The sequence below is a fragment of the Somniosus microcephalus genome, chromosome 2 (assembly GCF_052327205.1).
Source record: "Somniosus microcephalus isolate GS21.2 chromosome 2, FLI_Smic_1.0, whole genome shotgun sequence".
In the NCBI taxonomy this organism is placed as follows: domain Eukaryota; kingdom Metazoa; phylum Chordata; class Chondrichthyes; order Squaliformes; family Somniosidae; genus Somniosus; species Somniosus microcephalus.
Window position 1 is genome coordinate 271629054 of NC_140988.1, and position 72089 is coordinate 271701142.

Here is a 72089-nt window from a genome sequence, read left to right on the forward strand (position 1 = left end):
AAGGCTGACACCTGACACTGATTGACTGACCAGCCTGACTCATTGATTTGACTTGGATGAGTAGGCCTGTCGCGAGAGGCTGCCACTTGGCTCAAGATCTTCCTGGATAAAAACCTGGAAGCTTACTAGTGGTCTGTCATGGTAGGGCGCACAATTTTAGCTCTTTAAACGTCAGCAAAACACTTTGGGGGCATCAGTGCCGATGTTCATCCTTGAATTGGGTCAAGGGGACACTGACTCTGGAATGCTGGTTGTCTGTTGAAATGTAGTGGGTGGGATGAATGCACCAACCAACCCCCAGTAGCTCGCCTAGATGTTCATTTGTTATGTGTCAGCAGCCTGTTCGACCACAGGGGGCATCACAGCTCAGAGAAATCCTGTCCTTATCTGATCTCCACGCACGTGCACATTCTGGAAGGGTAGAAGGTAGTAGTGGGAACCCTGGCTAATTTTCCTTTCACAGTTCACAACAGAGGTCACTGTAATGTAATTGTGTACCCCTGCCTGAAGCATATAGAATCAGCTGCCTCAGGTGCAGAGCAATAGGTCTCCGTGGAAACGAATTAAACAGTGAAGTAGGGACAACCATAGCCTAAAAAAGTAATTGAAGTGGTGTGGTACTGAATTATACAGACCACAAATATTCCAGCATTATCCATGATAAACAAACTCGTCTTGATACGGGAGCAGTGGGGTTGCTACAACTGCCAACACTAAAAACTCAAAACAAGGAAGAATGCAAACTTCTTTTATCAGTTCAGAGTGTGATGAAATATTCCATTCATCACTGCCTGTGACTGTGGTCGGTTTCAGTGTCATTTCCCTTCCCCCAGTCCTCATTGTATTGTTTATTGGAATGTGCTGGAATGTGCTGTGTGTAGGGCTCCGCCCATACCTGGCCCCTTTTGTAAGCTAGCTCAGTCTGGCCTCAGTCTCCAGAAGGAAGATACCTCTCTCTCTTATGTGTTACTTTCTAAGTTAATAAAAGCCTTGTTTTGTTTCGCTAACATCGAGTCTCGGAATTATTGAGGCACATCAATTTTATTAACTTATTTTTCAACACTATGGATCAACTCCTGAAACCCGAACGTTTGGATTTGGATCAACATGCTCCGGACGCATCAGCACGCTTCGGACACTGGTTTGAGTGTATGGAATTCTTCCTGGACAATTCCGCAGCCGTCAAAGACGCTACGGACGCTGCGAGGATGAGACTCGGAATTCTGCGGAATTGGGTAAGCCACTGGGTTTACCCCCTCATCCAAGACGCCGATACGTACCTGGCCGCCTGCGACATCTTAAAGGTGCATTACCAGCAGCCTACGAATGAGGTGTATGCTAGGCATCTGCTCGCTACTCGCGCACAGCAACCTGGGGAATCGGTGGAGGAGTTCCGAAGCACCCTGAAAATGCTTGGCAAAGACTGCAAGTGCCGAGATGTAAAAGCCGCAGTGTACACTGACGAACTTGTTCGCGATGCCTTTATCACAGGCCTCAGCTCCACTTACATCCGGCAAAGACTGCTGGAAAAAACGGGGTTGGACCTGAAACAGGCTGCGGACACCGCGTGATCCCTGGATGTGGCCCAGAGAAACTCGGACGCCTACTCTTCGGACCGCGCCGCCCACGCCGCCACGTGTGCACCGAGGGCGCCGCCATCTTGGAAGGCATCTTCCCCGCCCAGCAGCCCGACACCGGCGGGGCCCCGCTCTCCCCCCAGAAGCCCTACGACAGCCGCGACGCGTCAGGGACCCAACTGCTACTTCTGCGGGCAGCCAAAGCACACCAGAAACCTGTGCCCGGCGAAAGGCACCACCTGCTTTAAGTGCGGTAAGAAGGGGCACTTCGGGAAGGTGTGCAGAGGGAACCCCGCCGGAAAACCAACCGCCGGAAAACCCGCCACCGCCGCGTGTGCGCCGTGGGAGCGGCCATCTTGGACGCCATCTTGCCCGACCTCGTGGGGTCCGCCATCTTATGAGCAGACAGCGTGGACGCCATCTTGTATCGATCAGGGCCCTACAGTGGCATCGGTCACAGTGGACCAGACCAGGCCGCACCCGCTATCCAAATCAATGGTGGACATCGAGGTAAACGGGTGCCGGGTTAAATGTTTAATTGACAGTGGAAGCACGGAGAGTTTTATCCACCCTGAACTGGCACAACAACTCTCCCTAAAGGTGGTCCCTGCTCAGGGTACCATCTCTATGGCTGATAAAACCCAGACATCGACCATTCTGGGTTACTGCACGGTACAATTGGGCGTTAACGGGACTGTATACGATAATTTTAAAGTATTAATCATGAAGAACCTATGTGCGAGCGTGATCTTGGGCCTGGATTTCCAGTGCAACCACCAAAGCATCACGCTCAAGTACGGTGGGTCCCAGCCGCCCCTCACAGTGTGCGGTCTGGCTACCCTGAAGGTAAAGCCGCCTTCGCTATTCGCGAACCTTACCCCTAACTGCCGGCCAATAGCGACCAAAAGCAGGAGGTACAGCTGGGAGGACAGGCGGTTTATCGCGACCGAGGTAGACAGGCTCCTGAAAGAGCGCATTATTGAACGCAGCAACAGCCCGTGGCGCGCCCAAGTGGTAGTGGTAAGGGGTAGCGAGAAGAAATGGATGCTGATCGACTATAGTCAAACGATCAACAGGTACACCCAACTAGACGCCTACCCGCTACCCCGCATATCAGAAATGGTGAACCAAATCGCCCAATACCGGGTGTTCTCCACCATCGACCTCAAGTCAGCGTACCATCAGCTCCCTATCAGGCCAGAGGACCGCCCGTACACCGCCTTCGAGGCGAACGGACGCCTCTACCAATTCCTCAGAGTCCCCTTTGGGGTGACGAATGGGGTCTCGGTCTTTCAGAGGGAGATGGACCACATGGTCGATGACCACCACTTGCAGGCAACCTTCCCCTACCTCGACAACGTCACCATCTGCGGCCACAATCAGCAGGATCACGACTCGAACCTCGAGAGGTTCCTGGAAACCGCACAAAAACTCAACCTCACCTACAACGAGGACAAGTGCGTTTTCAACACCACGCGCCTCTGCATACTAGGCAGCGTGGTGGAGAATGGGGAAATCGGACCAGACCCCGACCGATTGCGCCCCCTACGGGAGCTGCCCCTGCCCAACACTCCCAAAGCCCTGAAAAGGTGCCTGGGGTTATTTTCTTATTATTCCCAATGCGTCCCCAACTACTCCGACAAAGCCCGCCCCCTCTTGAAAGCATCCTCTTTTCCGCTCTCTGCTGAGGCCCACGCCGCCTTCAAAAGCATTAAGCAGGATATTGAGCGGGCCACGCTACAGGCAGTGGACGAGAACACTCCATTTCAAGTGGAAAGTGATGCGTCTGACTTCGCCTTGGCGGCCACCCTCAACCAGGCGGGGCGGCCCGTAGCTTTCTTCTCGAGGACCCTCCAAGGGCCCGAGATCAGACACTCCTCCGTGGAAAAGGAGGCCCAAGCCATCGTGGAGGCAGTGCGCCACTGGCGCCACTACCTAGCCGGCAAACGCTTCACCCTACTTACCGACCAGCGGTCGGTAGCGTTTATGTTCAATAATAAACAGAGGGGGAAGATTAAAAATGATAAGATTCTTAGGTGGCGGATCGAGCTCTCCACCTTCGAGTACGACATCATTTACCGGCCAGGGGCCCTTAACGAATCCCCTGACGCCCTCTCACGAGGGATGTGTGCCAGCGCCACCGGGGATCGGCTACAGACCCTCCACAACGACCTCTGCCACCCAGGGCTCACGCGGCTGTTCCACTTCATAAAGTCCCGTAACTTACCCTACTCGATTGAGGAAGTTTGGTCTCTGACCAGGAACTGCCGCACTTGCGCTGAGTGCAAGCCTCGGTTCTACCGCCCAGATAGAGCCCACTTAATCAAAGCTACACGGCCCTTTGAGCGGCTCAGCTTAGATTTCAAGGGCCCCCTCCCGTCCGTCGACCGCAATGTTTACTTCCTGAACATTGTGGACGAATACTCCCGGTTCCCATTCGCCTTCCCCTGCCCAGACATGACCAGCGCCACGGTCATTAAATGCCTCTACAGCCTGTTCTGCCTGTTCGGTATGCCGAGCTACATCCATACGGATAGGGGGGCGTCCTTCATGAGTGAAGAGCTACGCCAGTACATGCTGCCCAAGGGGATCGCCACGAGCCGTACCACCAGCTACAACCCCCGGGGTAACGGCCAAGTGGAGCGAGAGAACGGGACAGTATGGAAAGCAGTCACTCTAGCTCTAAGGACCAAGGGCCTCCCTATCCCCCGCTGGCAGGAAGTCCTCTCGGATGTGCTCCATTCGATACGGTCGCTATTGTGTACGGCCACTAATGCCACGCCTCATGAATGAATGTTTGTCTTTCCCCGGAAATCCACCTCAGGCGTATCCATGCCGTCATGGCTCTCCACCCCAGGTCCGGTACTCGCGCGAAGGCATGTGAGGGGCCACAAGACGGACCCTCTCGTGGAGCCAGTACACCTACTCCACGCCAACCCCCAATACGCATATGTCCGGCACGCCGACGGAAGGGAGGACACCGTGTCCATAAAAGACGTCGCCCCAGCTGGCATCGACAACAACCACGGCAATAGCAGCAACAACGATCACAGCAACTCTTACCCACCCACTACTCTTTCATCACCCCCGGAAGAACATCGACCAACGGCACCCCCACCAACTACCCCTTCAACAACCCTGGCGGCACCCCCGGCAGAGACCCAGGAGGCTACCGGGGACACCCAGCCGACACCCGCGGCACCACAACAGCCACGTCGGTCGCAGAGGACTATCAAACCCCCGAACAGACTAAATCTATAGAAGGGGTGAATGTGATGAAATATTCCATTCATCATTGCCTGTGACTGTGGTCGGTTTCAGTGTCATTTCCCTTCCCCCAGTCCTCATTGTATTGTTTATTGGAATGTGCTGGAATGTGCTGTGTGTAGGGCTCCGCCCATACCTGGCCCCTTTTGTAAGCTAGCTCAGTCTGGCCTCAGTCTCCAGAAGGAAGATACCTCTCTCTCTTACGTGTTACTTTCTAAGTTAATAAAAGCCTTGTTTTGTTTCGCTAACATCGAGTCTCGGAATTATTGAGGCACATCACAGAGATTAGTGACTGCAGTCACAGTGACGCAAAATAAGTAATCACTGAAATGCATACATAAAATATGCAGCAAGATAAATCATTTTACATTAATACCTTTGTTTAGGATTACTGATGTCGACTGTGATCTTTCAAGTCTGACGTTTAGGAATTATAGTTTGAGTATGAAATGCAGGTAAAAGATTTAAAAGAACTGCTGGATGAAGAAAGCCAAGACATTTGTTCGTCGGAGTTTGATTTTTTGTTGGCATGAGGTAAGTAATCTTAAATCAATCTGTAAAGTTGTGTTGAAATGTTCAAAGTTAAACAGGAAGTGGTTTGCTTTGAAATAGTGGAACAGTTTCAACAAATTGTTTAACCACATTTTTATAGTCACCAATTAATGAGTGGGGTGTGAGATGGAGGAAACAGTGCAGAGGAAGCACAGGGCTGTATAAAGAGAGAGGCCAGGAAGAAGAGGGAGAAATACAGGAGATGAGGAAGAGGGAATTAGGCCAGGGTGGAGAAAAATCAGTCTGGTGTAGCAGCCAATGCATGCAGGGGCTGAATATAGCCTGAGTTTTTATGCACAAACTTTGAGATAGCCAGTGCATGACTGTAAGAAACCTTGGCCATGTCTTGAGAGTGGAAGTCAGAGTCTTGACGATTATACAAGTAACTGACTTGGTAGTATGATCCAGGAAAGAGTGAAGCAGTTATACAGAATGGACAACTTTTGCCATTCAAATCTTGAGTACTGATCGAAATCATAGTCAGATATGACTTTATTATCTTTGGTTAGTAGGTCACCCTGTACTAAGCTGATGTCGTCAGCCAGTGCTGGTATGGATATGGGTAACAATGGAGGCTGCAGGTTTTCAGTGATACATGGAAACATAGGAAAACATTTTAAGTCATAAGATCATATTTTTATTGTGTGTAAAAGAACATTTTGGTGACTTTAAACAACTAATATACACCAGAGCTCCAATGCGGCACCTTAAAGCTTACTAATAACAGATATTTAACCAGCGTAAATTTTGCTTTATGTACAGGCAAACTATGAACTTTGAATTATGCCACATGGCTTTGCTAAACATATAATGGTAAATATTCCACTTCTGTGCCTGTGAAAAGGTGGATAGATTTGGGCTGGTGCATGCAGAAACAGAACTTATACCCCACTCTCCAGCTTGCTCCCTATCTTCTGTAATTTTCCTCTATTTTAAGCAATTATGAGGTGTGGGGAATTTTAATTAGGAGCAGGTTTCCGTCGGGCTGGAGGCAAGGTGAGAATCAAACCCATCCGACATCATCAGGTTGAGGTCCGGGCTATTTTAACACCTGGGCCTCATTTAAACATCCCGCCGGCCATCTACCCTCCCGGAACAGGTGGAAAGAGACAGCTAGTCAGCTTCAGGTAGGTCAAACTCTGACCGCCCTGCTCATTGGCTGTCCAGATGTCAGTGGGGTCCTATGGGAGTCATAGGACCCTGATTAGTATATATTAATGAGCTCCCGTTTGAGTCAGGCGTATGCGTCAACCACCTAAAAAAAGTACCCAGTTAAGATGGCGGCGGCGGGAATCGAGCCACACTGGTCTTTGCACAGCTATTTTAATTTTGCACCCATCCCATTCCTATCTAATTCCTTTTTCACAAGAATTTATGGACTCTGCTTCAACAACTGTTTGTGGCAGAGAATCTAGAAACAGCGGCTCTGAATTTCTTCAAAAGGTCTGTTGATTTCCCAGCATAACCCCAGCAGAACTCACCGGAAAAAGGCAGGAAACTGGTTACACATCATCCCTGCCAATTCCAGGATCTTACAGTTGACCTTGAAAGGGATGGAACCTCTGCCTGCCCCTTACAAGATCTATGATGCCAAGGGGACGGAGCTGGGGATGGGTCTTCCTGTGATCTGCTGTATTACTGGATGGCAGTATACTGAAAGAGTTGAGACATACTGGATTCCCATGGGTGTACGTGTGCCCCACTGAGAGGGGGTAGGAGTTGTCCAGGTGAGGGAGGTGGCCTGGTGCCATATTATTTGGTTGTAGGGAGCAGATGGGTGCCGGAGGATCGCCTGTAGAAGCATGGACACCTGCCAGCCCCATGTAAACTCTGTGGGATCAGGCCTGGAAGAACTGACAGGTGCAATCGGAATGGGAATGTTAGGGCCCACCTGTGTAAAGACATTTTTTTCCTAACCTCTTTAATGGTTTTTGTGGTCATATTAAGTTTGTGGCCTTTCAGTACCATCTTGCAAATGAATGGAAGCAATCTAACACTATTTACTTTATCTTAGCCCTTCATAATCTCGAAGACATCAAACAGGTCACCCTCAATCTTTTCAGCTCCAGTGGAAAAATGGTTGTGCAAAAAATGAAAAAAAAACATGCAATTGGTGAGTAGCAAATAACATTTTAGCAGACACACTTAACTATTCTCTGGCCTACCCCATTTGTATATTTTGCTATTTGAGCTACAACAATCAATAAGGGAACAATATACCATGTAGACTATCACTGAAAGTTTCAGTGTTGAATTGTCTTCTTAATCCAGGAAAGGTATTTCTTTGAAAGTCGTGTGTAAACACCAGGTTTTTTGGGTTGTCCACAATTGCATCCGAAAGAAACGATTCCGTTGAATTTTCCATTGCATAATAGTGGACCTCCTGAGTCACCCTGAAACAAAAGTAATACAAGATTTCAAGCAATTAGATTATTTTTCCCAGCTGTGTGTCCGTCACTGCTTAAGAGACCCTGAATCAAATTAGGAACAGAGGAATTGCTAAATGAAAAAAGAACAAGGTCCATCTAGTTCGCCATCCACCATCCTGGTAGTCGCATGATACAATGATAATGCCGTTGTTGACCCTATGTATTAGGATATTATCTTGTAGGGTTATTTGGGTTCAAGAGAGCCTTACTACCATCTACAAGACACAAGTCAGGAGTGTGATGGAATACTCTCCACTTGCCTGGATGAGTGCAGCTTCAACAACATTCAAGAAGCTCGACACCATACAGGACAAAGCAGCCCGCTTGATTGGCACCCCATCTTCCACCTTAAACATTCACTCCCTCCACCACCAGCGTACCGTGGCTGCAGTGTGTACCATCTACAAGATGCACTGCAGCAACTCGCCAAGACATCTTCGGCAGCACCTCCCAAACCTGCGACCTCTTCCACCTAGAAGGACAAGGGCAGCAGGCATATGGGAACACCACGACCTCCAAGTTCCCCTTCAAGTCACACACCATCCTGACTTGGAAATATATCACCGTTCCTTCATCATCGTTGGGTCAAAATCCTGGAACTCCCTTCCTAACAGCACTGTGGGAGTACCTTCACCACATGGACTGCAGCTGTTCAAGAAGGCAGCTCACCACCACCTTCTCGAAGGCAATTAGGGATGGGCAATAAATGTTGGCATTGCCAGCAACGCCCACATCCCATAAACAAATTTTTAAAAAAGAGAGAAGAATCCCAGCCCCCAGTGGCAAGTCTACCCATTCAGGTCCCAGCAATAAGCCAGTCTGGCTAGTCAATTATTAGAAGCAGCCTAGATTATTGCCAATGTACCTGATTCAGGTATCAGATTATTGAGCCTGTCACAGTGGATCAACTTAGTTCCAACCTCTTAATGGTAGGCATATTAATCTTGGGTTCAGTTTAGAAATGTAATTAAATAAAAATATTAAAATTCACATTAAAAGAACATTTGCCACAAAGCTATCTGCAATATTTGATCTTCTACTTCAGTAATATTTGTCAAGAAAAATTGAATTCCATTAGAAAGTTTTACCAATGCACAGGAAACCTGAATGGAATGTTGAACTATTTTTGGATAACTAATACGACAAAATGACTTGTGTTAGATTCAGGTTGTATCGTACTGAATGTCAGTCACACAGGGCTTAGATTAGCTGTGTTGTTGTAGGCTTTTGCTGAATGTTGCTTTTTCTTTTACATGCAGTATCGGGTCCCCTTTTTCCAATAAGAACTAGAACTGAGTAACTTCTTTACTTAGAGAGTAAACAATGTGGAACTCGCTACCACTTGGAGTGGTTGAGGCAAACAGCATAGATGCACTTAAGGAGAAACTAAATAAGTACATGAGGGAGAACAGAATATGTTGATAGGGTGAGATGAAGTAAGGTGGGAGGAGGCTCATGTGGATGTGGATCAAAACACTGGCATTGACCTATTGGCCCAAATGGCCTGTTTCTACTGTAAAATTCAACGTAATTCTAAGTACCACTTCCAACACAGCTCCAGTGTGAATAATCAGTCACTTACCAGCAAGACATGCCAAGATCAATCTGACTCTCCTTAGAACATAAGAAATAGGAGCATGAGTAGACCATTTGGCCCTTTGAGCATGCTCCGCCAGTCAATAAGATCATGGCTGATCTTCTACCTCATCTCCACTTTCCTGCACTATTCCTATATCCCTTGATTCCCTCAATATTCAAAAATCTATCAATCTATGTCTTGAATATACTCAACGACTGAGCTCCACAGTCCTCTGGGGTAGAGAATTCCAAAGATTCACCACCCTCTGAGTGAAGAAATTTCTCCTCACCTCAGTCCTTATTTTGAGACTGTGACCCCTGGTTCGAGACTCTCCAGCCAGGGGAAACATCCTCCCAACATCTACTCTGTCAAGCCCTGTAAGAATTTTGTATGTTTCAATGAGATAAGTATGTAGATACCTTAAACTATTCTGGGAATTTTTAATTTTCATAAAATAGCATTTTGTGTATGTAAAATAACAGCTATTGTGCTTAAACATAAGTCAGAGTTTATCAGGAGGCAGGAAAAGAGCTAGAGCAGATTGACATCATCATTTTTAATTCAATAGCTGCATCTGTCAGCTGACTAAGACAATTATTTTTTTTAAATTGTTTTAAGGATGTGCTCAACACTGGCAGGTTGCATTGATTGCCTGGTTGTCCTCGGAAAGTGGTGGTGGGCCTTCTTGAACCATCAGAAATCATTTCCACAACTGAGTGTTTTGAAAGGCATTAAGACTCAACCAAATTGTGTGGAAAAGGCCTCACATGTAGTCCAGACCAGGCAGTGTTGGCAGTCGGGTTTTTCCTACAATCCAGCACTTCCCATGATCAGTTTTCTGGTGCTAGCCACTAATTATCAGATTTATTTTATTCGACTTCACAGTTTGCTGTGGTAGGATTTGCACTCATGGGGGGTAATTTTGACTTTGTGCTATAATGTAATAATGTAATGTAATAATAATGTAAAGTGACAAAGTTAAAATTACCCCCATGATTTTTGCTTTGTTAGTCTAATGCCATAATCAATATACAAACCAGGAGGTTCTGGGTGTGAGTCCCCAGTCTATTCAGAGGTAGCTGGTCCCAGTCAGGACTGTGTTCGAGGTGTTAGGTTTGATATTGCTGTCCTTGGGTTTGGTAGGCGAAAATTGGCCAGTGTTCCTGTTCTGATCACTATCTAATAGCCCCTACTGGAAGTTCACATTGTGAACTCCTGATGTTGTGTATGTACCTTTAAGGGAATAACTGGTCTTAGGCTGCAGTACCGGCAGTGACCACCCCTGTATAAAAGGCCCTAGCAGGCTTCTGTAGTTTCAGTTTCAAGCTGCCTCTTGTTCAGTAAAGTACCTGTTACACTGTTCTCCCGAAGTCCGTGTATTATTGAGGCACAGACTTTACAGTGGCGACGAGTAAGTTCGAACTCACCTGCAGTGTGGCATCATCTCACGGGGATCTCGCCTGAAAGGAAGGTCCTGGAAGGTCGTAGTCTGAGCAACGGGCGTCGATTGAGGGCAACCGCCCAAAGAATCCATCGGTGTTTGGAGAATTGCGGGCGAGACTGTGGTTCCAGCGAATCGTGCTGGTAGCAGGTAGCGCGCTGACCTTTCCGGACTGCGGCGGGCTCAAGCTCGATCGAGCGGCTCTACAAATCGGGCCGCGCAGCGTCGCCGGGAAAAGAAAACAAGAGAGAGAGGGCGTAGCGCACAGGGCGCGGTCGGTGCTCGAGAACAGGACAGCGGAGAGAAACCAAACGGGGGGGGAAGGAAAGCGAGACGCGCCGAAGCTGCGGGTCGCCACCATTACCCCGTAGAATGCTAGGAGCAGCGTGGCAGTAAGGGGCAGAAGCAAAAGCGCAGGAGGCGCCATTTTATCCCATTGGGGAAGAAGCAAAAGCGCGGGAGGCGCCATTTTATTCCATTGGGGAAGAAGCAAAAGCGTGGGAGGCGCCATTTAAAATCGCCCAAGATGCCGAAAAGTGGCAGTATCACTGCTTTCGACAACAAGGTAGAAGACTGGACCACGTATGTAGAAAGAATCGAAGTGTACTGCAAGGCAAATGAGGTGGCCGATGGAAAGAGGGCGTCGGTATTATTAAATCTGATGGGTGCGAATACGTACGGCCTATTGCGGAATTTAATTACCCCAGCTAAACCAATGGAGAAAACTTTTGAGGAGATTGTTCATATCTTACAGGAACACCTAAGCCCTACACCACTGCTGATAGCAGAAAGATTCAAGTTCCATAAAAGAAACCAGCACAAAGATGAGAGCAATGCTGACTATCTTACGGAACTACGCAAGTTATCGAAGCACTGCCAGTTCGGAGCAGGACTGGCAGACACCTTACGGGATAAGTTTGTCTGCGGGCTCCAGAGTGAAGGAACCCAGAAATGACAACTTTCAAAAAAGGACCTGACGCTAGAACAGGCTTTCAGCGTGGCAGTATCCTACGAAGCAGCAGCACAGGGAGCTGCGGAAATACAACAGAAACCATAAGAATACAGCGCTAACGAAATGGTGTACGGAGCCGAAAAGTGCTATCGCTGCGGCAGAACAACCCATGAGCAGAAGGACTGCTGGTTTCAAGACAAAATATGCAGGCAATGCGGAAAAATGGGACATATAGCAACAGTCTGCAGGTCGGGAAAGAAAACCAACATGACAAGAACTACTAAGGAATAGTACAGGAAAGTAAAGAAACTGACAGATAGTAGTTCCAAAGATCAGGAGAGTGATAAGGACTCCGGGAGCAGGCGACTAAGTTGTTTAAAATTACACAACGTGATCGCAAAAGAAGATCACCGATCCATTTGGGTCACCCTCATGATAGCAGGGTCCCCAGTGAAGATGGAATTGGACACAGGATCAGCCCTAACTGTCATGAATCGACGAGACTATGAGCGGCTATTCTCACACATACCCTTAAAGGACACATCCATTGTATTGAAGACATACACGGGGCAAAAGGTCTACCCCAGAGGAAAAATAAGGGTGCCAGTTGAATATAACAGAAAGGAAACACAGAAACTATACTTGTATATACTACAAGATGGAGGACCACCATTATTGGGACGTGAATGGATCCGAAAACTACAATTGGATTGGCATTCCATTCTGGCACTAACTGTGACTGACAAAAAAGATGATGACGTCGCACCTGGACGTCTGTTACAAATTCTAACTGATGCGGAAGAGGTGTTCCAACAAGGACTTGGGACTATAAAAGGAGTAAAGGCAACCATAAAGATTGAGGATAACGCAACCCCAAAATTTTTCAAGGCCAGACCGGTGCCATACGCGATACGCCCAGCTGTGGAAGCTGAACTGGAGAGTCTGGAGCGTTCAGGTTGCTGTCTAAGGTGGACTGGAGCGAGTGGGCCACACCCATCGTTCCTGTAATGAAGAAAGCATTGAGCAGCACGCCTGGGGAGCCAAGGAAGGTTCGCATCTGTGGGGACTTCAAGGTGACTGTGAACCCAGTCCTGCACACAGTACAGTATCCGCTTCCGCGGATAGAAGATATTTTCGCCTCACTATCTGGAGGGAAACGTTTTACAAAGATTGACCTGGCTCAAGTGTATCTACAAATGGAGGTGGAAGAAGCATCTAGGAAATACCTCACGATAAACACTCACAAAGGCCTTTACCAGTACAATCGACTGGTATTTGGGGTAGCATCGGCCCCGGCTATGTGGCAGAGGGCAATGGAACAAGTCCTGCAAGGGATCCCGGGGACCCAGTGTTATTTGGATGACATCCTGGTTACGGGCGAAAATGACAATGAACACCTTGCCAACCTGGAACAGGTGCTCACGAGATTGCAGGAATATGGGCTACGAGTCAACCGTCCCAAATGCGAGTTCTTCAGGAGACAAATCTCGTATTGTGGCCACATGATTGATGAGGAAGGGTTGCATAAGTCGCCGGACAAGATTGAGGCTGTAGTCAAGGCTCCAGCACCAGAAAATGTGTCGCAACTGAGGTCGTTCCTCGGGTTGGTGAACTACTACCATAAGTTCTTGCCGAATTTATCTACAATTTTGCACCCACTGAACGCCCTCCTTCAAACTGGTGTAACATGGAAATGGAGTGATGAGTGTAAGCGTGCCTTTCAGGAATGTAAATGCCAAATCACTTCAAAAGAAGTATTGGCCCTCTACAACCCAACACTACCGATTCGGTTGGCATGTGATGCGTCACCTTACGGCATTGGAGCGGTGCTGTCACACAAATTCCGTGACGGTTCAGAGAGGCCAATAGCCTTTGCATCGCGCTCGCTAACCTCAGCCAAGCGTAACTACGCCCAGATTGACAGGGAGGCCCTCAGCCTGGTGTGCGGGGTGAAGAAGTTCAATCACTATCTGCACATGCAGAAATTCACCCTACTGACTGATCATCAACCCCTGGTCTCAATTTTTAACCCAAAGAAGGGCGTTCCGGTGATGATGGTGCAACGGCTGCAAAGATGGTCACTTTGATGTGCCTCAATAATTCCGAGACTCGATGTTAGCGAAACAAAACAAGGCTTTTATTAACTTAGAAAGTAACACGTAAGAGAGAGAGGTATCTTCCTTCTGGAGACTGAGGCCAGGCTGAGCTAGCTTACAAAAGGGGCCAGGTATGGGCGGAGCCCTACACACAGCACATTCCAGCACATTCCAATAAACAATACAATGAGGACTGGGGGAAGGGAAATGACACTGAAACCGACCACAGTCACAGGCAGTGATGAATGGAATATTTCATCACATTCACCCCTTCTATAGATTTAGTCTGTTCGGGGGTTTGATAGTCCTCTGCGACCGACGTGGCTGTTGTGGTGCCGTGGGTGTCAGCTGGGTGTCCCCGGTAGCCTCCTGGGTCTCTGCCGGGGGTGCCGCCAGGGTTGTTGAAGGGGTAGTTGGTGGGGGTGCCGTTGGTCGATGTTCTTCCGGGGGTGATGAAAGAGTAGTGGGTGGGTAAGAGTTGCTGTGATCGTTGTTGCTGCTATTGCCGTGGTTGTTGTCGATGCCGGCTGGGGCGACGTCTTTTATGGACACGGTGTCCTCCCTTCCGTCGGCGTGCCGGACATATGCGTATTGGGGGTTGGCGTGGAGTAGGTGTACTGGCTCCACGAGAGGGTCCGTCTTGTGGCCCCTCACATGCCTTCGCACGAGTACCGGACCTGGGGTGGAGAGCCATGATGGCATGGATACGCCTGAGGTGGATTTCCGGGGAAAGACAAACATTCGTTCATGAGGCGTGGCATTAGTGGCCGTACACAATAGCGACCGTATCGAATGGAGCACATCTGAGAGGACTTCCTGCCAGCGGGAGATAGGGAGGCCCTTGGTCCTTAGAGCTAGAGTGACTGCTTTCCATACTGTCCCGTTCTCTCGCTCCACTTGGCCGTTACCCCGGGGGTTGTAGCTGGTGGTACGGCTCGTGGTGATCCCCTTGGACAGCATGTACTGGCGTAGCTCTTCACTCATGAAGGGCGCCCCCCTATCCGTATGGATGTAGCTCGGCATACCGAACAAGCAGAACAGGCTGTTGAGGCATTTAATGACCGTGGCGCTGGTCATGTCTAGGCAGGGGAAGGCGAATGGGAACCGGGAGTATTCGTCCACAATGTTCAGGAAGTAAACATTGCGGTCGACGGACGGGAGGGGGCCCTTGAAATCTAAGCTGAGCCGCTCAAAGGGCCGTGTAGCTTTGATTAAGTGGGCTCTATCTGGGCGGTAGAACCGAGGCTTGCACTCAGCGCAAGTGCGGCAGTTCCTGGTCAGAGACCGAACTTCCTCAATCGAGTAGGGTAAGTTACGGGACTTTATGAAGTGGAACAGCCGCGTGACCCCTGGGTGGCAGAGGTCGTTGTGGAGTGTCTGTAGCCGATCCCCGGTGGCGCTGGCACACATCCCTCGTGAGAGGGCGTCAGGGGATTCGTTAAGGGCCCCTGGCCGGTAAATGATGTCGTACTCGAAGGTGGAGAGCTCGATCCGCCACCTAAGAATCTTATCATTTTTAATCTTCCCCCTCTGTTTATTATTGAACATAAACGCTACCGACCGCTGGTCGGTAAGTAGGGTGAAGCGTTTGCCGGCTAGGTAGTGGCGCCAGTGGCGCACTGCCTCCACGATGGCTTGGGCCTCCTTTTCCACGGAGGAGTGTCTGATCTCGAGCCCTTGGAGGGTCCTCGAGAAGAAAGCTACGGGCCGCCCCGCCTGGTTGAGGGTGGCCGCCAAGGCGAAGTCAGACGCATCACTTTCCACTTGAAATGGAGTGTTCTCGTCCACTGCCTGTAGCGTGGCCCGCTCAATATCCTGCTTAATGCTTTTGAAGGCGGCGTGGGCCTCAGCAGAGAGCGGAAAAGAGGATGCTTTCAAGAGGGGGTGGGATTTGTCGGAGTAGTTGGGGACGCATTGGGAATAATAAGAAAATAACCCCAGGCACCTTTTCAGGGCTTTGGGAGTGTTGGGCAGGGGCAGCTCCCGTAGGGGGCGCAATCGGTCGGGGTCTGGTCCGATTTCCCCATTCTCCACCACGCTGCCTAGTATGCAGAGGCGCGTGGTGTTGAAAACGCACTTGTCCTCGTTGTAGGTGAGGTTGAGTTTTTGTGCGGTTTCCAGGAACCTCTCGAGGTTCGAGTCGTGATCCTGCTGATTGTGGCCGCAGATGGTGACGTTGTCGAGGTAGGGGAAGGTTGCCTGCAAGTGGTGGTCATCGACCATGCGGTCCATCTCCCTCTGGAAGACCGAGACCCCATTCGTCACCCCAAAGGGGACTCTGAGGAATTGGTAGAGGCGTCCGTTCGCCTCGAAGGCGGTGTACGGGCGGTCCTCTGGTCTGATAGGGAGCTGGTGGTACGCTGACTTGAGGTCGATGGTGGAGAACACCCGGTATTGGGCGATTTGGTTCACCATTTCTGATATGCGGGGTAGCGGGTAGGCGTCTAGTTGGGTGTACCTGTTGATCGTTTGACTATAGTCGATCACCATCCGTTTCTTCTCGCTACCCCTTACCACTACCACTTGGGCGCGCCACGGGCTGTTGCTGCGTTCAATAATGCGCTCTTTCAGGAGCCTGCCTACCTCGGTCGCGATAAACCGCCTGTCCTCCCAGCTGTACCTCCTGCTTTTGGTCGCTATTGGCCGGCAGTTAGGGGTAAGGTTCGCGAATAGCGAAGGCGGCTTTACCTTCAGGGTAGCCAGACCGCACACTGTGAGGGGCGGCTGGGACCCACCGTACTTGAGCGTGATGCTTTGGTGGTTGCACTGGAAATCCAGGCCCAAGATCACGCTCGCACATAGGTTCTTCATGATTAATACTTTAAAATTATCGTATACAGTTCCGTTAACGCCCAATTGTACCGTGCAGTAACCCAGAATGGTCGATGTCTGGGTTTTATCAGCCATAGAGATGGTACCCTGAGCAGGGACCACCTTTAGGGAGAGTTGTTGTGCCAGTTCAGGGTGGATAAAAGTCTCTGTGCTTCCACTGTCAATTAAACATTTAACCCGGCACCCGTTTACCTCGATGTCCACCATTGATTTGGATAGCGGGTGCGGCCTGGTCTGGTCCACTGTGACCGATGCCACTGTAGGGCCCTGATCGATACAAGATGGCGTCCACGCTGTCTGCTCATAAGATGGCGGACCCCACGAGGTCGGGCAAGATGGCGTCCAAGATGGCCGCTCCCACGGCGCACACGCGGCGGTGGCGTGTTTTCCGGCGGTTGGTTTTCCGGCGGGGTTCCCTCTGCACACCTTCCCGAAGTGCCCCTTTTTACCGCACTTAAAGCAGGTGGTGCCTTTCGCCGGGCACAGGTTTCTGGTGTGTTTTGGCTGCCCGCAGAAGTAGCAGTTGGGTCCCTGACGCGTCGCGGCTGTCGTAGGGCTTCTGGGGGGAGAGCGGGGCCCCGCCGGTGTCGGGCTGCCGGGCGGGGAAGATGCCTTCCAAGATGGCGGCGCCCTCGGTGCACACGTGGTGGCGTGGACGGCACGGGCTGAAGAGTAGGCGTCCGAGTTTCTCTGGGCCACATCCAGGGATCGCGCGGTGTCCGCAGCCTGTTTCAGGTCCAACCCCGTTTTTTCCAGCAGTCTTTGCCGGATGTAAGTGGAGCTGAGGCCTGTGATAAAGGCATCGCGAACAAGCTCGTCAGTGTACACTGCGGCTTTTACATCTCGGCACTTGCAGTCTTTGCCAAGAATTTTCAGGGTGCTTAGGAACTCCTCCACCGATTCCCCAGGTCGCTGTGCGCGAGTAGCGAGCAGATGCCTAGCATACACCTCATTCGTAGGCTGCTGGTAATGCACCTTTAAGATGTCGCAGGCGGCCAGGTACGTATCGGCGTCTTGGATGAGGGGGTAAACCCAGTGGCTTACCCCATTCCGCAGAATTCCGAGTCTCATCCTCGCAGCGTCCGTAGCGTCTTTGACGGCTGCGGAATTGTCCAGGAAGAATTCCATACACTCAAACCAGTGTCCGAAGCGTGCTGATGCGTCCGGAGCATGTTGATCCAAATCCAAACGTTCGGGTTTCAGGAGTTGATCCATAGTGTTGAAAAATAAGTTAATAAAATTGATGTGCCTCAATAATTCCGAGACTCGATGTTAGCGAAACAAAACAAGGCTTTTATTAACTTAGAAAGTAACACGTAAGAGAGAGAGGTATCTTCCTTCTGGAGACTGAGGCCAGACTGAGCTAGCTTACAAAAGGGGCCAGGTATGGGCGAAGCCCTACACACAGCACATTCCAGCACATTCCAATAAACAATACAATGAGGACTGGGGGAAGGGAAATGACACTGAAACCGACCACAGTCACAGGCAGTGATGAATGGAATATTTCATCACACACTTTTTCTAGGGGCACATCAGTATGACATAGAGTACAAAGGTACGAAACAACATGGAAACGCTGATGGGCTGTCGCGCCTACCGTTGCCTATGGCGGAAGAATGTAAGAAGTCACACAACACCAGGTTATAGTCCAACAGCTTTATTTGAAATCACAAGCTTTCGGAACGCTGCTCCTTCGTCAGGTGAAGTGGTCAGGAGCAGCGCTCCGAACGCTTGTGATTTCAAATAAAGCTGTTGAACTATAACCTGGTGTTGTGCGACTTCTTACATTTGTCCACCCCAGTCTAACTCCGGCATCTCCACACCATGGCGGAAGAAGCATCTGCAGTGGACCCTGTGGAGATATTCCATGCGACCATAGTCGAATGTTTGCCTGTTACAAACGCAAGTATTGAGAAGGAAAACCGAAGTGACCCGACACTCTCTCGGGTCTATGATTTGACGGTGAAGGGATGGCCAGCATATGGTGACTCACTGTTGCCAGCATTCTCGCCAAGGAGGGAACAGCTGTCAGTGTGCCGGGGAACCTTGATGTGTGGATCCCGAGTGGTAATTCCACCCAAGTTGAGAGATAGAGTACTCAATGAGCTTCATGAGGGTCATCTGGGAGGGGTAAAAATGAAGAGCCTAGCCAGGGCACTTGTGTGGTGGCCGTGAATCGATAAAGAAATCGAGGATATAACCAAGAGATGCACAGGATGCCAGAAGGTCCAAAACGCTCCACCACAGGCCCCACTACATCCATGGGAGTGCCCTCATCTCCATGGCAACGGGTACACATTGATTTCGCTGATCCACTTATGGACTCAATCACTGTGGACGCCCATTCGAAATGGCCAGAGGTCATTAAAATGTCCTCCACCACCACGGAGAAAACTATTGCAGTCCTGAGGACCATCTTCGCCAGGAATGGGTTACCAGAACAGACCTGTTCCGACAATGGCCCACATTTTGTGTCTGAGGATTTCCGGAGGTTCCTGAAGAATAATGGGGTGAAACATTACACATCTGCCCCATATCATCCAGCCACAAATGGATTGGCTGAGAGGTTTGTTCAGACCTTTAAAAAGGCCATAAAAGCAATGTATAATGACGACATACCACTGCAACACAAGGTGGATAACTTCCTGTTTGCTTACCGGAATGCGACACATGCAGTAACCGACCAAACTCCAGCCATACTGTTTTTCAACCGGAGACTAAGATGTCGCTTGGATTTGCTCAAACCAAACATAAGACGAGATGTTGAGGATAAGCAGTTCCAGCACATAAATGAGAAGCCAACCAGGAGCTTCAAGATAGGGCAACCAGTCTTGGCCCGCGACTACCGAACAGAAAAATGGCAGCCAAGCACGATATGCACACAGCAGGGACCACTAATGTTCACAGTGGACGTTGGAGAGAGCATCGTGAGACGCCATGTTGACCAGATTCTAGAGTCACAGGAACAAGCCAAACCTGTACCACAAGCATGTGCACCTGGTAATGAGCCCGAAGTACAGATTGCGTCTACCTCAGAAGCAGGGGTATTGGAAGCTGAGGAACCAACCAATGACAATGAGCCAGAATTGACTCCACCGCCAGAACAGGATACTCGAGAAAGGCGCTATCCAGTCCGGATCAGGAAGCCTCCTCAAAGACTGAACTTATAAATGACTATTTCAGTTGATGTATATATTACTGAGGAAATTGTAATTGTAATTAGTTATTATTTAGTTGTTAAATGAATGTTATGTACTGTTTATCTAAAAGGGGAGGAATTGTTGTGTATGTACCTTTAAGGGAATAACTGGTCTTAGACTGCAGTACCGGCAGTGACCACCCCTGTATAAAAGGCCCTAGCAGGCTTCTGTAGTTTCAGTTTCAAGCTGCCTCTTGTTCAGTAAAGTACCTGTTACACTGTTCTCCCGAAGTCTGTGTATTATTGAGGCGCGGACTTTACACTTGATAAGGGCAATATTGGGCTTAATTGCCAACCTCATTGTATAGGTTCACATATGAAGAATGGTCACTTGGACAAGGTACTTTTAAGGCATCCAGTGGCCATGGAACTGTAACCCAGCGAGAAGTCAATACATCCAGGAGAGGAGGGAAGGGGAAAAAATAGACAGAATAATAAAGAAGGGATTTTTTTTTGTTTCAGTGACATTGTGTACAAGTGACATGTAATTTTTATAATGCAATGCCGTTTTCTTCATAAAGTGCACTGTCACCCACCACAGTAGATGATAAACAACTTTGGCAGAGATTAATATCCCTTTATTAGCAAAAGGAATATTTTATAACTGCTTTGTGCTTCATTTTGATGGATTGTGATGTTTGAACCTCCATTACTCAATATTAGTAAAAAAAATGCCATAGCCAATGCTAATGCTGTAAGTGCAGACGACTGGGCCTGCACTGGCTGTAGATGGGATGTGCGCGATAAAATTAAGTCTCTGCAGAACCATTGCTTGTTGCTTTCTTCTGTGTAAATCTGCACATTGTAGCTAATTGCAAGCTTTTTTGTACAGTTACTAAAATGCAAAACTGGCAATAAAGTGCAAGATGGATGAATTGCCATATCCGTCACTAGATCAGAGCTCGGTTTGCCAAATGTTTTTTTTCATTTGGAACAAGGAGTCAATACCTTCAGGAAAGGAGGGAAGGGGCAGAAAGTGGACAGAAAAAGCAACTAACTTAATCTCAAGTAGTAAAGTCAATATATGTCTAGCTATACCCTTGTGTCCTCAGCATAAATCTGCAGTGAGCCTGATGTCTTGTTTAGAAACAACCCGTTTTTAACACTTTTTCAGATAAGCAGCAGATGAAAATTAAATGGCAGGCTTGCTGCAATCACAAAGAGAAGGTGCAATGGCAGGACCTGAGGCTAGATGACCTGGTTAGACAACAACAAGTTACTCACAGAGGTATAAGAAAAATAATTGATGCCAAACCAAAGAAGGAGAGATTAAGATGGGTGACCAAAAGCTTAGTGAAAGAGGTGGGTTTTAAGAAGGAACTTGCATTTATGACTGCAGGACGTCCCAAAATGCTATGCAGCCAATGAAGGTTTTTTTTTGTAGTGTAGTCACTGTTGTAATGTAGGGAAGTGCAGTAGCCAATTTGTGCACAGCAAAGTCCCACAAACATCAATGAGATAAAAGACCAGATAATCTGTTTTTAGTGACATTGGTTGAGGGATATATATTGACCAGGACACTGAGAGAACTCCCGTACTCGTCTTTCAATAGTGTAATTGGATCTTTTCTGTTGACTTGAGAGGGCAGACAAGGCCTTGGTTTCATGTTTCCTATATTACAATAGTGAATAAACTTTAAAAGTACTTAAATAAAAACAGAAAATGCTGTAAATACTCAGCAGATTAGGCAGCATCTGTGGAGAGAGAAACAGAGTTAACGTTTCAGGTCGATGACCCTTCATCAGAACATCATCGTTTCAGGTCATTGACCTGAAATGTTAACTCTGTTTCTCTCTCCACAGATGCTGCCTGACCTGCTGAGTATTTCCAGAATGTTCTGTTTTTATTTCAGATTTCCAGCATCTGCAGTATTTTGCTCTTTTTTTTAAAAGAAGTACTTAATTGGCTGTAAAGCAATTTGGGATGTCCTGAGGTCATGAAAGGCATAAATGCAAATGTTTCTTTTTTCTTTTTATGACTCATCCAAAAGGTGACACGTCCCAACAGTGCAGCACTCCCTCACTATTGCACTAAAGCGTCAACATAGATTATGTGCTCAGTCCTGGAGTGGGCTTAAATCCATCACTCGATTCAGAGGCATGAGTGCTCCCACTGAGCCATAGCTAACACCTAAGGAGCGTCACAAAGGAGGAGAGGTAGGTGAAGAAACAGAGGGGTTTAGGGGTCGAAATAGAGAGCGTGGGACCTAGACCACTGAAGGCATGATGCCAATGATGGGGCAACGGGAAGAGGGAATGCACAAAATGATGAACAGAGAATTCGGGGCGTGGGTGGGGGGCAGAGTTGTAGCACTGGAGGATACAGAGATAGGGAGGGTCAAACCATTGAGAGATTTAAACACAAGGATGAGAATTTTAAGTTTGATGTTTTGTGAGAACAGGAGTGATGGGTGAATGGGATTTGTTGCGGACTCTGTCCACTTTCTGCCTCTTCCCTACTTTCCTGAAGGTATTGACTCCTTATTGGAGTTGACTGCAGCTTTAAAACAAGATGACTTAATCCTTAGTTGGAACAGCTTCCTATTTGTAAAAAAATCATTTTTAGGTTATAGGTGTCACTGGCAAGGCCAGCATTTATTGTCCATCGGACGTTTTACTATGTTAAAGGTGCTATATAATTGCAAGTAGTTGTTATTGTTGTAGTTGACCTCAGAAGGTGGTGGTGAGCCGCCTTCTTGAACCACTGCAGTCCATGTGGTGAAGGTACTGCCACAGTGCTGTTAGATAGGGATTCCAGGATTTTGACCCAGTGATGGTGAAGGAACGCTGATATACATTACTAAGTATGTAAAATAAAAGTTGACCTTCAGAAGGATTTTTTTTACCAATCTTACAGACATGGGGAATGGTAGCCTAGCGATTATGTTATTGGACTAGTAATCCAGAGGCCTGGACTAATAATCCAGAGAATGTGAGTTTGAATCCCACGATGGCAGTTTGAGCATTTGAATGCAGTTTAGAAAATCTGGAAATAAAAAACTGGTATCAGAAAAAATGACCATGAAGCCATCAGATTTGTTGTAAAATCCCAACTGGTTCACTAATGTCTGTTAGAGAAGAAAACCTTCTGGTCTTACCGATATGTGATTCCAATCCCACACCATTATGGTTGACTCTTAACTGTCCCCTGAAGTGGCCTCACAAGCCACTCAATTCTATTAAACGGTTACAAAGAAAAAGACCCACCTCCTTCTCAGAGTAACTAGGAATGGGCAATGAATTCCAACCTTGCCAGTAATACCCACATCCTGAGAATGAATAAGGAAAATAAAGACATAATTTGTTGCTGCAGTAATTGTATTATCAAATTTGTGGTGTCCTAAATGGTGAAGGTGGCCAAATATTTTTGTATTTTATTTTTGTAAATTTACTTTTCTCTGTTTAGGCACATGGCATAGAAACCTACCCCTGGGCCGCTGGCAATAACAGTTTCACTGGGTGGTTGGCCCTACAAGTTCTCTCTCCTTTCCCCATGTGACTGACCTCCATCCAGCACACATCATAAAGCTGCGATTGGAGGACTTGCCAGGATAAATTCAGTGCTCCTATGCTCCCAGCAAGGTGGTGGGCTTGGATGGAGCGTGGGCTTGAGAGTCAGCACTACAGTGTGTAGCCCAATGCTGCCCTCCATTCCTTGCTGCAATGCTCCATCTCACCCTCAGTAAGCTCCCCACTGGAGTGGAGCTAATTTACAGAACAAACGGGAAACTGTTCAGCCTCCGTCGCCTCCAGTCCAGATCCAAGGTCATCCCATCCTTTGTCGTCAAATTACAGTATGCAGACGACGCTTGTGTCTGCGCTCACTCGGAGGTCGAACTCCAAACCATCGTCAACACCTTCACCGAAGCATACGAGAGCATGGGCCTTACACTAAACATCCGTAAGACAAAGGTCCTCTACCAACCTGCCCCCACTACATAGTACTGCCGCCCGATTATCAAAATCCACGACAAGGCCTTGGACAACGTGGACCACTTTCCATACCCCGGGAGCCTACTGTCAACAAGGGCAGACGTGTGCCAGTGCAGCCTTCGGTCGCCTGAGGAAGAGAGTGTTTGAAGACCAGGACATCAAACCCGGCACTAAGCTCATGGTCTACAGAGCAGCAGCGATACCCGCCCTCCTGTATGCCTCAGAGACATGGACCATGTACAGCAAGCACCTCAAAGCACTGGAGAGGTACCACCAATGCTACCTCCGCAAGATCCTGCAAATCCATTGGCAGGATAGACGCACTAATGTCAGTGTTCTCGCTCAAGCCAACATCCCCAGCATCGAAGCTTTGACCACCCTCGATCAGCTCCGATGGACGGATCACATTGTCCGCATGCCCGATACGAGACTCCCAAAACAAGCGCTCTACTCGGAGCTCCGACACGGCAAGAGAGCCCCAGGTGGGCAGAGGAAACGCTTCAAGGACACCCTCAAAGCCGCCTTGAAAAAGTGTAACATTCCCACCGACACCTGGGAATCCCTGGCCCAAGACCGCACAAAGTGGAGGAGAAGCATCCAGGAAGGCGCCGAACACCTCGAGTCTTCGCCGGGAGCAAGCGGAAGCCAAGCGCAAACAGCGGAAGGAGCGCACGTCAACCCAAGCACCCCACCCACCCGCCCCTTCAACCACCATCTGCCCCACCTGTGACAGAGACTGTAGGTCCCGCATTGGACTCATCAGTCACCTGAGAACTCATTCTTAATGTGGAAGAAAGTCATCCTTGGTTCCGAGGGACTGCCTAAGAGAGAGAGTGTAGCCCAAACACAGCAACAAATTTTGTTTGCAGATTTCTCAGCTAGCCTTCAGTTACCTATTAATCTAGAATTTTACAATAATTTTTACCTCATTGATACTTACAGTGCAGGAATCTCTTGCTCCTCTTTCGTCACCAGCACATAGCACATCTTCTGTTATTGCAGGGTGGTAGGTGTAATATTCAGAACACAAGTTCCTGTCTATGACGGTTACATTCACTTGTTGCAGCTTGTCTGACCTCTTCATGTTTCTAAGATTGGTAACCCCCCATCCCGCTACATTACAAATGGCTCCATCTTTGACATCCTTTCCAGAGTTAGGTACGCTCAGGACATTCACAAACTTGTTCAGAGTCACTGCATCATTAAGCTGGAATTACATTTTTAAAAGTACATATTTCATTTACTCATGTTTAGTGATTTTGGCTTTTTCAGAAACAAATCCATCTTTGATTACTGGGTGTGCTGTAGATTTTGTAAAGTTCTTTTATTTGCAAAACATAGGGATAGCTATTGATCCAGTTTTAAGCAGCCACTGCCCAGATGTGTTGTTTATTGTTGCAATTTATTCCAAAGAAATAAAACATTACACAGGTTAATGCTGGGTTTTGACTTCTACTATATTCGCAACAGTAGATAGTGTTGCACAATACTTTCATCAGTTGCTGAACACATATACTCACTATTAGAATATTTCAATTGAAGGACCAGCTTTTAAAAAGTGGCTATTACTCATAGTATTTGTTATTGGTCAGATTAATTTCTTATTTTGTTTTGCAGAAAATGATACTTGCAAATGTTTGAACTGATTGCTTTGTCTGCCAACGGCGGGTATTTTTCAAAATGGGTGCCCACGTCTCCAATGCGGCAGGCAGGCAGTGCACACTCATTATGAGCTGGAAGTGTGCTGCCCGCCATATTGGTATAAACAAAGATATAGGTGCCAGGACCCATGCTTGAAACAGGGTTTATGCCTTTTGCAAATATAGGGCCTAACGGCTGTTTGGGGAACAATGTACAAACTTGGGTTGCCCTGAGCACAGTGGGTGCAAGGCTGGCTGTGTTCAGGAAAGCCAGGTCTACATGCAGCCTGACAGGCAGTCCTTAAAGAGACTGATAGAGGCTGCCATCAGAAAGGTATGTTTAGCAAAAATACTTACCTGAATGTGGAGCCGGAAGCATTAGGACTGCTCATCCTGGGACCCCACATTAAACCACGAGCCGCTGCCGGCCACCGCTCGCACCACTCTTCCTGAACACTGCCTCCTAATTGCCCTCCCTTTCCTGATCACCCTCTCATGGTTGCCCGCCCTTTCCCAGTCGCCCCCCACAATCACATCGCCCTCCCCTTTAACAACCTGCCCGAGGGCTGCTGCGGGAGACGTAGCTGTCCAAAATTCAACACCTCTTCATCTGCGAACTGCCTCAGGGTGTCCAGCAGGTGTCTGCAGCTCGCTGGTCTCATTTAAACGAGGCCCGAGGCCCAATACCAGGTGCACCTCGAGCCTACCTGTTCTGGTATTAGGATCTTTCCCTTCACCCAGTTCGTGCCTACAGGCCAACACAGACACATTTCTAAGACATTATAATTAGAAGCACAAAGCTTTAATATTCTTACCTGAAGAAGCATGATGTCATTAGTGTACAATTTTGAGTTAAACAAACTATGTGGGATAATTCTTTTAATGGTAAATATTTGCTGTCCATTCCCTCCTTTTGAAAGTGAGTGAGCTCCCAGAACTACTCGGGTGTTCTTCAAATTACTGTTATTGTTGTAAAATGATACAAAGAAAATTAGATTAGTTACTTTCACTAACATTTTCCTTAGTTCAGATGGTACTGTAGGCTGGGTGACTGAACCAGACAATAATATTACTAAGAATTGGCAAAAATGCAATCACCTTCATTTTAATTTTAACTGAAATCAAAACATGTGCTATTAATATCAATATCAAATGTGTTAAACGTGTTTGTATCAAAGTCACTCTTATGAAAGTCACAAATTATATCCTGTGTGACTGTGACAAAGGTAACTATTCCTCCTCGTCCTTCTCGAACTGTCTGCAGCCTTTGACACGGTTGACCACACCATCCTCCTCCAACGCCTCTCCACCGTCGTCCAACTGAGTGGGACTGCACTCGCTTGGTTTCATTCTTATCTACCTAGTCGTAGCTAGAGAATCACCTGCAACGGCTTTTCTTCCCGCTCCCACACCGTGGCCTCTGGTATCCTCCAAAGATCTATCCTTGGCCCCCTCCTATTTCTCATCTACATGCTGCCCCTCGGCGACATCATCTGAAAACACAGCGTCAGTTTCCACATGTATGCTGACGACACCCAGCTCTACCTCACCACCACCTCTCTTGACCCCTCCACGGTCTCTAAATTGTCAGACTGCTTTTCCGACATCCAGTACTGGATGAGCAGAAATTTCCTCCAACTAAATATTGTGAAGATCAAAGCCATTGTCTTCGGTCCCCGCCACAAATTCCATTCCCTAACCACCAACTCCATCCATCGCCTTGGCAGCTGTCTGAAGTTGACCAAGACTGTTCGCAGCCTTGGTGTCATATTTGACGCCGAGATGAGCTTCTGACCACATATCCGCACCATAACTAAGACCGCCTGTTTCCACCTCTGACTCCGCCCCCGCCTCAACTCGTCCACTGCTGAAACCCTCATCCTTGCCTTTGTTACCTCTAGACTTGACTATTCCAATGCACTCCTGGCCGGCCTCCCACATTCTACCCTCTGTAAACTTGAGATCATCCAAAATGTTGCAGCCCATGTCCTAATTCGCACCAAGTCCCGTTCACCGATCACCCCTGTGCTCGCTGACCTACATTGGCTCCCGGTTAAGCAATGCCTCGATTTTAAAATTCTCATCCTTGTTTTCTCATCCCTCTCTATCTTGCCCCTCCCTATCTCTGTAATCGCCTCCAGCCCTACAACCTTCTGAGATATCTGCTCCCCCCCAATTCTGGCCTTTTCCACATCCCCGATTTTAATCGCTCCACCATTGGCGGCCGTGCCTTTAGCTGCCAAGGCCCTATGCTCTGGAATTCCCTCCCTAAACCTTCCCATCTCTCTCCCTCTCTTTCCTCCTTTAAGACGTTCCTTAAAACTTACCTCTTTGACCAATTTCTCTTTACATGCCCAGGTGTCAAATTTTGTTTGCTAACACTCCTGTGAAGCACCTTGGGATGTTTTACTATGTTAAAGGCACTATATAAGTACAAGATGTTGTTGCTGTTGTATGCAAATTCGCTGTCCTCTGTTTTAATGAAAGTGTTAACTTAGGCTAATACCTGTGTTTAAACAGTAGACAAAGGAACCTTCTACACACTTGTTGCTTACTAATATTTCATAATTTGATTTCACACCCCATTGATTTTTAAGCTAGCCTCCTCTGTTGATAATGCAGTAACTAGATGTGAAGGTATGTTGTAAATGGGGATCAGTGCAGAATCTAAATATAGCCTAGGTTTAACTGGACTTCACTGGTCTCATTTGTCAAATTTAAATTAAATGCTGGTCTTATTGCTCATTGTGCAGTGTGGTGTAGATGCAATGCAAGTGCAACTAACCTGTTATAGAATAGTTTTCTCCACACTACAAGCTTATTGAAGTAGATATATATAAATCCAGTTCCTGATTGGGTAGGGAAATCTGTTACTGGCCTTGTCTCAGCCCTCAAACTACTTGAACTTCTTTCACATATGAGATCCAATGCTCTTTCTCTGCAGTTGAGAGTGGTAATACTACAGGTAGACTACCTTTTATCCGAACTTCCGAAAACCGAAACCCTCTAAAAACCGAAGGTTTTTTCGTTCAGCGTAAGTCGTGCGCACGACATGACCAGAGTGGCGCACGACTTACGCTGAGCAGAGGGTCAGCGTAAGTCGTGCGCACGACCCCGACCCCCGCCGACGACCCCCCGTGGAACCCCCCCTGCGGACCCCCGCCGACCCCCCACGCCGACCCCCACCGCCGACCCCGACGACCCCCACCCCCGACGACCCCCCCGCGGACCCCCGCCGACCCACCCCCGACAAATTTCCCAGTCTTATAAAATACCATCCGAAATCTGAAATTTTCCGAAAACCGAAACACAGCTGGTCCCGAGGTTTTCGGATAAAGGATAGTCTACCTGTATTGTAATTCTCATGCTCTGATGGCATTAAGTTAAGCTCTCATTTCTCACCCAGTAGTATAGTTTATTCAACTTGCTCATGTAAGCTTTGCAATTTGCTGACCGGTATTGTTTTGTTGTTACATCTACTGTAGTTCAAGGTTCCCTAGGCTGATGAAACATTCCTTCCCAACAACAACTTTACACATTCAAAGCATATACAATTTAATACAGTGAATCTTGACACTTTACTGCTTCCTAATCAGTTTTCAATGGATGTCAGCACTATTAGACTCATTTAAAATCCTGCTCGAAAGAAAGATAATTGGTTTTAATTGACAGCATTGATTTGAACCAAACACCTCTGAATTAGAAACTTCAAAGTAATTTTCACAGCCAATTGTAGGTTTAGCCAATCGTCTGGTTATAAAAGTGATCTTTTCAAAGACTATTTTAAGGCTTTGTTATTCAGTAACATTTTGAAAATAACATCCATACAATCACAATAACTCCTATGTATTCGTGGGTTCTACTCTGCACTTGGAAACATACTTTTAGTCTGTCTATCATTCCTCGAGATTTACATTTACTGGTAATCTCCTGCAGCCTCATGGGTTTAGGAAGGGAGGCCCGGTAAAGGCAGAAGAACGGGGTGAGGTGACAGCCAATGGCTGATGCGCTTCAGACAGAAAGGCTGGGGAGTGAGCAGTAGGACAGGTGGAAGGTGGCAGTGGGGTTCCAGGGAAGGGTAGCAGGCGATCTTGGTGGTGATAAGGTTGGGAATCTGGTAGGAGGCATTATTGAGTTAATTCATGACTTCCTCTTTGTTTTCCCATGTTTCCTAGCTGGATATTCAGTGGAGAACTGTAATGGGAGCTGTGCATTTATTTTCTTAATATCTTTTTATTTTTCACAGTAGAATCACCACGGCATGAACTTATACTGAACTAAAGAGTTTGCATAAGAGATCTACTTATCAGGACAGACTTAGAGAGCTGGGGCTATTTAAGTTGGAATAGCATAGGCTTTGATGAGATATGTTTGAAGTATTTTTAAAAAATGAAACGGTTAGACTTGGTCCAAGGCCGTTTGAGTTAGATTGGTTAGAGAGGACCAGAGGACATAAGTATAAATTATGAAAGCATAGAACGAGTTCAGAGGCTAGAGGATGATTTTTTCTGCAGGATCCACTGGAATAAGTTACGTGCACATGCAGTGAGTGTGGGTTGATTGCAAGCATTCAAAAGGTAGCTGGACAAATTCCTGCAAGTGCAAATATTTGTCTAGATATAGAAGGGAGCTGGGTCATTGGGGGATGTGTCTCCCAGTCATTGTGATCTCTTGGAACTTGCTTTATCGCACTTTTGGGTCAGAGAGGAATTTCTGAAGAGTTTTTTCCTAAATTGACCTAAGGTTTTTTTTTCTACTTTTTCCCCCTCTCTCAGGAGATTGCATGACTGCATGGGGTGAAGGGGGAATGGGAGTGATGGTGTGTGTGAGTTACACCATACTGGGACTGGACATGCTTGAAGGGACAACTGGCCTTTTCCTGTCCTTTTTCATATGTTTATAACAATTTCTCAAAGATATAACTTTTAATATTTTTACACAGTACTATTTTTAAAATACATTTATCTGTTGTAACTTACAATTGACAGTGTGCAGCAGTCAGTATCCATGCTGACTTGATTAAAGCTCCTCCACACATATGCTTTTTATTAAGCTGGATTGATGCCATGTAAGGTTTGGAATGAGCTCTAACATCTTCACCCCCAATGATTTCCACGCAGTCATCTTAAAAAGCAAATAGAGAGGGGATATTGCCTGTGAGCAGAGGTTTGACTGTGGTATAGAGAATACTACAAGTGATGAACTGTATTGGGTTTGATCCAATCCATTAATTGTTTAAATACTTGGTGAAGGCTAGAAATTGGACTTGAGCCTGAAATTTGGCACTAGACCTCATCTCCACAGAAGCGGCGAGCTGCAGGCACCAATCGGGCATTGGGAAGCAGCTCTCAGATTCTCTCTGCAGCAATTTGGGCTGGCTGCAATGCTGGCAGTGGCTCTCAGGTAGGCCCTGGAGGGAGATGATCCTGAGAGGGGAGAAGCACTGGGCTGGCAGCGGCCCTCAGGTAGATCCTGGAGGAAGGTGGGGGGAGGCGATCTTGAGAGTTGACAAGCCCTGGGCCAACAGCGACTTATAGTTCTTTTGTGGAGCTGTTAGTAGCACTGTTTTCTTCCCAACTCTACAAAAAAACAACATTTTCATAGTATGGGGCCATTTTCCATTGGGCTTCAGTATTCCCTTCAAGGACCACTGGTATGGCTGTTTAAGACCCGGTACAAATGGACAGATCTTGGTGCATTTGTACTCCAATTTTGCAATCGGGTCCTACAATGATTGCCTAAACAGTGAGCCCAACACCTACTTCAGGTGGACGTCCTAAGGGACTAAAAGTTGCCTGATCTAATATAGTGGCCACTGAACTTCGGATGCAGACCTGGCACAGGAGAACCTTGTCCAATTTTTTGCAAGTTTTTCCCCTTGTTTTATGCTCAAATGACAGGCTGAATTTCTCCCTCTTTGACTTTTAATTATAAAATATGTATTTTTTTATTTTAAACAATTATAGCTTAAATTTAAAGAAAAGAATGACCTATCCCATGCTCGTGCATGTTTTTGAGGGGGAATGTGGCAGTTGATTCTGTAATTTATGTAGACTTGTGAAATTGGGAATTATTGAGAATAATTGTAATGCAGTTCATGAAAGGGTTGTTTTTGAAATTAATTGTAAACTCTACCATCACTGCAAGTAAGTAAGAATGATAATAACACCATCTCTTTAAACTGTGATGTCAGGCACACAGTAGTAAATGCATTGATCCTTTCTACATTGTGTACATACTTCATTTCTAAATTGAATATTACAAACTAGAGATGGAGAAAATTTGTAGAAAATAGAGCAACTCCAGTTTAGATTATTTCTTGTAGAAAAGGCAAAACTGTAACAGAATTGCAGTAATTTGACATATCACAAAGCTGACCGCTCGACCTTTTGGATTACAGCCAAAGAGATCTCTTTCTCTTCCTCCCACCTCTCCTAAAGGTTCTATCTCTTGCTGGAGTACAATTTACAGCTACTAAGGGTCTTCTGGCACTTTGCTCCAGTGGCATTCTTCACATACACAGTGAGAGTTGGATTTGACCCTCTCAAAGCCTCTACACCATCTATAAGACTAAAGTCAGGAGTGTGGTGGAATATTCACCACTCTGCTGGATGGGTGCAATTGCAATAATACTCAAGAAGATCAACACCATCCAGGACAGAGAAGTTCAGTTGATCGGTGCCTTTGCCATTTGAGTTAGCATGCACCCCTTCTATTACTGGTGCATTGTGGCTGCAGTATGCACTTACCAAGGCTACTTCAACGCATCTCCCTCCCTTACAATCTTTACCATTGAGAAGGTCCAAAGCAGTAATGTTATGGGAACATCCATCACCTCCAAGTTCTTCTCCAAGTCACACACTGAACTGAGTTGGACATATTGGGGGAAAAATTCAGTTGGTTGCACCTCCCGTTAGCGCCTTAAGAGGGCGCTAACGGGACGCAAACCAACTAGCGCCCGGGCGCGGCACTGCCCACGCCCCCCGCAAAATTCAGCGGGAGGTTAGTGGTGGCGCTAACAGGTAGTGCCCTGTGGCGCTGCGCCACTGGCGATGACGTCATTGGCGTGCGCAGCGCCCCGCTCATGCCCCGGCCACGATCTTCGGGAACGCCCCCTGACTTACCGCTGGATGCTATGTCCGACAGGATCAGGGGGGCGTACCTGCGGCCAGGGAGGCGCAATTTAAAGGGGAGGTGAGGGGTGGCCATTTTTGTTGCTGGCCGCCTGCCAGCACCTGCCTGCGCTCCCATCCCAGACCTCCTGAAATGCCCCCCCCTGCAGAGTGCTGGCTGCGCTCCAAGAGCCCGGCACTTCTCTTGAGTGCCAAGCTCTTTTGCCTGCACTCCCGATCCCCGGGGGCCCAGCTGGGCCCCAGGTCACGCTGCACAAGGCCCCTCCCCTTTAAGAAGGGGAGGTGCGACGTGCCGCAGCGTGTGGCGCTGTGGCACATAACGCCGCAATATTGACTCACAGCGCCCCAAGAGGGATGCAGGGTGCTTCCAGTAGCACCCCGCTTCCCCCTTGGGGCGCAACCACTCAAGTTCCAGCACGGGGGCGCTAATTTTTCTGGGGTGCTACGGCAAAGTTAGCTCAATTTTTAGCCCATTGTTTCTTCAACTTTGCCGAGTCACCTTTGTGGGAATACCATCACCACAAGGACTGCAGCGGTTCAAGGAAAAGGTCCACCACCAACTTATTATAACCATTGGAATGGGCAATAAATGGTGGCCTTGCCAGTGTCGCCCACATCCCGAGAAGTAAATTTCACAGCTTTTCAGGAAAAGCTTAGTTAATATTTTGTGTGTGTTTGACCCGCAGTTAAAAGGTTCTAATAAAGAGTCCCACACAAAACATGAACCTGTCTTTCTCTTTTAGATGTTGACTAACATTTTGTGTACTTTCAGACCTATAGCGCCGATTTTAATGTCTGGTGGGAAGCTGGGGTGAGTGGGTGGCAATCCTGCCCGGAGTCTTTGTTAGTTAAAATCTGCCGGGCCTTGTTTGAATGGGGCTGGGCAGCTGCTCGCCTGTTTCGGATGGAAAGCGGTAGCTGGCTGGTGGGGAGGGAGGGACAAAGATCAGGTGGCCTGGAGGCCACCTGCCAGGACCAAGAGCAGGTTTCTGGCAACAAGGAAAGTCCGTGGGGTACGGGTGTTGTAAGGATCTCGCAGCTGGTGGGGAGGAAACCCGGGGCAGCAGAAGCCTTAACTTTTCTTTTGGTTCCAGGCGAGAACTCCTGCTCCTCCTGGCCCCAGTAAGGAAACTTTTCTAACTTACCTCGGAGGGCGTCACCTATATGGTGGGGTGTCTGCGGCTTAAAATGCTTTCAGGGTTCCACCTGCATCGTGGGACCCTAACTTACATTTATTTAAGTCGGAGTCCAGCCGGAGCTTCATCCACTGCCAAACCAATGGCATTAAAATGGGGAATTGGTGGGAAGACAGTGGGAAATGGAAATATATCTGAAAGAGTTAAAATTCCCCTTTTATTATGTGTCAACTGTGGCTCAGTGGGTAGCACTCTTGCCTCTGTGTCTGAAGGTTATGGGTTCAAGTCCCACTCCTGATACTTGAGCACAAAAATCTCAGCTGATACTGGGCTTTTCCAACAACTCTGGAAGCCTTCATGTTCATTTTTTCTAGTGTTAGCCTACAAATTACGACTGATCTCACCAACAGTAATTTCTAAGCTCTAAATTGCACTGGAATGTGTTAGTCTGTAAAATGCGGTGATTAGGAAAAACATTAACTACCCAAGCAAAAACTCATATTTTTGATGATTTAATGAATTACAATCACCATATGTGTGGAATAGACAAATCACTTAAAGATATACTTGACATGGGGAACAGCTATATGATGAAACCAATGCAGGGTTTCTAGATTCACGTTATATCCCTGGCTCTGCATCACCTGCTAGTCAGAAAGAGCAGAACTTTCTACTGCATCGATCTTCTCATAGGGTCTCTGAAAATTAGATTTAAACATTTTAAGCTTAGCTTCAACTGGTTACAATTCAGTTGGTACGATTGCATAGTGGTTATGTTACTGGACTAGTAATCCAAGTTCAAATCCCACTACGACAGCCGGGGGAATTAAATTCAGTTAATTAAATAAATCTGGAATTAAAAAGCTAGTATCAGTAATGGTGACCATGAAACTACCAGATTGTCGTGTAAAACCCAACTGGCTCACTAATGTCATTTAGGGAAGGAAACCTGCCATCCTTACCCGGTATGGCCTATATGTGACTCCAGAACCACAGCAATGTGGCTGACTTTTAACTGCCCGAAAACTGCTACAAGGACTGCAGCGGCTCACCACCACCACCTTCTCGAGGGCAATTAGGGATGGGCAATAATGCCAGCCTTGCCAGCGATGCCCACATCCCGTGAACAAATAAATAAAAAAATTAAAAATTCTACCGCCTTAAGGTGGCCTTACACTATGTGCTAAACTATAAAGCACCCTCAGTTTGGTGAATTTATGCCAAGGCACAATACACATCGTGCAGCAATATAAAGGCAAAAGCACTTTGCATCAATGCAAAAGGTGTCACATAACTGGCCTATTACTGAAACCCTTAGATGTTCAGAAATATTACAACAGCATTACACAATGTACACGTACACTTTATATCAGCTTATCTGATTTGCGATTTTCAGAAGGTTTGTAGTGTGGAGGTTAATAATAAATCTTCCCGTGTACAAAACTAAGTATAATAACAAATAAAAAGAAGTCTCCCAGCTAACATATGAAAGAGTATTACTTACAGCCTGGTATTAGAAAGAAAATAATTGTCACAGAGCTGAACAGAGCCAGGAACAGCATTTTCACCAGTCAGTGCGTGGGCGAAGACAGAGTGAGTATGTTCTCTATCTTTAACACAGGTTAGAGGATGTGGTTGGTCACTTATATTCTAGTGACTTTGAACATTTCTCAAAGATCATGGTTCCTTGAAATCCAATGTGTGCATAAAATATCAATCCAGAAACTAACTCCAAAAATAAATTATGCATTGGGTAACATAGAAACATAGAAGATAGGAGCAGGAGTAGGCCATTCAGCCCCTCGAGCCTGTTTCGCCATTTAATGAGATCATGGCTGATCATCCAAATTCAGTACCCTGTCCCTGCTTTCTCCCCATATCCCTTGATCCCTTTAGCCTTAAGAAATATATCTAACTCCTTCTTGAATATTATTTAATGAATTGGCCTCAACTGCCTTCTGTGGTAGAGAATTCCACAGATTCACCACTCTCTGGGTGAAGAAATTTCTCCTCAACTCAGTCCTAAATGGCTTACCCCTTATCCTTAGACTGTGACCTCTGGTTCTGGACTCCCCGCCATCGGGAACATCCTTCCTGCATCTAGTCTGTCTAGTCCTGTTAGAATTTTATAAGTTTCAATGAGATCCCCTCTCATTCTTCTAAACTCTAGCGAATATAAGCCTAATCGACCCAATCTCTCTTCATACGTCATTACTGCCATCCCAGGTATCAGTCTGATGAATCTTTGCTGCGCTCCCTCCATGGCAAGAACATCCTTCCTCAGATAAGGCGACCAAAACTGCACACAATACTCAAGGTGCGGTCTCACCAAGGCCCTGTACAACTGCAGCAAGACATCCTTGCTCCTGTACTCGAATGCTCTCGCTATGAAGGCCAACATACCATTTGCCTTCTAAACCGCCTGCTGCACTTGCATGCTTACCTTCAGCGACTGGTGCACAAGGATACCCAGGTCTCGTTGCACTTCCCCTTTTCCCAATCTATTGTCATTCAGATAATAATCTGTCTTCCCATTTTTGCCACCAAAGTGGATAACCTCGCATTTATCCACATTATACTGCATCTGCCATGCATCTGCCCAATCACCCAACCTGTCCAAATCATACTGGAGTTTCTCTGCATCTTCCTCACAGCACACATGCCCACCCAGCTTTGTGTCATCTGCGAACTTGGAGATATTACATCTAGTTCCCTCGTCTAGATCATTAATATATATTGTGAATAGCTGGGGTCCTAGCACCGATCCCTGCGGTACCCCACTAGTCACTGCCTGCCACTCGGAAAAAGACCCGTTTATTCCAACTCTTTGCTTCCTGTCTGCCAACCAGTTCTCTATCCAAGTCAGTACCTTACCCCCAATCCCATGTGCTTTAACTTTGCACACCAATCTCTTATGCGGGACCTTATTGAAAGCCTTCTGAAAGTCCAAATACACCACATCCACTGGTTCTCCCTTATCTATTCTACCAGTTACATCCTCAAAAAATTCCAGTAGATTAGTCAAGCATGATTTACCTGTTGTAAATCCATGTTGACTTTGTCCAATCCTGTCACTGTTTTCCAAGTGCTCTGCTATTACATCTTTTATAATGGACTCTAGCATTTTCCCCACTACCGACGTCAGGCTTACTGGTCTATAATTCCCCGTTTTCTCTCTACCACCTTTTTTAAATAGTGGGGTTACATTAGCTACCATTAGTTTCCATGGGAACTGTTCCAGAGTCTACAGAATTTTGGAAGATGACCAGCAATGCATTTACTATTTCTAGGGCCACTTCCTTAAGTACCCTAGGATGTAGATTATCAGGCTCTGGGGATTTATCGGCCTTCAATCCCGTCAATTTCCCTAACACCATTTCCCTACAGATACTGATTTCATTCAATTCCTCCCTCTCATTGGGTAAAGTCCACATTGCACAGCAATATAAAGGCAAAACTTTGTACCAGTGCAAAATGTGTAACGTAACTGGTCTATTACTGAAGCTCTGAGAAGTTTATAAATATTACGACCAACCATACACAATGTGTACATACAAGGTAACAGAGAATAAAACAACTCAAAACACATAAGCAACATTCTCAAACCTAACAGTTCCAACCCCCATGGTAATCATACCTAAATCTTATGAAAAATATGAAATTTATACTGGATGAATAGTGTTAGCAAAGTATTCATATATTACAATTAGTTGATCTCCCATGGTGTTGCTCACAAATTTAATTAGATTGGACTCTTATCTCCTAATGCAATGTGTGCCAAATTCAGACGTGCGCTCCTTGAACTGGCCCAGTTTACTCCATCTGTCTCAGATCCACCCTTCTTCTTTTTCTTCTGTGAGGTAATTCCCTTCCCCTTTTTAACATCATTGTTATCATTCACCACAGTTGTGTTTTAACTTGATTTTTTGTACTGTCTGGGCATTAAACCAGTGTTGCAGATCCATTGCCCAATATAGAAACCATCCGATTATCAATTCCATTGATTGCAATGTGCACTAGCCTCAATAAGGGCCCAGATGTGATTCAAAAGTAGTCAAATGAACACCTATAGCAATTCAGCAGGATCTGTAACAGGTTTGTTCTTTTTTTCCTTCTGCTCCTATTTGGAATGGAAGCAAGAGAAGCTCCGTGGGCAAAATAATGTTTAAGCTGCTTTTGTATGTTATTTTTGTACAGCATCTTTTTAGTACATTTTATTTTCAGACATTTTTTCCATATTTCTGAAAAATTTGGGGGGAAATTAAAATTTTCAATATAGAGCTGGCAGCACCAATAGCAGAGAAGATCAACATTGCCTTCAATTGTTATGCCGATGGCTCATCCCTAGCTTTTTGCGATCTGACTGCATTTGTTTTTTTATCCGTGCCTTTGCCTCCTCTGGACTCAATTACACCAGTACTGTCCTGACCGGTCTCCCTCACCTCCAATCTTCATGAACTTCAGCTCATCCAAAACTTTGCTGCTTATATCCTATTGCACCAAGCCCCACTCGCCCAACAATCCTGTTCTCACTGCCCTAGATTGACACCTGGTCCCCAAGTAGCTCAAGTTTAAAATTCTTACCTTCATGTTTATGGCCTTCATGGCCTCCCCATCCTTATTTCTCTAACCAGCCCTACACCCCCCAAAACTCATTTTACTGTGGTCTCTTGTGCATCCCCCTCCCTTTGCCCCACCATTGGCATCCATGCCTTCCTCTCCTCTTTTAGAATCCAGAGACTCACAGGCCTGGAATTTTCTTGGTCCCTGGAGAAGCCCAGTGAGATCAGGCATACCACTCTCCTGATGGAGTAGATGGGCCTCACCCAGGTTTGGGGTTCCAAGCCAGAGAAGAGTGAGTTTTTCTTTCAGTGTGGCCTCTTGCACAGGGATGGGGTCTGTAAGGGGGCCTCCTGAAGATGTAGGCACCCAGCGGTCCCATGTAAATTAGGTGCTCTACTACAAATAAGGCATAAATGAATTTCAACTGTTTATGCAATGTTTACACACAGATGATGCTCTTTTATCCTGTGGGTCCTACTTAGTTTAGTTCAAAGTAACACAGTCTGTAACAGTTTATAATTTGGGAAACGCTTCCATTGTGATTAAAAATGAAACAGGAAATTTTTACTGCAATTTTGCCTCATTCATTTCTGACACAAAGGCAGCACTCTGCTCCTCCTGGCTCCTCATAGAATCATACAGCACAGAAGGATGCCATTTGGCCCATTGTGTCAGTGCTAGCTCTTTGAAAGAGCTATCCAATTATTCCCAGTCACCTGCTCTTTCCCCATAGCCCTGTAAATTTCTCCTTTTCATGTGTATATCCACTACTCACCTTCAAACAGCCGCCTAACCTCAAACAGACCATTGTTCACAGCAAATTACCCAGCTTTCAGGAGAACAGAAACCACGCCACCACACAACCCTGCCACGGCAACCTCTGCAAGATATGCCAGATCATCAACACAGATACCATCATCACATGTGAGGACACCACCCACCAGGTACATGGTACATACTCATGTGACTCGGCTAACGTTGTCTACCTCATACATTGCAGGAAAGGATGCCCCGGAGCATGGTACATCAGCGAGACCATGCAGACACTGCGACAACGGATGAACGGACACCGCACAACAATCACCAGGCAGGAGTGTTCCCTCCCAGTCAGAGAACACTTCAGCAGTCAAGGACATTCAGCCTCCGATCTTTGGGTAAGCATTCTCCAAGGCGGCCTTCGAGACACACGACAACGCAAAATCGTCGAGCAGAAACTGATAGCCAAGTTCCGCACTCATGAGGACGGCCTCAACCGGGATCTTGGGTCCATGTCACGCTACATGTAACCCCACCTGACGTAGAGTCATCCAGACTCGAGTCGTCGTTGGCTTGTTCTCTCTGCACAGATGCGGCCGGACCTGCTGTGATTTCCAGCAAAGTTTTTTGGGTTTTTTCTGTTTTTCATACAGACCCCAGCATCTGCAACATTTGACCCCTTGTGACCCCACCTCATTATTCTTTGATGTAATGTTTTCCTGACTGACCTGTTTGGACACCATTCACACTTTTGATTGCTGTGATTATCTCTCTGCCGAGGTGTGATAAAGGGCAGTTAGAAAGATTACCTGTAATCATCTGGCAATTTTCTCTGACTATATATGCTGTGTCTATATGCTCCTCTTCACTTCACCTGATGAAGGAGCAGCACTCCGAAAGCTTGTGATTTCAAATAAAGCTGTTGGACTATAACCTGGTGTTGTGTGACTTCCTACATTTGTCCATCCCAGTCCAACACCGGCATCTCCACATCATCCCTTTTGAAAGTTACTATTAAATTTCCATCCACCACTCTTTCAGGTAATGAATTCCAGATCATAAAACTTGCCAGGTAAAGCAATTATCTTAAGTCTGGTTACCAACCCTCCTGCCACTGGAAAGAGTTTCTCCCTATTTACTCTATCAGAACCACTCATAGTTTTAAATACCTCTAATAAATCTCTGCTCTAAGGTGAACACCAGTTTCTCTAGTGTCTCAAGATAACTGAACTCCCTCATCCCTGGTACCATTCTGGTAAATCTCCTCAGCATGAAGGTAAGCTAAAGGAAAGAAACTTACCGTTTTGTTAGGCTGCGGCAAGAACGGGCTAACCTGAGAAGAGCTTGCCTGGTGCATGCTCTGCTCAGCGCTGACCAATTTCCGAAAGGGGTGCATCAAAAGGTGTTTGGCCCCTCATTAGCATGTGCAAAGATATGAATAGTGGTTTAAGGTGGTTGCTAGGGATGTCTTAATATTGCCCAAGCCAAAATGGCGTTGGACATTTTCCAGCTCCTTTGCAGTGCAGAACATAGCTCCTCGAAATTGGACCTTCCCCCGCCACCATTTCGCATCCCGAAAAATGGGTGCAATGAGGTCCAATTTCTCCTCCAGTAGTAAGTCTGGATAAGACAAGTTTCAGTTGACTTGGTTCTTGATCTAGTTTTGTGCAATCCTTAGTTTTCTCAAAAACATTACGCTATAGTTATATCATGTAGGATGAACAGGAACGTTTCACTCCAATAAACCTTTTATACCAAAAATAATGAAAATTGGCAGAGTACAATATTTCAATTATTCCAAGTCTGTCAAACTGATACATGTTCAATTATACTGAGCCACTCTCCAATTCCACATTTTATCATTCAGTTTGCAGAATTCTACAGCAATCATTTATGCAGATATTAGAAATCTTGGGAAAAATACAAAAAAATAAAGGCTATTTCAAGCAAACAGCGATACTGTAATTTAAAGGAAAGGCACTGCAAATTATATGTAGATTAACCATTAGATCTGATCCTTTGTCATGTTATGATTTTTAATCCTGATAATCTTTGTTATCCAGTTGAGGTATTTCTCAGATAAACGAGTATAGATGCCAGGTCTGGTGGGTTCTCCGCAGTCTGCTCCAGCTGAAACAATGCCCTTGTATACTTTTTTGTTGTCCTCCATCATACATATTAATGGACCACCAGAATCTCCCTGAAACAAAATACATAAAATGTTATTGATAAAAAATACCTCAGAAGTATTTAATACAACATACATGACTTGAAGTTTCTCTCTCCACAGATGCTGCCTGACCTGCTGAGTATTCCCAGCATTTTCTGTTTTTAATTTATAATACATGGATGTGTGTTGATTTAGTTGTAAAATAATAATTTTTAAAAATTCTAGTTCTGGATCATCCCTGGTCTGAATCTCAAGTTTTAGTGTTACTTATTTGAGGATCCAGGCTGTTCCCCTTATCGGGACTCCTCCAGTTGGGCCCACTACATTCATCTCGACTGCTCTTTCCCATTTCACGCTGCATACTGGCCTCCAGTCCAATGCCAGGACCTGACTTAGCAGGGAAGCGGGTACCTCCGGAGTAGGGATTCATTACCTTAGCTCTGTCGCTAAGGATGCCCCTGACACCATTGGTCTTCTAAGGGGCGGACAGAGGTTCCATCCTCGACAGATCTGACCAGGAAATCCTGAAATTGACAGGGACCCACGGCAACTACCCAGTCCCTGCCATTTTCCGGTGAGTTTTGCTGGATTCCAGCAGAAGTTATGGTGGGAGTAATGAGGAAATTTAGCGCCTTATTTCCTAGAAGTTTCCTTTCCTTAATTTCCCCCCCTTCCCCTCTAATAGTAGCGATGTGCTGGAGTATATTTCCATGGATCCTGGCAGCACCCCAGTATAAGGGCTAATCTTCACACATGGGCCCAAACAATGGCCGAGATTTTGCTCACCTCGGCTGGTCCGGTGCGGCCGGTGTTGGTAGCAGGTCATGGCCCCGCTGCTGACTCCATCCCGCTGCCTAAAATGAACTTACCTCAATGAGGCTTGTTAAGCCCGCCCAGTGCATTTCCCGGCCCAATTAGATGGAGTGGGTCTGGTCATTCACGACGCGTCTTGAGCTGGTTTCCTTAAAGGGACCATGGCCACCTTACTTTTAATGTTTGTGCTGTCAGTGTTTTACAGCATTGAAGTGCTTCAAATTTGGACAATAACTGCACAGAGGTGCAGGGCTGTACCCAGGTTCTCCCATGATTCCATTCATATGCTTATGGAGGGAGTCAGAGCAGGCAGGGAGGTCCTCTTCCCTTCCGATGGGCGGAAGAGATCTCCCCAGGAGACCAAGACAGCCTGGTTGCACATTGCAGAGGAGGTCACAAGCAGGGATGTCGTCAGGAGGACCTGGGTGCAGTGGCGCAAACCTTTCAATGATCTGATTTGATCAGGAAATGTTAGTACAAAGCCACACTCACCTTCATCCTGCTGTGCCTCTCATCACATCCCCATCACTCTGCCTTCCCTACCCTATTCCTGCACATCCTTACTCACACCAACTTACCTTGCACCGCCACCCATTCCTCTCTCTCTATCTGCATTATCACATCCCCATCTCACTAGCCACCCCTCACACTCACCCTCATCCTAGTGCAATCATACCAACTAACAACACACAAGGGTAGCCACTTGGGTGTTTTATCCAATGTTCATGTAAAGTTTCTGTTAATGTGGTGTCAAACATTGAAACCTTTATTTTCAACACTTTGTGTTCTTGGACAGATTTGTGTGCACCTTTGGAAGTGGCTTAGTGAGATGCAGTGAAGGTGAGACATAACGGTATCCCCCACAATGATGATGAGTGTGAAAGGAATGGATTGGGCATTGTAGGGATGCTTTATAATGTTGGTGTGGGGTGGTGCCAACCTGGCGCATCATGTGGCAGCCAGGGTGTACAGCTTCAAGTGAAGTAAATGTGGCAATGGTGAGGTCATCCCTGGCCTCCTGGGCAGCAATGTTGTCGGGTGCTGATGCCCAGTGTCCTGTGCAGCATCAGGTGATTGCGGAGAAGGTTAGTGTTGTTTTTGGTGCTGCTAGTGTGCCTGGGGATGCTGGTGTTGGGACTGATCGTGGTAAGATTCTGAGGACCAAGGTGAAACAGTATAAATGGTACCCATGCTGATGGAATAGATGGCAGGTGAAGTTGAGATGACAGAAGTGACCTGTCAATGGTGAGAGAGGTTGTTCCAATGAGGTGACACTGGATGGAGAGTTTGCTCCAAACACTTGCAGCCTGCATAAAGCTCAATCTGTCTTCCAAATGGAGTAAGCAACAACTTCAGCGCTTGGAAAGTGAACAGCTGTGAGGTGGGAGCTTTTATAATACATTTCAGGCTGTCAACTAATCAGTCGATTCAATGGCCATTCAACTCCTGCCTTAGATAAACAGACGTGGTCCACGAACAGCGTGGACCCCGTGGGCAAGTAATTATAGTTCAAAAGTAAGGTTAAATCCATTATTAAGGGTCTGTCAACAAGCCAATAATTGCTTTAATTGGGTCACCCACCTCTGCACGTCGGGTCCGATCTCCCCCCCAGTTATCTCAAGGGCATCTTTGGCCTCTGCCTGCTTATCACGGCCTCTGTCTATGCCGCAATCGGCAATCTCCCCCCATCTGAAGCCTGCCCTGTGATCCGATCTGACCTCAACCCCCTCCAGCCTCAATCTGAAGCCCACGATCGCAATAATGGGCCGGACTTTGCAGTCAGTGGTGAACAAGTGGCGCCAACCATTTGTTACACTTACACTTTCACATAGGCTTTCTATTGGCTTTTGCACTGGATGTTCCTGCCAGCCAACTATTGAAAAAGTGTGGTGGCCTCTACAGGGGATCTGCGATTGCAACTTCACGCTGTTCAATGTATTTGAACGGAATGGGGAGCCAGTCGGCGAGATACTGTTATCATGCAGCTTTTGGAGAAGCATGGCATCTTGGACAGCAGCTTCCTGATTTCCCCGTTTAACTGCCGGAAGTTGCTGTCCGATTGCCACATAAATAACGGTGAGCGCCGTTAGCCTAACAGTTACTTCTACCGCAAAATCCGGCCCAATATAACCTTTAAATTAAAGAAAACAGCTGGCAATGTGTCTTGTTATGGATGTACCTTGAAACTCCAGGAATTGTCATTTTAATTTAGAGAGCTCTAACTTACCGCACATGTGTCCTTTCTAGCTTTTTTATCACCTGCACATAACATGTCCTTTGTTATGAAAGGATAATAGTTATAGTATGCTTTACTGTTGCAGACCTTCCTGTCAATGATGGCTACATTTACTTCCCTCAGGGTATCAGATGCTTTCAGGACTGCAGGGTTAGTTGTTCCCCATCCTGCAACACTGCACTTGGTTCCAGCTTTGACATCTTTTGTTGATTTAGGCAGCTCCAGAGTTGACACGTACTTGTTCAGAATAGCCTCATGGGCCAACTGTCCCAAATTAAGAGAGGAAAATAGACTTGATTATTAGTTTTACTGCAAACGTCATGGGTCAACTGTGACACATTAAACTGAAAATATCTGATTTTAATTTTCAGTACTAAATTGTTTAAGCTCACAAGAGCTCTACTATGTGACCATGGTTGCTTATGATCATCTCTTTCTGCATAACCTAAATCTGCAATTAGCTGTATTAGCTTGCTGGATTTTTTTTGTCTGCTTGCTCAGCCTCCGGGAAAAGAAACTTATTTCTGGGATCACTGCCTGTGTGTCTGCGTGCCCACGTCCGTGCCAATATGATGCCACATTTCTAAGCAGTTTGTTAAAAAGCATAAAAATAGCTGTTCACAAGAATGTGCAAAATGTATTTCCATTTCTAACATGATACCAAAGGCCGCACACACAAATTAAGTCAGGCAAATAATAAATGTAAACCACTACCAGATTCTAGACATCTTCTCTAATTGGTTTGACTTTTGAAAACAGGTCAAAAACAGGAATAAATCTCAATAAAATATTAGACTTTAATTCCTTTCTTGGGTGTTTGCCGATGAATAAGGCCGCATTGCGCTGCCACTACAGTTATAGTGTGCACGGTAAAAATAGCCGAGATTATCGAGTGCTTCAGAAAATGAGGTGGGAGTCTGGGAACACCTGTCCCACCTCATTTACATACTTCTAGCCCCCTCAGGAAAGACCTGGATGTCCTAGGGCAGCATAAAAGGGGTGGAGCCCGGTGTTCCGCAGTTTTCTCTGACCATTATGCCGAGGGATCTGGGCGTTACTTGGGGGCAAGGGTCAGAGAAATGTGCCCCCGCCCCCTCCTCCAAAATGCTACTGGTACAGAGCATTTGAACTTGATAACGAGCTCGATTGGAGCTGAGTGTCGCCCTGCATGGGATATTATTCCTTAATTTGGCACCTTCAATAATGCAATAATATCAGCTAATTCACAATATACATAACCAATTTCTTTTCCAATTTTCCCTTCTATCCCTTTGGAACCTTGTAAATTTATCCAAGTCCATGCCATTAAACCAATTAAACTGGCAGACCAATGGAACCCCTGGTGAAAGTGCGTAAATGGCTATAAACGGCCATTTCTCTCAGAGTTTCCACTGACCTTCCGTCAAAGTTGTAGCAGGAGATTGGGAGAACCTTTGCAGGAATTCTCCCTGAAGTTTCTATGTTTCCTATTAATACATAGTTTTGTTCCTTAGCATAGCTGAACAGATTCTCAGGCATTTACATATTTAAATGAAAGCAGGTGAAATTATTTCTGGGAGTATCTTTTGCAAAGATGAAACATCAATGAATATTTACAGGATAGATAGCATAATAGATAATCTCATCATCTTCTGTTACCAAATATTTATACACCCAAAATATTAAGCTGTTTTCTTTTTACAGCTGCCCATTACCCTGCTGTGAATTTTTAACATTCTCAATTTTTGTTCAACTACCTCGTTATTTGTTATGAAGAACATCTACCAGTAGGTGGCTGTCTAATATAACAGCCAGTCTTTGATCATCAGATCCATTTTTGCAGGGTTTCTCATGATTTTTGAGAAGCTAATCTGGCAGGCCATATTTTACCTCATAATAAAGAGCAAGTGCTGGACCTTCTTCCTGAAGCACTGCAGTCCGTGTGGTAAAGACGCTCCAACATGTTGTTAGGGAGGGAGTTCCAGGATTTTGACCCAACGATGATGAAGGAATGGCGTTATATGTCCAAGTCGGCATGATGTGTGACATAAAGGGGAACTTGGAAGTAATGGTGTTCACATGCACTTGCTGCCCTTATCCTTCTAGGTCATGGAGGTTGTCATAAATCTCATCATCGAGAAACTACCTATGAAATAACACTGGACGGCCAGCTGGTGGCGCCATCCAAGGAGTATAAATACTCGGGCGTTGACCCCAGCTTGCCAGGAACATTTTGTAAGACAAGGAGCTAGTGGATACAACTAGACCTCCATGTTCTGAAACAAGTTGATTAAAGCCTTGCTTTATGCTCAAACCAAGTGCGTAGTGAGTTTTATTACGTCAATGGTCTCGGGTTTGGGATATGCTACTGAAGAAGCCTTGGTGAGTTGGTGCAGTGCACCTGTAGATAGTATACACTGCAACCACAGTTTGCCAGTAGTGGGGTGGGTGGATGTTTGGGTCGGTGGATAAGGTGACGATCAAGCGGGCTTGATTGTCTCTGAATTAGAAAGTAGTGGGCTCAATTCCACTCTGGAGACTGTAGGGTTCTCAAAATTCCCACATTCCCCAAAAGTTATGGATAGAGGGACCCTGTATGGACAAGTTATTAAAAAGGGTACCCAAAGGAAAATGGCTTCTGAAACCTCGTGACAGAAGCCTGCAGGATTTTAAAAAGCAAGGCCCTGCAAAAGGCAGGCCCATTCAAATCCTGAAATGAAACCTAACATGCATGGACCTGTGTGAAAGTCTTTGTCATTTCTAAAGCCAGGATGCTAGATAAACACAGAATATGCATCCTTCATCTTGAAACAGATCGACTCAGGATAGACCTAATCTTGAGGCCATTAACTTTCTGCATAAATAATCGGTAACAGCTCAAAGTAGCTACCAAGCCAGGAAAACCCGATTAAACTTCATAAATGACAAACAGCCAGGATATTGAAGCCATTAAACAAGGAGACAACCGCCCCAAAAACAGTTAAAATGAATGACTGTAATCACTTCAGACGAGCCCGCCAAAATTAAACAAAGAACTGACCTGATTTGGCGCGCAGATAAGGGGTGAAGAACCGGTATAATTGTAGGCCCACCGGTGGCCAAGGCCCTCTTGCTCTGGCCCCGCTCTCTCGACTCAACACACACAGGACACATGGGACCACAAGCGGGCAGGCGAGACGAGTCGAACGGCAAGGCCGATAAGCAGAGAAGGGCAGCGTAAAGAAGCGTTGGGGACGAGCAGGCACACACCCCAGTAAGCGAACGTTCGATGCATGGGTAGAAGGAATAGCTGATGACCACGAGCACCACGGTAACAAACTCAAGCTAAACACCATAGACCGCCAACTGAACCCCAACCGCAACAAAACCTTCGATGACCAGACCACTACCAGAAGAACAACCATTTCTGCAAGGTAAAGTACCCAACAAAGACTTTACTCCCTATCTTTAATGGAGGAAAAGAGGGTACTTTACTCAGACGACTCCACCGCCGCGCCCTGGGACCAGGTGACGACGGCAGGCCCCAAAGGGCACGAAGAGCGAACCCCAAAACCGCAACCGGCTTAATCGACGGGCTTCGAACCGTCAAAAGGAACCCCATTGGTGAGCATAAATCCCTGGCCCCTCTTAGCTCAATCTAGTTAGGTATTGGGGGTGGGACAAGGGTAGGGGTATTTTTAATGTGTTTGTTCCCTCGATGTGCCGTGTGTTCCCCATTCCCAAATAAGTGTACTTTTATATGCCTGTAATTATTCTAGTAATTTTCAGTGTTGTGATTTTATTGTGCCTTTAATAAAATTACGGTTTTCTTGTACCAAACCAGATGTCTACTCTAATTCTGTATCGCCGCCTGTACCTAAGTCTGGTGTCTAGAACCCAGGGGTGTGGGAGCGATTCGAACCGCTCAGAGACAGTCAGGGGCAGAGCTGACTGGGCACACGCCACCCCCTACAAAACTTGAGCACATAATCTAGGCTGGCACCTCAGTCTATTACTGATGGGGTGCTGTAATGTCAGAGGTACCTTTTTTTGGATGAGGCCCTGTCTGTGTTCTCAGGTGGATGTAAAAGATCCCATGGCACTATTCTAAGAAGAGATGGGAATATTTATCCCTCAACCAACATCACTAAAACAGATTAAGATGATAACCAGATTGATTCCTTTGATGAGAGGGTTGTCCTATGAGGAGAGATTAATAGAATCAATCAAATCAAATCAATCAAATCAACTTTTATTGTCATTGTTAGTGCACAAGTGCAGTACAACGAAATTCCTGGCTTGGTAGCTACTTTGAGCTGTTACTGATTATTTATGCAGAAAGTTAATGGCCTCAAGATTAGGTCTATCCTGAGTCGATCTGTTTCAAGATGAAGGATGCATATTCTGTGTTTATCTAGCATCCTGGCTTTAGAAATGACAAAGTCTTTCACACAGATCCATGCATGTTAGGTTTCATTTCAGGATTTGAATGGGCCTGCCTTTTGCAGGGCCTTGCTTTTTAAAATCCTGCAGGCTTCTGTCACGAGGTTTCAGAAGCCATTTTCCTTTGGGTACCCTTTTTAATGGGCCTATATTCTCTGGAGTTTAGAAGAATGAGAGGTGATTGCGTTGAAACATATAACATTCTTAGAGGGCTTAACAGGGTCGATGCTGAGAGGCTGTTTTCCCTGGCTGGCGAGTCTAGAACCAGGGGTCATAGACTCAGGATAAGGGCTCGGCCACTTAGGACTGAGATGAGGAGAAATTTCTTCACTCAGAGGGTTGTGAATCTTTGGAATTCTCTACCCCAGAGAGCTGTGGATGCTCAGCCATGAGTATATTCTAGAATGATATTGATAGATTTTTGGGTACTAAGGGAATCAAGGGATATGGGGATAGTACAGGAAAGTGGAGTCGATTTAGAAGATCAGCCATGATCTTATTGAATGGCGGAGCAGGCTCGAGTGGCCGTATGGCCGACTCCTGCTCCTATTTCTTATGTTCTTAAGGTACAGATGAGGGAGAAAAGGGCATCCAAAGCCAGAGCTCCCTGTCTGACTAAAGATATAGGGCTAAAAATTGAGTAGCGCCCCAATTGGGGTGCTAACTTCACTGGGGCACTACTTTTAGCGCCCCAGAAAAATTAGCACTCCCGCGCTGGAACTTGAGTGGTTGCACCCCAAGGGGGAAGCGGGGCGCTACTGGAAGCGCCCTGCATCCCTCTTAGGGCACTGCGAGTCAATATTGCGGCGTTATGTGCCGCAGCACCACATGCTGTGGCACGTTGCGCCGTGGTATTGCAGGCCTTCCTCCCCTTCTTAAAAGGGAGGGGCCTTGTGCAGCGCGACCTGGGGCCCAGCTGGGCCCCCGGGGATCAGGAGTGCAGGCGAAAGAGCCCAGCACTCAAGAGAAGTGCCGGGCTCTTGGAGCGCAGCCAGCACTCCACGGGGGGGGGGGCATTTAAGGCGCTAATGGGAGGCGCAACCAACTGAATTTTTCCCCCATAGAGATTAAAATGAGACAGAAAAAGGAGGCTTATGAAAATTGTATGGTTCATAATACAGTGGAGACCAAGCTGAATATAGAAAGTACAGAGGAGATCTAAACAAAGGAATACGAGGAGCAGAGCAAGAGTATGAGAATAAATTAGCAGCTAAAAATAAGGGAAATCAAAAGGGGGAAAAATTCAGTATCGCCCCGTTTGGGGTGTCGTTATCGGCCGTGCGCAAAGTTTAGCACCTGGTGCTAATTATCGCCTCCGACAGCAAACTTGGCTTTTGTTGCCCCTGGAGGTGATTGGAGCACTAAATGAGGCGCTTCACACCTGTCTTAAGGCGCACAGGCCGAGGAGTGAGGCGCTACCTCAGAGCGCTGGCGAAGCAAGGAAGGGCAAATCAAAATAAACCTGCAAAGTGCTGCTCAGCACTCAAAACTCCTTCACACAGCGTTGAATCTCTCCAGAAGTCTCTCTCTCTCTCTCTCAGAATGCGTGGTGCAAAAATGTCACCAACAAAAAAAGGCAGGAAGCGGTTGCCTTTAAATAGCGCTCCCCTAGTCCCTTTCTGACAGCATAACACTCCCCTCAACCTGTCGTTGCTAGCGGCAGGCGGTAAGGCAGGGGGTGCCACTCAATATCCGGTCCGGGGCGCTAACAGGGCGTTGCGCAGTTGACTGACGTCACAATCTGTCAGCGCAGGAGATCATGGTGGTAGTGTTTAGCGCCGCCGCAAAATGTCTAGTTAATTTCACGAGCGGCGCAAACATCGCCGTGCCCGGGCGGTAGTTGCTTTGTGCCCCATTAGGCGCTAACGGGAGGTGCAAACAACTGAATTTTTCCCCCAAAGTCTTTTAAAAACACATAAATAGTAAAAGGGTAGTCAAAGGAAGAGTGGGGTCGATTAGGGATCAAAAAGGAGATCTTCTTGTGGAGGCAGTGGGCATGGCTGAGGTACTAAATGAATATTTTGCATCTGTCTTCGCTAGAGAAGAGGATGCTGCCAATGTAACAGTAAAGGAGAAGGCAGTAGCGATATCGGATAGAATAAAAATAGATAAAGAAGATGTACTTAAAAGGTTAGCAGCCCTGAAAGTAGAAAAGTCACCCAGCCCAGATGGGATGCATCCTAGGTTACTGAGGGAAGTAAGGGAAGGAATTGCAGAGGCTCTGGCCACAATCTTCCAATCCTCCTTGGATCTGGATGTGGTCCCAGAGGACTGGAGGATTGCAAATGTTACACCCCTGTTTAAAAAAGCGGAGATGGATAAACCCGGCAACAACAGGTCAGTCAGCCTAACGTCGGTGGTCAGGAAACTTTTAGAGACAATAATCCGGGATAAAATTAATTGGCATTTTGAAAAGTATGGGCTAATAAATGAAAGTCAGCATGGATTTGTTAAATGGTGTTTGTCTAACTTGATTGAGTTCTTTGGTGAAGGAACGGAGAGGGTTGATGAGGGTAGTGCAGTTGATGTTGTGTACATGGACTTTCAAAGTATTACATAATTTATTAGCAAAATTCAAGCCCTTGGGATTGAAGGGACAGTGGCACCATGGATACAAAATTGGCTAAGGGACAGAAAGCAGCGAGTAATGGTGAACGGTTGCTTTTCAGACTGGAGGGAAGTATACAGTGGTGTTCCCTAGGTGTCAGTATTAGGACCACTGCTCTTTTTGATATATATTAATGACCTGGACTTTGGTAAACAGGGCATAATTTCAAAGTTTGCAGATGATATGAAATTTGGAAATGTAGTAAACAATGAGGAGGATAGTAACAGACTTCAGGAGGACATAGACAGACTAGTAAAATGGGCAGACGCATGATGAAATTTCATGCAGAGAAGTGTGAAGTGATAGATTTTGGTAGGAAGAATGGGGACAGGCAATATGAACTAAATGTTACAATTTTAAAGGGGGTTCGGTGGGTTCAGGAACAGAGAGACCTGGTGGTTTTTGTACACAAATCTTTGAAGGTGGCAGGACAAGTTGAGAAGGCTGTTAAAAAAGCACATGGAATCCTTGTCTTTATTAATAGAGGAATAAAGTACAAAGGCAAGGAAGTTATGCTAAACCTTTATAAAACAGTGCTTAGGCCTCAGATGAAGTATTACGCTCATTCTGGGAACCACACTTTAGGAAGGATGTCAAGGTTTTGGAGAGAGTGCAGAAGAGATTTACTAGAATGGTACCAGGGATGAAGGACTTCAGTTATGTGGAGAGACTGGAGAAGCTGGTGTTGTTCTCCTTCGAGCAGAGAAGGTTAAGAGGAGATATGATAGAGGTGTTCAAAATCATGAATGGTTTTGATAGACTATATAAGGAGAAACTGCTTCCAGTGGCAGAAGGGTCAGTAACCAAAGGACACAAATTTAAGGTGATTGGCAAAAGAACCAGAGACGACATGAAGAAATATTTTTTACACTATGAGTTGTTGTGATCTGGAATGCACTGCCTGAAAGGGTGGTGGAAGCAGATTCAATAGTAACATTCAAAAGAGAATTGAATAAATACCTGAAGGGAAAAATACTTACAGGGAAACGGGGAAAGAGCAGGGGAGTGTGATTCATTGGATAGCTCTACCAAAGAGCCGGCACAGCCACAATGGGCTGAATGGCCTCTTTCTGCGCTGTATCATTCTATGATTCTATGAACTGGTGGGATTTGAGGTGGAGCCCAGCCTCCTGCCAGTCCCACCTCCAAAAGTGACATCACAACAGAGGAGGGCTAGGTGGAAGAAATGCACCTCCGGCCAATGTAAGAATTTATCAATAGGACCAGAAAGGGTTGGAAACCCATCAGAAACAGATTCCACTCTAAATTGCTCCCTTCCCTCTCAGTCCAGATTACATTAATTCTGTGCCATTTTTGACATGGAATTACTAGGCTAATGAGTTTTACATGCATCCATTGTAGATATTACTGCTCTTGCACCCCCAGTGGGGAAACTGTGCTCAAAGGGTGTAAGGACCAAAAGTATGGTTCCAGCATTATAGTCCTGATTCTCTGTCCCACCCTGGGAGCACAGGACTGTGGAATTAGCCTTTAGATATCTACCTGAACAAACATTCGGTACCTGAAGCAGCATGATGTCATTTTCTGGAGTTATCTCATCAAACTGTGGGTGAGGAAATGCCTTTATCACTTTAATTGTCTTTTTCCCCTTTTGTGTCTTAGAAAGTGAATGTGTTCCAAGGACCACTTTGCAATCTTTCATTTGACTAAGCCTGCAATGGAAAGGTGACTGAGTTATTCAAGACTCCAGAAAGCCTTTAAAAATGTTTTTTGAATTATCCAGGATTATTGCACAAATTTACTTTTGACTTTTTCTACCAGCATCAAATAGGATTATTTGATTAATATAAACCAGAAGAATTATAATTAGGTGATAAATAGAGGAGACCACACTGATACTGGCATAATACCACTGGTGTAAACAAATAGTTCTAATCACACAACATAAGCATCAAAGTTCCAAAGTTCATTAATGCCTTTTTCTTTTGTGAATTTAGTACTCATCTAGATGAGATATGTTAGTTTTGAGAATAGAAAACTTTCCATTTTGGCCACCTCTTGTTGGCACAAAACATTACTAGGTCAGTTGTATAAAGCCTAGATGCAGTATAAAGGTCCCTCCACCATATATGCCAATCTAAAAAACTAGAAAAAGCTGATCAACAGCTTCAAAAATAGTGTGCAGCCCCAAAAGGCTGACAATTCAAAACAGCCCTGATATAGTTCTATGACATGTAATTACCCTGAAAGTGTATTTTGGCACTAGCTTGTCACAACTACAGCTGCAGGCATACCCAATATTCCATCACTTGTGTATTAGAAAATTGTGATTACAATTTGGGGGAATTTCCTTCATTTCTTGTAGAACTTATGTAGTGGTACTGCCAATTACTAAATCTGGTTGTTGAAATCAATTGTTATGTGATTGTCACCATGACACGGAACCACTCTTCTCCCTGAATCTTCGCCCAGTTTACAGAGGCTTCGGGGTCGATTTTCATTGAACCGTGGAGTCGGGTTTGGAGGCGTGCGGGGGGTTAAAGTCCCGAATTCGGGTGTCCCGACACCATCCTGTCCCCAACCCGCCTCCATGTAAGTTTCAAAGGAGGCGGGTACCCGACCCGCATTGGAACCCGCCCACCCGAGGCGGGAAGGGATTAGTGCCAATTAACTGCCTGTTAACAGGCAGTTTTTAGCCTAATCCCTATTTTAAAGCTTGAAGTGTGGGATTCCCAACGGCTCCAAACCACGCCAAGTTAGAGGAGTCGGGCCGTCGGGTTGAAGGAATTGGAGGGGTCGAGATGTCGGTGTTCAGGTGAGTGATGGGTGCATGAGTGCAAAGGTAAGTGTGTTTGGTGTGTCTAAAGTGTGTAAAGAAGTTTAAATTACCTGTACTTACCTTTTAAGCCTTCCTTCTTCTAGGTTTCGGGAGTCCATCATCTAACCGGCACAGAAAGCAGAATGGCTGCGATCTGTCAAAAGTGACAGCCTGCAGCTTTCTGTGCTGTGGAAATTTCTAACTGAGTCTGTGTAGAAGGACTCAGGTTAGAAGTAAGACTGTCAGTGTTTGACAGCTTCAAACAGCTGTGAAACACTGATATTTCATCTGTCAAAACGTCTTGACAGATGAAATTTCAGTCTGTGACGTCACCTGTTGCCGGGTGGCCCTTAATTGGCCTGCTGAGCCCGCTGGGTGGGCTCAACAAGGTCAATCAAGTTAAAATCACGTGGATTGGCCGCATCTCGATGGAGGCGGGACTACAACCCCGAAAGTTGTAGTCCCGCCTTCAACCCGACTTCTGAATGAAAATCACCCCCTTCTTCTCCGATTCATCTCCTCTCCCAATTTCACACATACATTGTGCTGTGCTAACTCTCTCCTCACTCCTACCTGATATGACTGCATGCTGTGCTCATTTCTGATCTCAGTAAGTACTAGGGGTGAAAGCAGCACCCGCAGATTTCACAGGCAAACATGGTCAAGTGGACCCTGAGCCTGAAATGCTGAATGTCTGTGTAAAATGCAGATGATATGCATGTTTCTAATCAGCGTGATTGATACAAATGGGGTTATTGCTATGAATCTACAAAAATGGAGGAATGATAGGATTTTGAATGGTTTAGGATGGAAGTCTAAAGGAGGTGTGGAAGAAACTGGATAGCAAAATAACATTTTCACAAGTTAATTCAGAAAATGCTGCCAATGAACAACAACAACTTGTAGTTTTATATTGCATCTTTAACGTAGTAAAATGTCCCAAGGCACTTCACAAGAGCGTTATCAAGCAAAATTTGACACCCAACCACATAAGGAGATATTAGGGCAGATGACCAAAAGCTTGGTCAAAGAGGTAAGTTTTAAAGAGCGTCTTAAAGGAGGAAAGACGCTCACTGCATTTTTCTCTCGTTTCCTTGCCTTTTCATTGCCTCCGTAAACTTGAGGTCATCTAAAATTTGTTGAAGAGGAAAAATGTAATACATATTCTGGCAAATGGGAATGATTTAAAAAAGTTAACTATTCAATAATATGTAGCAACAAAGAAAGTTATCTGGCTTTTAATAGTATGCAGGAACAAAATAGTGTATTCTTCTTTTCTGGGCAGATGCACAAGACGACTGAATTCTTCTTCTTAACTTTTCAAACTTGCCAAGCATTAAATGTTAGACTGTTTGAGAAAGGGAAGGTTGAGATAGCGGAATGTTCAAACAGAACTGAATAACTTCAAAACAAAGGCAAAACTCCCCCTGCCGCCCGCTCATATTTGTCTATTTTCTTTCCTTTTAATCCAGCTCTTTAATTATGAAAATCCAGTGTCACTAATAACTAGTAGCCAGAAAATACATTTCAGATGAGGACTTACACACTGATTAGAAACATGACCAGATGCCTTCATGAAAGCCACCTGATAGCACAACTATATATCCACATAGGTTCCATACAAGACATTCATTATTTTTTCTTTATTCGTTCATGGGATGTCTTCTTCTTCTTATGTAAGAAATCACACAACACCAGGTTATAGTCCAACAGCTTTATTTGAAATCACAAACTTTCGGAGCGCTGCTCCTTCTTCAGGTGAAGTGGAGAAATGCATAAAGACACAGCTTATATAGTCAGAGAATCATGTCAGATGTTTACAGGTAACCTTTCCAACTGCATTTATCGCACCTCTTCTTCTTAGGCAGTCCCTCGGAACCGAGGATGACTTGCTTCCACATTAAAAATGAGTTCTCAAGTGACTGATGAGTCCAATGCGGGACCTACAGTCTCTGTCACAGGTGGGGCAGACGGTGGTTGGAGGGGCGGGTGTGCGCTCCTTGCGCTGCCTGCGCTTGGCTTTTGCTTGCTCCTGGCGAAGAGACTCGAGGTGTTCGGCGCCTTCCCGAATGCTTCTCCTCCACTTTGTGCGGTCTTGGGCTAGGGATTCCCAGGTGTCGGTGGGGATGTTACACTTTTTCAAGGAGGCTTTGAGGGTGTTTTTGAAGCGTTTCCTCTGCCCACCTGGGGCTCTCTTGCCGTGCCGGAGCTCTGAGTAGAGCGCTTGTTTTGGGAGTCTCATATCGGGCATGCGGACAATGTGATCCATCCATCGGAGCTGACTGAGCATGGGCAAAGCTTTGATGCTGGGGATGTTGGCCTGAGCAAGAACACTGACGTTGGTGCACCTATCCTGCCAATGGATTTGCAGGATCTTGCGGAGGCAGCGTTGGTGGTACCTCTCCAGTGCTTTGAGGTGCCTGCTGTACATGGTCCATACCTCTGAGGCATACGACAGGGCGGGTATCACTGCTGCTCTGTAGACCATGAGCTTAGTGCCGGGTTTGAGGTCCTGGTCTTCAAACACTCTCTTCCTCAGGTGACCGAAGGCTGCACTGGCACACTGAAGGCGGTGTTGGACTTCGTCATTGACATCTGCCCTTGTTGACAGTAGGCTCCCGAAGTATGGAAAGTGGTCCACGTTGTCCAAGGCCTTGTCGTGGATTTTGATAATCGGGGGGCAGTACTGTGTGGCGGGGGCAGGTTGGTAGAGGACCTTTGTCTTACGGATGTGGGCGCACTAGCAAGGCCAGCATTTATTGCCCATCCCTAATTACCCTTGAGAAGGTGGTGATGAGCCACCTTCTTGAACAGCTGCAGTCCATGTGGTACTCCCATAGTGCTTTTATACTTCTTTGTAGCGGTTTGATACAACTGAGTGGCTTGTTAGACCATTTCAGCGGGCAATTAAAAGTCAACCACATTGCTGTGGGTCTGGGTAAGGACGGCAGATTTCCTCCCCTAAAGAACATTAGTGAACCAGTTGGGTTTTTACGACAATCCGGTAGTTTCATGGGCCGCGATTTTGCCGGTGCTCGGAGGGTGGATTTGTAGGCGGGTCCATAGTTAAATCCAAGATGATTGATGGTGGGTTGCGAACCCACTGCGAACCCGCCTCCACGTGACTTTCTAAGGTGTCTGGTTTGCAATTCCTGATCAGACCCGACACCACGTGGCGGGAGAGGCAGTTAAGGTAGTTAACAGCTTCTTAACTACCTGATTAATCCTATTTTGAGAGGGCTTTTCAATTTTCCGTGTGTTCCACGGCGTTCCAGGAACACACCAGCTGATTGAGTCGGGTGTTCCAACAAGCTGAATACTTCACAGCTGCAAGTGCACCATTAAAGCTCACCTGCCTCTTTAGTTGAATTTCAAAAGCGTGAACTTTCTGATTGCAGGATGTTGAAGACATTGTTCAGATGTTTTGATGTTGTAAGTGTGTGTGTTGTGAGGTCTATATGCACTGTGACCTCCTTGGAATAACCTCTCTCCACTTTGACTGAGCGCTTATAACATTTCATCCTCAAATGACATGTATAGCAGCAGAATGGGAACCATTTATACCCTCTCATCCTGGTCCTCAGAATTGGAGGATGAGCAGCCACGGCAGCAGCAGAACCAGGCACACCAGCAGCACCGACAACAAGAGCACCAAATTTCTCTTCAGCCACCTGATGCTGCACAGGGCAGAGGCCATCAGCACAGGGCTGGCCCGTGCCGCAGGAGCTACCCCCAACACAGGGTATACAGGCAGAGGATGAGCTTCCTCAACATGACTGAGCAGCAGTGCCAAAGGAGGCTGAGACTTTCGCGAGAGGTGGTCACAGACATCTGCGCAATGCTGCACCAATACCTGGAGCCCAGAGGAGTGGGTGGACACTCCTTACCAGTGGCTGTCAAAGTCACAACTGCCCTCAACTTCTTTGCGTCAGGGTCCTTCCAGGGATCATCCACAGACATTAGCGGCATCGCCCAGTCAGCCGCACACAGATGTATCACGCAGGTTACCGATGCCCTGTTTGGCAAGTCGGCCAATTACATCCACTTCTTCACGGATGAAGCAAGTGTGATCTCGCGGGCAGTTGGGATTGCCAATGTGGCAGGCTTCCATAGGGTACAGGGCGTTATGTGGCCATCAGGGCACCCCATCACAACCCAGCTGTTTTGTGAACCGCAAGGGCTTCCACTCCCTTAACGTGCAGCTGGTGTGTACCCACAGGAAGAACATAAAAAATAGGAGCAGGAGTAGGCCTTTTGGCCCCTCGAGTCTGCTCCACTATTTAATGAGATCATGGCTGATCTGATCTTGGGCTCAGCTCCATTTCCCTGCCCGCTCCCCATAACCCATCACTCCCTTATTGTTCAAAAATCTGTCTATCTCCACCTTAAATATATTCAATGACCCAGCCTCCACAGCTCTCTGGGGCAGAGAATTCCACAGATTTATGACCCTCTGAGAGAAGAAATTCCTCCTTATCTCAGTTTGAAATGGGCGACCCCTTATTCTGAAACTATGCCCCCAGTTCTAGATTCCCCCATGAGGGGAAACATCTTCTCTTCATCTACCTTGTCAAGCCCCCTCAGTATCTTATATGTTTCAATAAGATCACCTCTCATTCTTCTAAACTCCAATGAGTATAGGCCCAACCTGCTCAACCTTTCTTCATAAGCCAACCCCTTTATCTCAGGAATCAACCTCGTGAACCTTCTCTGAACTGCCTCCAATGCAAGTATATCCCTCCTTAAATAAGGAGACCAAAACTGTACGCAGTACTCCAGGTGTGGTCTCACCAATACCCTGTACAGTTGTAGCAGGACTTCCCTGCTTTTATACTCCAACCCCCTTGCAATAAAGGCCAACATTCCATTTGCCTTCCTGATTACTTGCTGTACCTGCATGCTAACTTTGTGGGCAGGAATTTAACTCAGGAGTCGGGTTGGAGGCGGGACTACAACTTTCGGGGTTGTCATTTAAATAAAGATTATAATCTGTAATGTTCCTTCTTAATTATTATATTATATACAGCAAGAGGAATATATTAACTTACTCTTCGCAGTGTGCTGCAGTCAGTACCCATCTCCGTGCGATCAAAGCTCCTCCACAAAAGTGTTGTTTGTTCTGCTGGATAGACACCATGTACGGTCTAGAATGAGGTTTAACCTCACGGCCCCCAACAATTTCTGTGCAGACACCTACAATAGAAGATAATAAAGAATTAGTTAATAGAATAGTAGGACTGGTTAATACAACATCTGGACCTGTTAGGAGATACTTACAGCCTTGCAGAGTCAAGAAAACAATTTTTAAAATTAGAAACGCCACACAAAATAAATTGGGCATTTTGTTCGTGATGGTAATGTTAACAGAACAGCTCATTAACCTAATAGTGTTTGCAGAAGGAAGTGGTTTTACTAAGTTATAGAGCAAAGCACTGAAAATTTTCCGACACCTCTGAGATCCATACAGATATAATTGCAGTGAAAGTTAATGTGTTGCTACATAGGCAGGTGACTTGTCTTGGCCCAAATTGTATTTTTATTTTAAATGAAACAGTTTGACACTAAAACTTTTTAAAAATTCATTCATGGGATGTGGGCATTGCTGGCAAGGCCAGCATTTATTGCCCATCCCCAAATGCCCTTGAGAAGGTGGTGATGAGCTGCCTTCTTGAACTGCTGCAGTCCGTGTGGTGAAGGTAGCCCCACAGTGCTGTTAGGGAGGGAGTTCCAGGATTTTGACACAGCAACGATGAAGGATCGGCGATATACTTCCAAGTCAGGATGGTGTGTGACTTGGAAGGGAACTTGGAGGTGGTTATGTTTCCATGTGCCTGTTGCCTTTGTCCTTCTAGGTAGTAAAGGCCGCAGGTTTGAGAGATGCTGCCGAAGAAGCCTTGGCGAGTTGCTGCAGTGCATCTTGTAGATGGTACACACTGCAGCCACAGTACGCCGGTGGTGGAGGGATTGAATGTTCAAGGGGATGGATTGGGTGCGAATTAAGTGGGCTGCATTGTCCTGGATGGTGTCGAGCTTCTTGAGTGTTGTTGGAGCTGCACTCATCCAGGCAAGTGGAGAGTATTCCATCACACTCCTTACTTGTGCATTGTAGATGGTGGAAAGGCTTTGGGGAGTCAGGAGGTGAGACACTTGCTGCAGAATACCTAGCCTCTGACCTGCTCTTGTTGCCACAGTATTTATGTGGCTGGTCCAGTTAAGTTTCTGCTCATCACCACCTTCTCAAGGGCATTTGGGGATGGGCAATAAATGCTGGCCTTGCCAGCAATGCCCACATCCCATGAATGAATTTTTAAAAAGTTTTAGTGTCAAACTGTTTCATTTAAAATAAAAATACAATTTGGGCCAAGACAAGTCACCTGCCTATGTAGCAACACATTAACTTTCACTGCAATTATATCTGTATGGACCCCCAGGATGTTGATGGTGGGAGATTCGGTGATGGTAATGCCGTTGAATGTCAAGGGGCAGTGGTTAGACTCTCACTTGTTGGAGATAGTCATTGCCTGGCACTTTTGCGGTGCAAATATTACCTGCCACTTATCAGCCAAGCCTGAACGTCGTCCAGGTCTTGTTGCATGCGGGCATGGACTGCTTCATTATCTGAGGAGTTGCGAATGGCGCTGAACACTGTGCAGTCATCAGTGAGCATCCCCATTTCTGCCCTTATGTTGGAGGAAAGGTCATTGATGAAGCAGCTGAAGATGGTTGGGCCTAGGACACTGCCCTGAGGAACTCCTGCCGCGATGTCCTGGGGCTGTGATGATTGACCTCCAACCATCTTCCTTTGTGCTAGGTATGTCTCCAGCCAGTGAAGAGTTTCCCCCCCCCTGATTCCCATTGACTTCAGTTTTACTAAGGCTCATTGATGTCACACTCGGTCAAATGCTGCCTTGATGTCAAGGGCAGTCACTCTCATCTCACCTCTGGAATTCAGTTCCTTTGTCCATGTTTGGACCAAAGCAGTAATGAGGTCGGGAGCCAAGTGGACTTGGTGGAACCCAAACTGGGCATCAGTGAGCAGGTTTTTGATGAGTAAGTGCCACTTGATAGCACTGTCAATGACACCTTCCATCAGTTTGCTGATGACTGAGAGTAGACTGATGGGGCAGAAATTGGCCGGATTGGATTTGTCCTGCTTTTTGCGGACAGGACATACCTGGGCAGTTTTCCACATTGTCAAATAGATGCCAGTGTTGTAGCTGTACAGGAACAGCTTGGCTAGAGGCACGGCTAGTTCTGGAGCACAAGTCTTCAGCACGATAGCCAGGATGTTGTCGGGGCCCACAGCCTTTGCTCTATCCAGTGCGTTCAGCTGTTTCTTGATATCATGTGGAGTGAATCAAGTTAGCTGAAGACTGGCTTCTGTGATGGTGGGGACCTCGGGAGGAGGCCGATATGGATCATCCACTTGGCACTTCTGGCTGAAGTTGGTTGCAAACGCTTCAGCCTTGTCTTTGCACTCACGTGCTGGGCTCCACCATCATTGAGGATGGGGATATTCATGGAGCCTTCTTCTCCCATTGTTTAATGGTCCACCACCATTCAGGATGTGGCAGGATTGCAGAGCTTTGATCTGGTCCGTTGATTGCGGGATCTCTTAGCCCTGTCGAAAGCATGCTGCTTCCGCTTTTTAGCATGCATGTAGTAACTTGGATCATATATAACTGTTAAAATAAGGAGCAATTTTGCATCGCATTGCATTACATTGCATGAGTGACTGATGCTCATAGAAACATAGAAACATAGAAGATAGGAGCAGGAGTAGGCCATTCGGCCCCTCGAGCCTGCTCCGCCATTCAATGAGATCATGGCTGATCATCCAAATTCAGAACCCTGTCCCTGCTTTCTCCCCATATCCCTTGATCCCTTTAGCCTCAAGAAATATATCCAACTCTTTCTTGAATATATTTAATGAATTGGCCTCTACTGCCTTCTGTGGTAGAGAATTCCAAAGGTTCACCACTCTCTGGGTGAAGAAATTCCTCCTCATTTCTGTCCTAACTGGCTTACCACTTATCCTTAGACTCTGACCCCTGGTTCTGGACTCCCCCGCCATCGGGAACATCCTTCCTGCATCTAGTCTGTCCAGTCCTGTCAGAATTTTATAAGTTTCGATGAGATCCCCTCTCATTCTTCTAAACGCCAGCGAGTATAAGCCTAATCGACTCAATCTCTCCTCATACGTCATTCCTGCCATCCCAGGTATCAGCCTGGTGAATCTTCGCTGAACTCCTTCCATGGCAAGAACAGCCTTCCTCAGATAAGGCGACCAAAACTGCACACAATACTCAAGATGTGGTCTCACCAAGGCCCTGTACAACTGCAGCAAGACATCCTTGTTCCTGTACTCAAATCCTCTCGCTATGAAGGCCAACATACCATTTGCCTTCTTAACTGCCTGCTGCACCTGCATGCTTACCATCGTAGTTTCCTTTATTTAAATTCAGGACCCTAGTTTCTAAGTCAACTACTTCCTCCTCCATCTTATTGAAGAATTCTATCATATTATGATCGCTCTGACCCAAGGGGCCTCGTACAACAAGATTGCTAATTAATCCTTTCTCATTACATAATACCCAGTCTAAGATGGCCTGATCTCTGGTTGGTTCCTCAACATATTGGTCCAGGAAACCATCCCGTAAACACTCCAGGAATTCCTCCTCCACAGTATTGTTACTAATTTGGTTAGCCCAATCTATATGTAGATTAAAGTCACCCATGATGATTCATACAGATGGACTTATGATGATCTGCACTGTTCAATGTGCATGCTACGTTAATATCACATGTCTAACTCATGGCTTTACTCCCCCACAGGACCATTGACAGCCCCCCTCCCCACTGTCCAGGAGGAAGAGTCGGAGCCAGAAGACTCCTCAGTGAAAGCTGCAACCTCTGAGGGCGCAGCGTTAGCAGACTTAAGTGCACCCAGCACCAGCGCAGAGACGCACACCTCGGTGGGACCTTCGGGAGATAGAGTAGTATTGTCACCTGGTGTATCACTGCTCACAAGCGAGCATCAGCAGATGGTAGAGACAGGGACAGCAGTGGAGAGTTCTTGTCAGAGGCCACAGGACTCTGCCAGTTTGACTCAGCTGCATGTCGACTCTGTGCCTCCGGGTCCATCCAGAAAGAGAGTGGTGCTGGAACTCCAGGAACAAGTGCAGGAGTCTCTCACAGATTTTGTCTCCAAGGTAACTGCGAGTGTGGAGAGGATGGAGGAGCCCATCTCTAACATGAGCAGTGCCTTTGTGGAGGAAATGGTGCATGAACGTACCACCACGGAAAGGATGGCAACTGTAGTGTATGTACCTTGAAGAAGGAACTATATTCTGCAGCCCCTGTATACTGCAGTACCAGTAGTGACCACCCCTGTATATAAGCCTGTGTAGTAACTTTGTATAGTAGTTCCAGTTTTGTCTCCATTCAGTAAACACCTGTTATAACCAACTTCTGCAGTCCATGTCTCAATTACACACGGACATTACATTGGCGACGAACAGATCCGAACTTACCTACAGTTCTGCACCACCTCACGGGGATCCATCCCTGAAGCGAAGTTATTAGAGGTCGAAGCCAGAAGGAAGAAATACAAAAAAAAAAAAACAAATAGAAGAAACGGGCGTCGACCGTGGGCAACCGCCCTCTGATTCATCGAATTCGAAGGTTTGCAGGAGAGGCTGTCGAGAGCTGGGCTTGGTTATCCAGTCTATGGTGTTCCAGCTAATCGGGCTGGTGGCAGGTAGTACACTGATCCTTCCTGGGCTGCAGCGGGCTAGAGCTCGATCGGGTGGCTTTTCAACGGGGCCGAGCAGTGTTGTCGGGAAGAGGAGAGAGAGAGAGAGGGTGGAGCACACAGGGCGCGGCCGGTGCTGCGAAGCCGGGCAGCGTACAGACCCGAGAAGAGGGAGAGAAGTGTCCCATAGGGTCTGCTCTGAAGACGGGAATAGTAATTAAAAGAAAAAGAAATTAGAAGCGCAGAAAGCCGCGAGGAGCTGCAGTTTGCCACGGGGACCGCGGAGAGCGGCGTTGGCAGCAGCGCGGGGGGAAGCACGCGAAGACCATAGGGCGTCGCCATCAAGGCATAAAAATGCCAGCAACAGCGCTGGCAGCAGCGGAAAAGGCAGAAAGCGCGGGAGGCGCCATCTTAATCCAGCGGGGAAGAAGGCAAAGTGCGGGAGGCACCATCTTAGATCTCCAAGATGCCAAAGACTGGCAATATCACTGCCTTCGATAATGCAATAGAAGACTGGACCACGTATGTGGAAAGAGTCGAAGTATATTGCAAGGCAAATGAAGTAGCTGATGGGAAAAAGGCATCGGTACTACTAAACTTAATGGGCACAAGAACGTACGGCCTATTGCGGAACCTGATCACTCCAGTCAAACCGATGGGGAAGAGTTTTAATGAAATTGTTGATATCCTACAGGAACACCTAAATCCTACACCGCTGCTGATAGCAGAAAGATTTAAATTCCACAAGAGAAATCAGCATAAAGATGAGAGCAATGCTGATTGCCTTACGGAACTACGCAAGCTATCAAAGCACTGCCAGTTCAGAGCAGGACTGGCAGATACCCTACGGGACAAATTTGTCTGTGGACTCCTGAGTGAAGGAACCCAGAAGAGGTTACTCTCAGAGAAAGAGCTGATGCTAGATAAGGCTTTCAGCGTGGCAGTATCGTACGAAGCAGCAGCAAGGGGAGCTGCGGAAATACAGCAAAAGCCACAGGAATACGGCACCCATGAAATGACACGGGGATTTGAAAAATGTTATCACTGCGGCAGAACAACCCATGACCAGAAGGACTGCTGGTCCAAGGACAAAACATGCAGGCAATGCAGAAAGATGGGACACATTGCACGAGTTTGCAGGTCCAGGAAGAAGATTAACGACAACAAAAAGACTACTAAGGAAAAGTACAGGAAAGTACAAAAGATGACGGACAGTAGTTCCGAAGGCCAGAAGAGCGATAGTGAATCCGGGAACAAGAGACTAAGCTGTCTCAAACTACACAACATAATCACAAAAGAGGATCACCGAACCATTTGGGTCACCCTCACGATAGCGGGGTCCCAATTCAAAATGGAATTGGATACAGGATCAGCCCTGACCGTCATGAATCGATGAGACTACGAGCGGCTATTCTCACACATACCCTTGAAAGACACATCCATTGTCTTGAAGACATATACGGGGCAGAATGTATACCCCAGAGGGAAAATAAGGGTGCCTATCGAATACAATGGCAAGGAAATACAGAAATTGTATCTGTACATACTGCAAGATGGTGGACCACCGTTATTGGGACGTGAATGAATAAGAAAGATAAGTTTAGACTGGCACTCCATTCAGGCACTGACTGTGGCTGGTAAAAAGGATGACGACATCACACCTGGACGATTGTCAAAAATCTTAGCTAACGCTAAAGAGGTATTTCAACAAGGACTGGGAACTCTTAAAGGCGTAACCGCCTCGATAAAAATAGAAGAGAATGCAATTCCCAAGTTTTTCAAAGCAAGACCAGTACCGTATGCAATTCGCCCAGCCGTCGAGGCAGAGCTGGAGAATCTGGAGAATGCAGGCGTGTTATCTAAGGTAGACTGGAGCGAGTGGGCGACACCCATCATTCCTGTCATGAAGAAAACGTTAAACAATAAGTCTGAGGAGCCAAGGAAGATTCGCATCTGTGGGGACTTCAAGGTGACTGTGAACCCAGTCCTTCACACAGTACAGTATCCTCTTCCGAGGATAGAAGATATTTTCGCCTCACTATCTGGAGGGAAACGTTTTACAAAAATTGACCTAGAGCAAGCATATTTGCAGATGGAGGTTGAAGAATCCTCTAGGAAATATCTCACGATAAACACTCACAAAGGTCTTTACCAGTATAATCGACTGGTATTCGGAGTAGCATCAGCTCCGGCTATATGGCAAAGAGCGATGGAACAAGTCCTGCAAGGGATTCCGGGGACTCAGTGTTACTTGGACGACATCCTAGTGGCAGGTGAAAATGACAGTGAACACCTTGCCAACCTAGAGCAGGTGCTCACTAGACTAAGAGAACATGGGCTACGAGCCAATCGCCCCAAGTGCGAGTTTTTTAAGAAACAAATATCGTATTGTGGCCACGTGATTGATGAAGAGGGGTTACATAAGTCCCCTGACAAAATTGAAGCGGTAGTTAAGGCTCCAGCACCTGAAAATGTGTCGCAACTGAGGTCATTCCTCGGATTGGTGAATTACTACCATAAGTTTTTGCCGAATTTGTCCACAATTCTGCACCCACTGAACGCCCTGCTACAAACTGGAGTAGCATGGAAATGGAGCGATGAATGTAAGCGGGCCTTTCAGAAGTTTAAAGGCCTGATCACTTCAAGAGAAGTATTGGCTCACTACAACCCATCACTACCGATAAGACTGGTGTGTGATGCGTCTCCCTACGGCGTTGGAGCGGTACTGTCACATAAATCCCTTGATGGTTCAGAGAGGCCGATAGCTTTTGCGTCACGCTCGTTAACTGTAGCCGAGCGTAACTACGCCCAGATTGACAGAGAGGCCCTCAGCCTGGTGTGGGGGGGTGAAGAAGTTCAATCACTACCTGCACGGACAGAAATTTACTCTACTAACTGATCATCAACCTCTTGCCTCCATTTTCAACCCTAAGAAGGGCGTCCCGATAATGACAGCACAACGGCTACAGAGGTGGTCCCTTTTCCTAGGGGCACACCAATATGACATCGAGTACAAAGGAACTAAACAGCATGGGAATGCTGATGGATTGTCACGCCTACCGTTGCCGACGGTGGAAGAAGCACCTGCAGTGGATCCTGTGGAGATATTCCACTCGACCATAGTCGAATGTCTACCTGTGACGAATGCAAACATAGAAAAGGAAACACGAAATGACCCGACACTCTCCAGGGTCTATGATTTAACGGTGAAGGGATGGCCAGCACATGGCGAACCACTGTTGCCAGCATTCTAGCCGAGAAGAGAACAGCTGTCAGTGTGCCGAGGAACCTTGATGTGTGGATCCAGAGTAGTAATTCCACCCAAATTGAAGGATAGAGTGCTCAATGAGCTTCATGAGAGTCATCTGGGAGGGGTAAAAATGAAGAACTTAGCCAGAGCATTTGTGTGGTGGCCGGGAATCGATAGAGAAATCGAAGAGATGACCAAGAGCTGTACAGGATGCCAGAAGGTCCAAAACGCCCCACCACAAGCCCCTCTACATCCATGGGAGTGGCCCTCATCTCCATGGCAAAGGGTACACATTGATTTTGCTGGTCCATTTATGGACTCGATGTTTTTAATTGCGGTGGATGCACATTCAAAGTGGCCAGAGGTAATAAAAATGTCCTCAACCACCACAGAAAAAACTATCATAGTCTTACGAACCATATTCGCCAGAAATGGGCTGCCTGAACAGATTTGCTCCGACAATGGACCACAGTTTGTGTCTGAAGAGTTCTGGATGTTCTTAAAGAACAATGGTGTTAAGCATTACACATCCGCACCATATCATCCAGCCACCAATGGATTGGCTGAGAGGTTCGTTCAAACATTCAAGAAGGCTATCAAGGCAATGTGTAATGAAGACATACCCCTACAACACAAGGTGGATAACTTCTTGTTTGCCTACCGGAATGCGACACATGCGGTTACCAAGCAAACTCCAGCCATGATGTTCTTCAATCGAAGACTAAGATGCCGCTTGGATTTGGTTAAGCCAAACATCAGAAGAGATGTGGAGAACAGGCAGTTTCAGAATATGAATGAAAGGCCAACCAGGAGTTTCAAGATAGGTCAACCAGTTTTGGCCCGGGACTACCGCACAGAGAAATGGCAGCCAGGAACGATCTGCACACGGCAAGGACCTCTAATGTATACCGTGGACGTTGGAGAGAGCATTGTAAGACGCCATGCTGACCAGATTCTAGAGTCACTGGAAAACGTCAAATCTACACCACGATCCTATACACCTGGTGATGAAACCGAAGTACCAATTGCATCTACCTCAGAATCGGTGATATTGAAAGCAGACGAACCAAACAACGACGTTGATCCCGAATCAACTTTGCAAGAAGAACCTGATACCCCAAAGAGGCGTTATCCGGACAGAATCAGGAAGCCTCCTCAAAGACTGAATTTATAATTGATTAACTTCAGCTAATGTATATAGCAATTGTAATTGTAAATATGTTATTTAATTATTAATCGAATGTTATGTACTGTTTAGCTAAAAGGGGAGGAATTGTAGTGTATGTACCTTGAAGAAGGAACTATATTCTGCAGCCCCTGTATACTGCAGTACCAGTAGTGACCAGCCCTGTATATAAGTCTGTGTAGTAACTTTGTATAGTAGTTCCAGTTTTGTCTCCATTCAGTAAACACCTGTTATAACCAACTTCTGCAGTCCGTGTCTCAATTACACACGGACATTACAGCAACCTCTGTGAAAAGGATGGTAACCTCCGTGGTAAGGATGGCTACCTCTCTGGAAAGGATGGCTATGGTAGAGGAGAGGATGGCTACGGCCATGGAGGAAATAAGATGCCAGAGTGTGGGAATCATGATGAATATTCAGAATAGACTGACATCTCTGGAGGAGCGATGGGCAGCTATTGAGCAGAGAAACCAGAGCTTCATGGAAGTTCTTTTAAGTCAGACTGTCAGTGCAGATACAGGTCCTCATGCCACCCCCCCTGATGTGCAGCAAGGTGCTGTCCAGCCACTTGCAAGCACTGAAGTGGGGCTGACCCAAGAGAGGGATATTGGTGGCAGACAAGAAGGAAGTGGGGGCTTCTTTCCAAGCGCTCACACTCCCATGCTACTGAGTAGCCCTCAGTCAGAGCCCCACCAGAGTCCTCACCCAACTGACATGGGCGTCTCAGCCCCTGCACAGATGCAGGAGGAGCAGACTGTTGCCGAGCCCTCACAGGCTCGCAAACCCAGGGGACGCCCGCCAAAGTTGTTGGAGCAGGAGCAGCATGAAAGTGAGCAAGGTGCCTCCACATCTGCAGAAGCCACAGGGGAAGCACCACGTAGGAGCATGATAAAGCACAATTAGTCACAAGGGTAGTCACTTGGGTGTTCTGTTCTGTTCTATTGTGTATAATTTTTGACATTGTCATCCTTTTGTGAATGGATTAAACAGAAGTGGTGGCAAACAGTTGAAGTTCTGGCCTATGTGATCTTGGAAATGGAAGTTCCCCATTGAGGGCTCAGGGCGACTTGCATTTGTAATGATGGTGGTCAGAGTGATAGGAACCCACAGGTTCTTGTCCATTGTCTATGGTGTGATAAGAAGGTGCCAGCCACATGTGTTTTATTCGTCTACTTTAGCGAATCTGGCAAATATTAGTGCATCCCTTGCATCCTAGACAGCAATGTGCTCTCGTGCTGCTGCAGCTGGCTCATGTGCCTCCGCAAGGTGATCGTCCTCCTCCTCCTCCTCCTCCTCCTCATCTGAGGAGGCTATGCGCTGAGCCACTTGTTCCTCAGGCAGCTGCAAGCCACGATGCTGTGCGATGTTGTTCAGTGCACAGCAGACCACCACGATTCTGAAGACCTTGGTTGCTGAATACTGTAGGACTCCACCTGATCTGTTAAGGCATCTGAATCGCATCTTCAGCAAGCCGATGGTGTGCTCGATGATGGATCTGGTTGAAATGTGGCTGGCATTGTAGCGCTCCTCAGCTTCGTTCGATGGCCTCCTCAACGGTGTCATCAGCCACATTTTCAGGGGATAGCCCTTGTCTCCCAGTAGCCACCCGGAAAGTTGGTTTGGCGGATTGAACAGCAGAGGCACACTAGACTGCTGCAGGATGAACGAGTGATGGCAACTGCCAGGGTGCTTCGCGCAAACATGCAAAATGTCCTTCCTGTGGTTACACACCAGCTGCAAGTTGAGGGAGTGGACGCCCTTGCAGTTGACAAAAACAGCTGGGTTGTGATGGGGTGCCCTAAGTACCACATGTGTGCAGTCTATGATGCCTTGCACCCTTGGCAAGCCTGCCATATTTGCAAAGCCAACCGCACACGTGGTGACACTTGCTTGATCCGTCGAGAAGTGGATGTAATTGTGCGCCTTGGCAAAGAGGGCATCGGTTACTTGTGTGATGCAAGTGTGTGCAGCCGACTGGGAGATGCCGCTGATGTCTGCTGATGAGCCATAGAAGGACCCTGAAGCAAAACAATTGAGGGCGGTGGTGACTTTGACAGCCACTGGTAAGGAGTGTCCACCCGCTCCTCTGGGCTCCAGGTGTTGGTGCAGCATTGCACAGATGTCTGTGACCACCTCTCGTGAAAGTCTCAGTGTCCTTTGGCACTGTTGCTCAGTCATGTTGAGGAAGCTCATCCTCTACCTGTAAACCCTGTGTTGGGAGTATCTCCTGTGGCGACGTGCATCCCTGCGCTGACGCCTTCTGCGCTCTGCAGCATCAGGTGGGTGAGGAGGTTGGCGCTCCTGTTGTTGGTGCAGCTGTTGTTCCTGGTTCTGCTGCTGCTCTGCTGCTCTTCCTGCAAATCTGAGGACCAGGTTGAAAGGAAATACATGGTTTCCATGCTGCTGGTAGATATCTCCTTTGAAGAAGCGCTCAGTCAATGTGGGGAGAGGGCTTTCCCAGGAGACCCACTGGAGATGGATCTCAGCTTCACCACTTCCAAGATCAGTAGACCTGCAAAAAGTTTTCCAAGACCTAAAAAAGCAAAGTTCTGCCACCTGCAACTGATCCTTGTTGAGAGCTCCATTTTTATGCTGGAGCTGCAGCTGTCAGGAAGGCAGCCACTTGTGAACTGGCTGGCGTGGTTTGGGAACGGCGTGGAACACGCAGAAAAAGTGGTAAAATGTTAAACAGCTGTCAAAATGGCATTATCCAGGCAGTTAACAAGCAGTTAACTGCCTTATTCAAAAAAGGTGGTAGAGAAAAAGCGGGGAATTATAGACCGGTAAGCCTGACATCGGTAGTGAGGAAAATGCTAGAATCTATTATAAAAGATGTAATAGCAGAGCACTTGGTAAGCAGTGACAGGATCGGACAAAGTCAACATGGATTTACAAAAGGTAAATCATGCTTGACTAATCTACTGGAATTTTTTGAGGATGTAACTGGTAAAATAGATAAGGGAGAACCAGTGGATGTGGTGTATTTGGACTTTCAGAAGGCTTTCGATAAGGTCCCACATAAGAGATTAGCGTGCAAAATTAAGGCACATGGGATTGGGGGCAAGGTACTGACTTGGATAGAGAACTGGTTGGCGGACAGAAGGCAGAGAGTTGGAATAAACGGGTCGTTTTCTGAGTGGCAGGCAGTGACTAGTGGGGTACCGCAAGGATCGGTCCTAGGACCCCAGCTGTTCACAATATATATTAATGATCTGGACAAGGGAATTGGATGTAATATCTCCAAATTTGCAGACGACACAAAGCTGGGTGGGAGGGTAAGCTGTGAGGAGGATGTCGAGAAACTCCAGTACGATTTGGACAGATTGGGTGATTGGGCAGAAACATGGCAAATGCACTATAATGTGGATAAATGTGAGGTTATCCACTTTGGTGGCAAAAACAGGAAGGCAGATTATTATTTGAATGGCAATAGATTGGGAGAAGGGGAAGTGCAAAGAGACCTGGGTGTTCTTGTGCACCAGTCGCTGAAGGTAAGCATGCAGGTGCAGCAGGCGGTTAAGAAGGCAAATGGTATGTTGGCCTTCGTAGCAAGAGGGTTCGAGTACAGGAACAAGGATGTCTTGCTACAGCTGTACAGGGCCTTGGTGAGACCGCACCCTTGAGTATTGTGTGCAGTTTTGGTCGCCTTACCTGAGGAAGGACGTTCTTGCCATGGAAGGAGTACAGCGAAGATTCACTAGGCTGATACCTGGGATGGCAGGAATGACGTATGAGGAGAGATTGTGTCGATTGGGCTTATACTCACTGGAGTTTAGAGGATTGAGAGGGGATCTCATCGAAACCT

At 46.6% G+C, this 72089-nt stretch overlaps 2 protein-coding genes across 2 annotated transcripts; both read right to left on the reverse strand.

The window, feature by feature from the left end:
• Positions 1-6017: 6017 nt before the first annotated feature.
• LOC147123394 (granzyme K-like) lies at positions 6018-31610 on the reverse strand. The gene is made up of 4 exons (XM_085972292.1): positions 30479-31610; positions 26315-26459; positions 24800-25066; positions 6018-7789 (listed from the first exon to the last, which is right to left on the reverse strand). Exons 1-4 carry the CDS (start codon positions 30565-30567, stop codon positions 7640-7642), a joined length of 651 nt encoding a protein of 216 aa, XP_085828418.1. The 5' UTR covers positions 30568-31610; the 3' UTR covers positions 6018-7639.
• Positions 31611-40823: 9213 nt separating this feature from the next.
• On the reverse strand, positions 40824-59473 carry LOC147123395 (granzyme K-like). The gene is made up of 5 exons (XM_085972305.1): positions 59372-59473; positions 59143-59287; positions 52838-52988; positions 44298-44570; positions 40824-41287 (listed from the first exon to the last, which is right to left on the reverse strand). The coding sequence occupies exons 1-5, from the start codon at positions 59469-59471 to the stop codon at positions 41093-41095; spliced, it is 864 nt and encodes a 287-aa protein (XP_085828431.1). The 5' UTR covers positions 59472-59473; the 3' UTR covers positions 40824-41092.
• Between the last annotated feature and the right edge of the window lie 12616 nt (positions 59474-72089).

Bases quoted from the DNA above. Each gene is read 5' to 3' on its own strand.
- LOC147123394 (XM_085972292.1), bottom strand. From the start codon at position 30,567: ATGGCATCAATCCAGCTTAATAAAAAGCATATGTGTGGAGGAGCTTTA. The intron at 26,460-30,478 runs GTAAGTTACAAC...CAACAATAACAG, and splicing joins ACTGCTGCACACTGTCAATT to TAATTTGAAGAACACCCGAG. The intron at 7,790-24,799 runs GTAAGTATCAAT...CTTTTGTTTCAG, and splicing joins GAGCAAGAGATTCCTGCACT to GGTGACTCAGGAGGTCCACT.
- LOC147123395 (XM_085972305.1), bottom strand. From the start codon at position 59,471: ATGAGCTGTTCTGTTAACATTACCATCACGAACAAAATGCCCAATTTA. The intron at 59,288-59,371 runs GTAAGTATCTCC...CTTCTATTGTAG, and splicing joins TTTCTTGACTCTGCAAGGCT to GTGTCTGCACAGAAATTGTT. The intron at 41,288-44,297 runs GTAAGTTAGAGC...ATTTTGTTTCAG, and splicing joins CTAGAAAGGACACATGTGCG to GGAGATTCTGGTGGTCCATT.